This window comes from Musa acuminata, chromosome BXJ2-11 (assembly GCF_036884655.1).
Source record: "Musa acuminata AAA Group cultivar baxijiao chromosome BXJ2-11, Cavendish_Baxijiao_AAA, whole genome shotgun sequence".
NCBI lineage: Eukaryota > Viridiplantae > Streptophyta > Magnoliopsida > Zingiberales > Musaceae > Musa > Musa acuminata.
In genome coordinates, this window is record NC_088348.1 from 3361052 (window position 1) to 3432889 (window position 71838).

A 71838-nucleotide genomic window follows, 5' to 3' on the forward strand; every position below is an offset into this window, starting at 1 on the left:
ATTTGTAATAAGAATGAATTAGGTTGGGTCATGCCATCATGTGACCCAATTGGATCTGATCATGGGGTTCAGGGTCACTTGGGAAAATAGTTTAAAAATAATTTCATATATATATATATATATATATATATATGTATTGTTTAAAAAATATGAAGATAAGTTTGAATGTGCTAAGAGATTCTCATGATTATATTTTCATGTTATTTTCAATATGGGAATTCCAGGAAATCTTAATTTTTGAACCATCCAGATATTTAGATATCATGTAATTTGTTGTTTACAAAGTATAAGACAAATGATGACCTTGTCCTGCTTGCAAAACACCTGTAACTAATCATTTGACGGATTTTGAAAAAGTTAGTATGTTTTTTGATACTTGATATGACAGTTAAATTGTTGTCCTCTCAAAATTTACTATCTTAGAAAGCTTATTCTAGAAGATAGTAATTATTATATTTATAATAAATTTACCATGTTAACACCTGACATGATTCTTGGACTTATACCTGACAAATCTTTATTCATGCATATTGTGGGGGTTGTTTGAAGAACAATTAGAGCACATAATTTGGATATAAATTTTGAAGAATATTTATGTTTAATTGTTGAAACAAAGACTTTATGTGGTTATTTGCATGTTAGATTTCTGGTTTAGTACTTGGTTCCTCTATAAAGATAGTAGATCAAATTTATTTCCTGTTCCCCTCTTAGTAATGGAGGTCTTGTATATATTTGCTTAGATTCCTCCGTTTACAATTTGTAGGTGAAGTCATTTCAGAAAAGTATGTTCTGGAATATGGAACCGATTGTCTTGAAATGCATGTCGGAGCAGTTCAACCTGGTGACCATGCTTTGGTTGTTGATGATCTGATAGCGACTGGGGGAACACTTTGTGCTGCCATGAACTTACTTGGTGTGTATAATATGATTTTTCTAGTATAAACTTGTGATGTTTTCATATTTTACTTTCTGATTTATATCAATAATTATGCTGATCCAGTCATATAGATCAATATGAACAAATCTAAGTTATGGTAGACACAGGTAGTAAATAATTTTATGTGAGTATTGATCAAACTAAGTCAACTAAACGCCTTTATGCAGTCTTATTTAAAAAGTATCTCGAAGTACTTCATATTTAGTTACAACGATGGCCACTAGTTAAACATTAAAAAAAAGCTTTAGAATAATACATCGCCTCTGCCAACAATTGTACAATCAATTGATTAAGCAAATTGAACTGAGACATGATTACTGATTTGTTTGCTCTGTTAAAATGCTGTGTTAACTCGTTCAAGAAGAAGACCAGCTTGCAAAATAAATGTGGCCATCTGAATAGATGACATAGTCCTAGTTGCTATTCTTGGTAGTTTACATGAAGGTATCCAGGAATGTGTAATGAAGTTACTGTGACCTTGGCCCTTGTTGCCCATCGCTAAGTGTACTAAACCTTGTCAGTTGGTACCTAAGATCTAGCTTTTGCATTTCAAGTGGGAAAGGCCCAGGTCATGAATGGTTAGCATCTTAGTAGGTAAAATTGCAATGCTATGTCAAAATAATGCTCAACATAATTTCTTACGATAGTCCAAGATACAATCTGCATGAAACTAAGTTCATCGACCAACATTTTATGTAAAGCAGTTATTGCTTAAGGAATTTTCTTCTGATAAATATTTTTTGTGGATGCTAATGACATTTTCATTTCCTAGTGGTGTAAATAATCAGATTCTTATGTTAATTGCGATACCAATCTTTATCTCAGAGCGTGCTGGTGCCGAGGTGGTTGAATGTGCATGTGTTATTGAACTTCCAGAACTCAAGGTGCATTATATATGTTATTCCTCCTGATCCTGAACCTGTTTTTAGATATCGATGTTTGAAGTTTCTGATTCATTTTTCCTCTGCAATTTCCCTTGAGCTTAGTTTCTAGTTTGTGTTTGTCTAATTTGCTGCAAGCATGGAGTAAAAGGGTACAGAGTCATGCCCATGTAATTCTTGACTTGCCGAACATGATGTTAGCTTTCGTCACACTATTACTGCTGTTGGTTCCTGGTCTTATCAAGCATACTTGTGGATTTTCATGTAAAACTCACACTCGGAACCAGGAAGAATGCCGGTTGTAGATCAGTTGTTTCTTCTTATATGAAGTCCAAAGGAACTCTCAATCTAATACCATGTGAAATGTTGACTCGTCAATTCATTGTAAAGATTTAGTTGATAGATTTGACAAGGTTGGTTAATATATCGTAGCATATCTTTTTATTGAATTAATCGTAAGATCGGGTATTTTTTTGCAGGGTCGCGAAAAGCTAAATGGTAAGCCATTATACATACTGGTGGAGTCCCGTTGATGCTCCTGTCTGCTATCAAATTGCCAGAGCAGAGTTCACGCATGTTGTACATTAGAGGATTCGTTCTCCACTCTCATTAGTTGAAGCTGGCATCTGTTCTCTTCATGGCAGTAAATTTTGATTGGTTTATGCCTTGGCTTCCTTCTTATGTTCCTCGTTCTCAACTTATCGTTAGGACTTTGGATTCATTCAAAATAACTATTTGTTATTCCACAAGTTTCAAACTCATTATGATTTCTATTATCGATTCTTCATCAATGGAAACCATGAATTGACCACTACAAGCCTTGCTGTTTTCTCTTTTGTTACATTCGACATTGACATGCAAATGTCTGCTTATACTTTGTTGCTTGTTTGATTTGTAAGCACTGGTTCGCAATGAAAAGCCATTAACTTGACTTGACTGTGAACTCTGATGGCTGTACTGTTCACTGGAAGCATGAAGTCACGCACAGGAGATCGATGGTGCTAATGGCAAAGACAATAGAACTTCATATTCAGATTTGATGTTGCTGTGGCATCCAAGACAGTCAAGCTCATATGTGAACTCTGGATCTCAGAAACTCTCGAGTTGATTTGGATGGTAAACTCTGAGTTGGAATTTTGATGAAACGGATATTGAATGCTTGTAAATGGCTTGTTCATCAATAACATTAAGCAAAAGAAGCTTTCTTCAATCGTCTCTGATACTTGCAAAAATTTTGAGCAATTCCAATCTTACTGGAACTTCGATTTCCATCCTAGTAAACACATCAGTGGGCCAAACTTTTTGACCTCGTCTGTCAGGCAAGCATTTGCTAAGCTACAAACTTGTCTGTGCTCTCTTACTGTTCGATGAAATGTTCTTTCCCAAATGGCATCACTTTACTCGCTCATACCCTCAAAAAACGTCATCGAGTGCGACAGCGAAAGGAAGTGAAGGGAAGCTGGAAATCTTGAAGGTATTACCGGGTCGGACAGGCATAGATTCCCAGGTAAAGATCCGATCCGCTACCATCACTAGCAGGATACCGTCATATGAGGTTGATTTCCTGTCTAGGTTGAGGCAGGAAACAGTTAAACCCTGCTCCGGCTTCGCGATATGGTTGGATACTGTTGTGGGGTCCAATGGGCTCCTACCCAGAATACGCAACACGGGCGTGAGACGGGGACAAGGGGGTTTGTGGGCTCCACCACCTCGGCCCGTTCGCCGGAGTGCACACCAGGGCTGATGAACAGCAGACAGAGGCCCCAGCAATCGCCGTCGGCGGTCGCGGAGCTCCGCCGCATAAACCTCGGCCCCGTCTCTCCCTCCACGCTGTACTCTCTCGGCCGCCTAACCCACGGCTCCGTCGCCAAGGTACCCTCGTCCATAGGACGGAATCGAACCCCACCCTCGCCGTCGAGTTTCTTCTTCGTTCGCCTGCCTGGATCAGTGGTTGCCAGGACGGTGAGATCTTAGACTCTTAGGCTCGTGTAACTATCAAATGCTTGCCTGACTTAACATTGTGATTTCTCCTTTGGCTGCTAAAGGTAGAGGGTTGTTCCTGCAATGTCTCGAACCTTTTAGCCGTTTTTGTGCTGAAAACTGCAATCTTTAGTTTGTTAACATGATGTGCTTATGCCTTTTTGTATTAACCTAGGTAAATGTAGGAGCTTGGAGTTATAAGATTAGTAGAGTTTTGGAGAAAATAGACGCTTGTGCTATCTCGAGTAGAATCACAAAGCGGGGAGGAGAAAACAAAATTGAAATTAGTATGTTGCAAATGTGGTAGATCTATTGAATTTGTTGTTTTTATTAGTATGGTAGTCGAATGGAGCACCGTAAATTGTAGATAATTATTGCTAATATTTTTTTCCATGTTATTTTTCTGGCAACCACTTTCTGTGTATGTGATTTACTGCTGTCGATTGTTTCCTGTGTTATAACCCAGAACTTTGCTTCGATGGCATTAACTATTAAAGTTGTGACAGATGTTGTGTCTTCAACAATTTTCATTGTTCTTTGGATCTAAAGCTGAAACAAATATCTATAAGTTGAGAGGTTTTTCTCTGTCCTCTGTTCCGCAACTTGTTATCTGGTCACAGAATGCTGGTGGAAGCTGGATGATGTGGCCTTGTAAGGAGGACTAAGGCACTAATAACTAATGCTCTTAGATTTGTTTCACCAAAAAATGGTTCTTAGGTCTCGATGGCCTTCAAAAGCAATTATCTTGCTTTATGGTTTCTTATTCATCGAGTCAAAATACTCACAAATTCATCGTCATGGCTTCTCTTGCCAACAGAATCAAACTGTTAGTACATCATATCAAATCAAATGCATTATCATAGCTGAAAAAAATATTTTTAAAAATCTAATGAAGTTAGAATCGTTCGACCCATCAACTCCAGTTTAATAGGCAAACTGGAACTTGTTGATATTTGTTGCCAAATACATTACAGGAAGTGCACAAAATGGTACGAACTCCATATCTTGCTACAAACTGCTGAAACATTAAAAGATAAATATTTTTTCCCATGAAAGAAAGATATCAAATTTAATGTGATTATGTTTCACTTAAAACCTGTCTTCTTAATTTCAATAGGCTAGGAAGTCTATGAACTGCTTAAAAGATGATGTAGTTCATGTAACTCTTTAGAATTTTAGTTAAAGAAAGTGTTAACGTCTGCCTCACTTTTTTCCAAGTCCGCAAATCTATCACACATTGGTGATCTGCGACCAAACGCTTAGGTAGTCTTTGTTAACGATTAAATAATGTTTCATAACATCCAATATGTGTCACTGATTTTCTTAATGAGGCTTGATTTTGCATAGGCAGACGGAGTTCAATAACTAAAACAAAAAGGTATAATTGAATGAGATCCAAAATGCATGAGGTTGTTGCTGTTTCAATAGATATATTGGAGTATCTTTGTGTTTGATTATTGATCTGGACGTACCTATAAAATAGGTCAAAATAGGATCTTTCAAATTTTGACATTTCAAGTCCAACAATCCCTAGATATCTGAACAAACAAATGCAGCAAAGAGAGTGGAAATCCCTAGATAACACCAACTCCTGTTATGGAGTTGATTATTGTTATGGGTGTGAGGTTAGGAAATCAACTCCATAACAGGAGAAACACTCGATCTTGGAAATTCTACATCTAGGGATCAGAAATAGTTCAAATTTCAGCAAATATCTTCAATTGTTCTCTGGGTTAAAAAAATTATCTTTAATCACATGGCATAATTTGATTTTGGGAAACTTGATTTTAGTTATCCATTTAACATAAAACTTTCCTTATGTAGAAGAAAATGTCAAATTATGAAAATGAGTTATTATGTTCATGAGCTTGCCATGAAAAGTTCAATAATTTTCTCACTTTTCAATTATATGCTTGGGTCTTGAGCTATGGATAATGAGGATCAAACCATGATTTTACTTTAATTAAACCTCATAGAAACTACATATAACTAAATCAAATTGCCTTGCTTGTAGAGAAATGATCTTATTTATTGATCAAATTTTACCAAAAAAGGTATATTAAATTAATGTCCCTGTTTAATGTGTTCTCCATTATGAACTGCTAAGAAGACTATTATAGGGTTGCTGTTTTGGCTATTAATTAATGATCCTGAAACAACCGGATGATAACATGCAATATTGATGTTTCTAACACTAAGATGGAGTTGAAAACCTGCAATACTTGGTCAGACTGGCCATGGATTGTAGTTAGGCTCATGATAAAACTTTTAGCAATCAGAACTTTTACTGTTAAATATTCAGCTAACACTTAAACAGGAGCTGTTCACCTTCAAGGTTATTATTATCTTGTTAAGTTAACTGTCAAGTTACAGTGGTGGGAAATTTTGGAAGTTTCTTATATATAACAAATTGTTATTTATGCTATTATATTTTGTTGGTATCTTGCACTTTTTGTTATTGTATAAAATTTCATAAGATTTCAGTTCCCTTAGCAGCTGCTTGAATTGCATTGGCAACTTTTCCTGTAGAAGGTCCTTTCATAGTTGTGATTGACCAACCACATGTAACTTGAGCTTAGAAATAACTTTAAATTGTCAATCATTCTATCTTTCATGCTCACACACTAAATTGCTCACTCTTACCATCTCATTTAGATACACAAGCATCTACCTGTCAATGTGCATTGTCATTTGTACAATAGAAGTCGTTGATCTTTTTTAGTGAAAGACTTCACAAGATAAGCATGAATGTAAGGTTCTGTGTACCTTCTTGAAGATTGGGAAATTTCTGAACCGTCTAAAAAATTCTGTGTGATGATGTCCCTGGTGTACACTCTTACTAGTATCATTAAAGAGAGATGAGGAAACACTTGATGAACTAGAAAGTTACAAGTCATTCAACTTTGACAAATGAAAATGTAATTGTTCTAAAGGAAACAGAATTACTACTGTAATTTATGGTAATGGTTTACTGTTACAATTTGTTGCTTATGTCATGCTTTTGAACTTTTGTAAGGAGAACCAACATCAAGACTATTTCACTCCAGGTAAGAGTTATCGTCTGTAAGATGGTCTTCAATCTATAAATGTTCAACACTTCTTGATATGCCCATGTTACTGATCAGTGTTGGCAACATGGTTGACTAAATTTAGCAACACTTAACTAGATTTGTTCTGGTTAATTTGTTTATCTGAGGAAGTGTCAAATGGTGTGGTCATCGTCATCATCCAACACCATATTATCTAAATTTGCAGCTAGTACTAATAAGCATGGAACCTAAAAAATTGGTACTTGTGTTATGACCTTAACGGAGACAATGTGTTACTTCTATCATGCATGGTTGTTGTTCGTTCTGTCCGACATGGAGTAAGATTACATGCCAAGCTCATCCGTGCTGCAAAAATCTAATTTTAGACGTCTCATTGACGAGGTTTATTGTCGGCTAATACCTGATATTTTCTTTGGTTGCTGTTTTAGTGGAATTGACTGTTAATTTGCTTACCAGTGTTCCAATGCAGGATGGTAAATTTGAGTACAAAGGTCACTGGCATAAGAAGCTAGTTGTGCACATTATCATTTACAGTCTCTCATTGTAGTATGTGCTGTAAAGTGACTTGAAGCTTGTTGTTGATGCTGGCACCAACCCTTTTTGAGATTCTTGACCTGCAAAGTTGATGTGGCTGCATGCCTCATGGAATCCAATGCCGACATTGAGGAACCAGAATTACAATTTCCTGGGCCATTGTGTGGACCTGTAACTCAAAACTTCTTTAGGGGAAACAATGGATGTGCTGAAAGATCATGTTCTCTCAGCCCAAAACAGTGGCTGTTTTGCTATCTAGAAAGAGTGATCTCTCCATGGAGGAATTCCCTTGCAGAACATCACGTCACATCTTCCTTGGGCGGTACAGCAAAACATGGTTTGGAGCAGAATTGTGCACCCAGCATAATATACCCAAGCCCACGTGGATCATCTTCCATTATTGGTCTCTTTCTTCGTCCTCTGTGCTTCAATGGGAAGGGGCAGGTAATGGAAACATCTAAAGCTCTGTTTCACCAGGGTCTGGTTCTTCAGTGTTTTGCTTGCCAAACTGCATGATCGCATCACATGCCTATCCAAGTATTCGATGTGGTGAACGAAACCAATTTCTTTGCGTCTGTAGATTCTCATTGCTGATTGGTAACAGTTCTGATGATTGGATGAAGTCACAACTCGCAAGTGGTGTTGCTTGTTGCAGGCAAGAAAAACCAGTGAGGTTTTCCTGCTGCTTGTAAGCAGAGTCGTGTATGAAGATGGCTCAACTCTCTCGTATCTTTTGCTGTATATGATGGGATAGAATGAGACGCAGTGTACATCCTCCTCACATTTAGTTGTATGTCATTAAGATGTCATGTAATCTTCTCCAATTTAATTCTTGAGGTTATCTACATCAATTGTTGGATCAACAATGCCCCCCTTTGCATTTGAACTTGAGCTGAAAGCATATCATCAGGTTCTATTAAGTTTGGAATATAGGTTTCAAAAAATTAGAATCATCAATTGATTTGCAAAAAACTATGTTGCTTATTGCTTTCAGAAATTAATAATTTATATTCTATTCTTATCTAAAAAGAACCAATAAAGATTTCTTTTTGGAGTCATCTTTGGAGTTGAATACCTCTTTCAAGAATTTTTTTTAATAGAAATCAATAAAAAAAGCAAAATATTAATTTCATTATTTACTTGCATATATTATTATATTGTTATTTTATTAAATTATTTTTCTCTATAAATTATTTTGAACTTCATGATTTGATTGTCTCCCATTCAGTTCAAACTGGTGTGTGCTTCTTCTCCTATTTAACTCATTGTTGGGATAAACCAACTTGACTCATCTGATTCAAACTTTGTCCATATTGGAATAAAATCAAGCTCTCAAAATTATAGGTTAAAAGAAGAGCACAACTATTTATGATGGCTTAGCAACATGAGATTGAATAATTTGCTGCCGAATTAATATTTTTTGCGTCAAAAATAAACACTCATCTGACAATGGAATGCACCTGTACATGGTTGCAGCATACACGAAGCTTTCAGAAGACAGGAAGATGTAGGAATCTCACATGAAACACATCTTCTCTGTCGGCTACTTGATTTACACACTTCAGTGCTCAGCTTTCACGGAGAAGCTGATTAAAGCTGTCCCACCTCCGAATCTGAACTGTAAACCCCTGTTCATCTCGTTCTCACACTCGACCGCTTCTATGTGCTTGTCATTGTGATGATGAACTTGCACAGGCGTCGTCAACCTTTAGTTTGCAGCATCGATGTTCTTCGAGTGCGCCGTGATCACTGTCGATCTCGATGCCGAGGATCTTTTAGGGTATGGAGTGGCAGCTATATATATCATTTAGTTCCATTCTGTGTAGGAGTAAGATTGATAATCTTAAAGAATCGATATCTATAAAATACAGAGACTAAGAAGGATAGAGCCAACCTCGAAACAACTAAATCCTCTCTGCCCTAATCAGGTCTCCAATCATATATGTCTCGTTTTGAGTGCTTTGGCTTACTGGAATGGCAAAGGCGTTGCGAGTTGGTGAAGCGCTTGCAGGGAGCGAAAAGGTACATGCAATGCTGTGGATGAGCAGTAAATGACACAGCTGCACAAACCTTCGCTTGTCCTTCCTGCCCCCTTGACTCGTTTTGCCATACCATGCTTTGTTGATGAAGCTATGATAGTTTGCGACAGCAGCGAGGGAGCTGCGATTAACCAGAACATGCATGCAGGTACTCGAGTCATTCATGATTGGGAAGCCTTATATTGACTGGTAATGTGTGCATGTGGATCGTGGATCATGCGACTGGAGTTTTCCATGAGCAGAGATACCATCAGGTGGAAAGAAATGGATTGCGTGTGATCTTTGCACACCCCATTCGATTCAGTGTCACGTTGAGTTGTCCGAGAGGCATTCGTCTTGGTCTCACAGTGCTATTTCTGACAGCCACAAAGGTGAAGGAAATGAACATGGAGAAAACGATGGTGGTGTTATTGCCGTAGGCTTATGGAAATGATGGTGATATCGTCCTCCATCGGCTTTGGATTCCATCCCCACTTAAGAGACAAGGAAACGCATTTCCAGACCACAAGATTCCGGCCCGTGCTGCTGCCGCTCCCTGTACGCCATGAAGATATGCGAGTAAGCTCCTAGCTTACCATCTTTATCACTCGGAAACAGCAGATCTGAGAAGAATCGACGAGTAAGATGGCTGTCTTCCACCCATTTACTCATCAGCTCCACCATCCTGTCACATCTCGATCGATAAAGATGGATGGATGACCCTTGAAGTAAGCCTTATGAACTGGAGGGGACATGCAAGATTGGAGAGCTTCCCAAGTCAAAAAAAAGATATCGCAAGCAGAGGGAGGGGGTTTCTGAATGAACAAGGCAGAGAGGGGAACTTTTCAGAAAGGGGAGTGCATGATCCACAGGAGCCGCTGAGCCTCCAACAGTTGAAGGAGCATGGGGCAACAGTGGCCTCCAAAACCTTTCAGTACCATGATGAGAATAGCAGCTTGGCTCCCTCCCTCATGTACTAATGCCAATATTTAAGACCCTAGCAGCAGCTGAGCCACTGGCTTCCTCCTCCCAAGAACTAGCTCATGTGGAGAAGACCTGGGAACAAGTGACATCCCTTGCCGTGGCCTCAAAGAGCCCTACCATCCCCATCACTCCTCCAATGGCACTTTTCCTCGGCCGTGGGGACGACGCCGCGCACGGGAGCGAGCCTGGTGGAGCTCCCGTTTGAGGCCGGAAATGGCGATGGCACATGGGCTGGTGATGACTGAGCCGCCCACCTGCTCCGCTAAAGAGGGACATTCTTACGTTTTGTTGTGCGCATGGGGAGGGGTCCTATCTCAGCTCCAAAAGGGCACTCGAACCCCTCGACGGTGTCGGTGTTGACGACGCACCGTCACCAACAGTCGGAGCAGTACGTCGACTGGTCAGTGACGGTGCCTGGAACCCGGTAACCCGAAACCCGACAGGGGGTTAGATCGGACCCATGAGCGTATCGGATTCGGATTTAGAAGATGTAGGCGGATGGTTGGTACCTAAACTCCACCCGACACGGTCGCTGTCGCGGTGTCCGGCCGAATCTAATTAGATTGGGAATGAGAAGGTGGGGATCGACGCATCATTTAAGGCGTACTTAAAAATCTTTAGTTTCTTGATGTCGGGATAATGCGGGCACGTCCTCGGCGCTTTCAGTGTCTAATGCGGAGTGATCCACTTATAATGTCCACATGTACTTTTATATCGTATTATATTCCATAAAGTTCGTTCGTTCCTCGATGTCGAGACTGCCAATTTCAAATCCAATCCAATTTGAAATTGTAAATCACGTTATGATCACTGTAAAGATCGTGTTCATCAAAAAGCTTGGAAAATACTTTATGGACATGATTGTTGATGATTTGCTTCCAAAACCCAAAACATGGTTACTATTCTACGCTCCACTTTGATCATTACATTTCCAACGACAGTAGATCTACTTGAACGAAGAACACCTTCATCATGGATGGCCTGCTGAGAGAGCATGATCGACATGCTACGTTCCAGTGTCTATTCTTGCCAACAAAAGTAAGGATCATAATCACCTACATTACATGATTTGGATGATAGTACCAAAATGAATTATTGTACATTGAAAAGTAAAATCGGATGATGACTCGGTAAATTTTTAGTCGGATCGTGTGAACCATCCGGTTCGGTAAAAATAAAACCGGTTTAAACTCTCAAATATACCTTACTCGATGTGACGTTATTAACTCGTCGGCGGTACGACGACGGGGGGAGAAGGGAAGGTAGAAAATGAAAGGTGAAGAAGACAAAAGAAAGAAGCAGCAGAGAGAAAGAAGTGAAAAAGTAAAAGAAGAAAAAGAAATAAAGAAGAAAAGAGAGTGAAAAAGGAAAGAAAGAAGATAAGAAAAAGAAATCTACATAGGACATGATAAAGAAAAATAGAAAAAATTTAAAAATATTCGAAGGGATATGTTGTTGATGATTGAGTCCGACTTAATTTTGACCCGAATTCATAGGCTCTATCGTAGCAATACGGATGATGTGGTTTCTAACGTGATATTTGTATAATTTGGATGTATTTAAGATGTCATCGAGATAGAATCTGATTTCTTAATCGATTCTTATAAAAAATCATAGAGGAGTTTCCTGATTTGACATCTTTGATGTTCGAATTAATTCGAGATGTTATACGGGAGTGAGAGGTTTTTGAAAAAAAGTTCAACCTCCCAATTGGCATCGGGAGTCGATTTTTGTATTCGATTGGCTTCCATGTTTTCCTCTTGATGTTTTATCTAAAAGACAAGAAATAAAGAATAAACCTAAATGTGTTCGTATAAACTGTTATCCATGCGAGCTTATATCATAACTCTCATAGAGAATAGTGATTCAATCATTTTCTTTCATATCAACATATCAGTTGATTCTCAAAATATTCTCTTTTACTATCTTAATTTTATGAGACTTAAATAATTTAATTATTTTATAAATCTATGTAAATTATTTTATAAATCTATGTCAAAATATTCTTTTTTATTGAGACTTAAACAATGTAATTATTTTATAAATCTATGTAAATTAACTTGAATTGCATCATATTTTCAAATACAATAATAATCAAAACCTACTTACCCATGAAATCAAAAATTATAAATTAGATACTAAAAAACTAATATTTTTTTTAAAAAATATATTTTAAGTATCAAGAAATCACAATTAAATATATCTCAAGATGAACTTGCAGGCAGTAGTTCAGCAAACTTCTTTCTCAATCTTGTCAAATCAATAAGATAGTGTGTTTATCAATATTAATATTATATTTAATGTTATTGGTGTGATATTTCATCTAAAGAGAGGAGGAATGAAAGGTGGAGGAAAAAAATAAAATTAATTATTTATGTATTATTATAATAAAAAAAATAAATAAATATATATTAAATTAGAAATCTCAAAGACATGATAAACTAGTTATAGAACCAATTAAAAAAATATTAAAAATAAAAATAATACAAGTGAATCATATTAGAGACAAATGAAAAGAGAAAATATAGAAACACATGATAATATGAAAGGATCACATTATATTTAACTAATTTTAAATATATTATAAAATATTTAGTCAATTAGTTTATTTTTAGGTTAAATAAATATATAATAATAGATTGGATGGGTGACTTGGAGGAAAAGGACATCACATATGTAGTCTCAATTTTAGAGGGACATGCGTCATATTTTAAATACATTAAATAGGCAGTGCTCGTTCACCACATCTCCTCAACTCCCTCATAATTATAATTAATGAACCTTCTCAATGTTGAACTTAAATATCCTCTCTCTCTCTCTCTCTCTCTCTCTCTCTCTCTCTCTTATCTTACGTGGCAAATCAAGAAAAATTGGCGTATAAATATCCCAAAAAAAGAAAAGAACCACCGCGTCGTCCTCCGTCCTCCACCTCCACCTCCACCCCCGGACGCCAGCATATGAACGTGGGACACGAGGTCACATAAATCTCCGTATCCAGGGAGAGCCACCCAATTCTTGGAGCGATCTCGCGATCGCGATGCGGCCGCGGGAGATGCCGCACCCGTTCTGCTGCATCGCCCTCGACTGCCCCGGCCTCGGCGCCCGCTCCCGGGCGCCGGACGATCCGCCTCCGGATCCCGGCCCCTCCTCCACCGTCGCCGTCGCCGGTGTCCTCTGCAAGTGGACCAATATAGGGAAGGGGTGGCGACACCGCTGGTTCTCCCTCGGCAACGGCGTGCTCTCCTACTCCAGGATCCGTCGCCGGGACCCCCCGCCGGTGCCCGAGGGCGATGGCGTCCGCCTCATCGGAAGTGCCACCGCGATGTTCGCCCCGGTCACCGCCGCCTCCTCCAGCCGCCCCGGCAGCGGCTGCGGTTGCCGTCAGCCCCAGAAGCCGGTCCGCGTCGTTCATCTAAAGGTATGCGAACGACAAACCATGCTCATCCTCATTCTCAGGAACAAGAACAAGAAACCCAGAAATAAGAGAAACAAATCGTCGCATCCGATGGTGATCTGATGTCAAGCATTTGAGATTTCGACAAATTATTACAAGGAAAAAAAATTCACTTCGGTTGCTTTTATTTTTCCCAATCTCTTGTTCGTGATGTTGAGGCCGTCTTCCGTTCTCGTCCTTTTTCTGTTTCTCCGAATGAGATTTCCAATTTTGCCAATTCTATATGACCGTTCAATTTTCTCGCTCGATTTGGTCTTCCTGTTGAGGTCTGAAGCGGACGAAACAGTTGCTTCTAAATTAAGACGTACGAAAACATTACATGGACGGTGGAGATGAAGCGTCGTAGACAATGTCGAGGGCGAACCATGTACGATACGAGCCCCGCATCGAGTCCCTCCGCTGGCCTAAACTAGTAATCGCGCGGGTCGCGTCATTTGGCTGGCGACCAGCGTAGTACTTGCCACACTATTCGATGTGGGGACGGCCGGTACCCGCGCGTCTCCTCCCTGGCTATTGTTGTTACCTTCGCTGGGTTGGGCCGAGGGGATGTGGGTTCTGGATAGGGAGGGAGGGGGGGAGGACGACGTGAACAGGGGGAGCGCGGTTTGTTTGCTTGCGTGATGGCGATGGCTGGTTCCTGTCTCGCCTTTCTTTTGATAGGGTGCCGGGGAAGGGGGGATTTTTGGGGCGCCGTGGGGGGCATCTATATGTAAATAATTGGTAACAAGGGCGAGGTGTGACCCCCCTACCGCGGCTGCTGTTCTTGCCACAATGCACAGAGGGAGGGGGGCCGACAGCTGGATTTTGGCCTCAGCTATTGGATCTTTGCTCGCTGCAACAAAGCAAAGTAGGCAGTTGTACGGCCCTGGTTCTGGTTTTTGTCTCCTCTTTTGTTCTTCTTCCCCCCTCTATCTCTCTCTTTTTTTCTTTTCCTTTTTTTTGCTTTCCCTTCCAATGACTCCCATATTTGCCTCTTTCTTGGTGTTTTTAGGTATGTAACTGAAACTCTTCTCTCTGTCGTTGGGGTTTTACTCTGATCGTCGTTGGTTTAATGCATTGTTTCTTTCGCCATTATTTGATCGGTTGATTCCTCTTTGGTTCCAATTCTTTATTCAAAAATTTCCGCTTTTTTTTTGTTGTTGATGTTATTATAAAAGATTAATCTCGAGACTTGATCGTACCTAGAGTTTGTAGCTTGCGATCTCTGGGTAAGAATTGATTGCGTTTCTGCTTCATTGTTGTCCATGGTCCCCCATCGGTATATCTACTTTTTGAAGGATAGAAAGTGAATGCGAACGCCAACACAGTGCACGGTGGACGGAAGACGAACCTGTGAATGCAAGGGCTCCTGCGACTCATGATTCGCAAAAACCGGAGCGCCAGAAAAAAAAAAAAGAAGAGGAAATTTTAAATGAAGTGGCACGCATCCAGTGGTCGGTAGTGTATACGAACGCTTCCAAACGGCTGTGGCCCTTTTCTTGATGGAAGTCAGTTATGAATACTCTACCTGCTGGAGACTAATGGTTCTCAAGATGCGGTCGCAGGTGTGTTTGCTGGCGTTTGTGGTTGTGAGCTTGACCGGTGATTTTAGCTGTTCTGGAAAATGTTACGGCTTTCAAGTGTTGATGACGTTTTTACTCTAGTGAGCCTTTTTTCAGCTCATTGCTTTCGGGAGGTGTTTAGTGGTAGTCTATGGCACGAGATCGTGCACCGAGAGGACATCCTAATGTGATGAAGTCTCGTACTTCCAAGTATTTGAGCTGCAAATTGGTTCTTGAGAGTAAATGTCATGAACATTTGATAGGTTAAGTTTGTCCTGTTATATGCTAAAATAACACTGTCAAACAACATTCCCATAAATGTTGTTCTTTTTTTGCTGTTAGACATTTAATCTCCTGAACCCATTTGCAGCTCTATGCTATTTAGAACGTATAGGTGGCAGTCCGTGACATGAGATGGTGCATCGAGAGGACATCCTTAATTGCTAAAATCCTTATGTTCTATGACAAGAAAAGCCGAAAGTGGTGTGCATGCATAGGTTACTTAGGGTTGGGCCAGAACTTAGACTGATTTGTTGCTTAAAGTTGAACTTACTTTTACACAAATTTTAAAATGTTGTAAACTGTGACCTCTATACTGTCTTTTGGAGGAGTCAGGTGTGGATGCCTATTAATAGTAAAAGAGCAAGAACACTCCTTAAATCCTTCCCTCTAACTGTTTTTGGAGATAGCCAGTGATGCCAGAGATTTCAAGTAATGCTCATAGCTTGGGATAGTTCGAGTTATCCATGGAGAAATGCAATAACTAAATCGCAACTAGATAAACCAATGGTTTCTTGATTCCATTTGTTAAACAACCTGTTGGTTTACAAATTGTTTGTTTGTTACTTTGATTTTGTTAAAAATGGTAACCAAACTTATGATTATTTGATTTGGGATAAATTGCATATTCTTTGGATCATATAGGTTAGGCCACTCAATGATCATAATAAACAAGACCAAAGAGAAAAGAAGAGGAGGGTGCCTACAGTTTATTTGATGTGCCTGCTGACTGCAAGATGACTATATTGGGATGTTCTGGGGTAGGTGAATGTAGTTTGAGAATCTTGTGTGTGATTGTACTATATTGAAGAGAATAGCTTGAGTAACCAGATAGGTTTCTAAGTCATGGATAGGAATATTGGCACACAATATATGCATGCATACGCATGCATATATATAATCGCATATTTTTATGCTTTTGTGTAGGCTATATATTGTGTCGTCCACTTGCAGTTTTGGAGTATGGAGTATTTCATAAAGCTTAACGGTTTTGCTTTTGGATTTTGCGTGCTCTCTTTCTTTGTAATCTTTAATTCCTCTATTTCTCCTTCACTTTGTGTTTCTGTATTTCCTCTCATTCTCTTTGATTATTAGATTTCCCTCTTGGAAATATCAAACTAAGCTTATAATAATAAGCAGAAAATTTTAACCATTCCATGGAATGTGTTGCACATATTTCTTTTTGAAATGAGGTATCACGTGCTTCATGTATACTAGCAGCATGCATGAATTTTGTAGCTAAATGAAACTTAGTACTCATAAGGGATGTCTTGAAGCAATATGCTGCTTTTGAACGCAAGCAAATTGTCCTGTTCAGAATCTAATTAGCTTCTTTTATGCTTCTTTCAGATCTCATCATTTCGTGAAAGTAAGACGGATGACAGAAGATTCTACATAGTTTCTCCAACAAAGACACTTCATTTGAGGACTTATTCGAGTATAGATCGTGTAGCCTGGATTCAGGCTTTGATTTTGGCAACAAAAGAAATTTCCATAAATAGAGGAGTTTCTTTTATGCAGAATGATGTATTAATTTCAACTGAAAAGCTTAGAGATCGCATGCAAGCTGAGGGATTGGATGAGACAGTTATTAAGGACTGTGAGCAGATTATGCGTATAGAGTTTGCTGAATACCACAGACAATTGAAGCTTCGATATGAAGAGCACTTAACCTCTATTGGTACATTTCATCAGCAGCTGGAGGTACTTTTTGCATAAAACAAGTAATGGGTGGGTTATTATTTTCAGTTTCTTAGATTGACATGGTATTCTTTGTATTGCTAGTTCACCATAGTGTTTAATAGTTTATGTTATATGCTCCTTTACTATGTTGTGCTTGTTTACAAGGACACATTAAGATCTTTAGAAACCTTAGGATGGAAAATGTTCTTTGAACTGTATCGAGATCAAACTGTTATTTGATGTTTATTAAACTTGCCTGTTACATTTAAATTTATACAATTATGAAATGATTACTGCCTGGATTGTCTTTTTCAGCTAGTGTTGTGATGACATTACTTACAAATTTTGATGCCTGAATGTTTCATAAATCATGTTAGTGTTGCTCTATATCCATTAACTCAAAGTGCATGTCATTTTACATTGCTTTGGGTTTGTAATTTGAACCTGCTATCTTTCTAGGTCTTAAAAATCTAATTCAGTTATTATAATGCACAGTATGGTGGAACTAATTGTCCTGCTTTTAAGTTATTTTCTCTTTCCAGTAGTTGAATATGTTACAGAATATATAATTATTTTCTCTTAAAGAGTTAAAATTCAAGAAACGATGATTTTTTCTTTGAGATAATTTTAGTCAAATCATGTGAGTCATGTTCTGTTTGTCCCTTTGACTATTTTGTTACTTGGAGGTGAATATTTAATATGGTTCCCTAAAACTAAATGATTTCTTTGTTTAACTTGTTTATCAGAGTTTAGCAGAATGTTGGATGATAATTCTTTGTTCAAATTGGCTGAAATCACTAATGATAAGTATGCTGACTACTTTAGACACTATGATCTTCCTTTAAAAAGTTGTCTTAGCTAGGTAACAGGCATTAATCATATATGGTAGATGTCATGGTGAGGGAACCCAGAACTTATGCTCTTATCTTCATGGCTTTATCGAGCCTTCTTGCCCAAGAAATTGGTACATAGCAACTTTACATCATGGAAGAAAACTTAAATGATAGTGACATCGTTAACTGACGTGATTGATCTACCTCAAAGATGATTTCTTCATTTGTTTAAGAAGTTATTTTTTGCTTGAATATATCATTTCTAAGGATGCCAATCTGCATATGCAGGAAGTTGATGTAGAAGATGCTGCGACTCGCGAAGGCCAATTGCAGCTACCCAAGTATGACTATTCCAGCTCTGGGCGTGAAAAATTTAATGGTACTTCCTAGGCTAGTTCTAGTTCATGTCAATTCAAGAAAAACAACAGTATAATATATATTTTTCGATCAGTATATGTGTATATCTATTGTTGCTTCCTTTTGGTCGTGTCAAATCTTGTTTAATTTTGGAAGTTGTCCTTCTGGCTTAAGTTGTTTGCATGAATGATGTCAGAGCAAGTAATTTATCTGAAACGTGCCTCTCTTTCTCCCATCTTTTTACCTTTGATCTGCCGCCTTTATGGGCTTATTGCAAAGCCCATTAGATCTTCTTCTTTCGTTGTTATTATTGTAGTATCACAAATGAATTTAATAAAACTACTTTGTCGTTGGCATTGATGGCTCACCAATGAATCTTATGTAAAACTACCATCAATCATTAGGACATTTGCCATTTATTTCTGTTTTAGCTGTTTTCTCATGTTTCGTACTCTTATATTTTTTTCCTTTCTGTATTGGATATTTCACCAATGAATCCTTTCCGTTGTTGTTTCACCAATGAATATTGTGTAGAACATACCTCATCAAATGCATCATTCAGCTGCATGAAGAAGAATGACAAACAATATCTCCTCGTCTTTCATGATGTTTAATTTTGTAATTTGACCAAAATCTTAATTATATCCTATGCTTTTCTAGTAGCTTTCTCAAATCTTTGACAAGTAAAATTTATTTATCTTGGAATTAGCACAGTTGGTGCACTAAATTGATGAACTAGAAACTCATATTTATCATAAAATAGATAAATACAATTTGCATATGTACTCCCAGTAAAATCAGGGCTACTCTATTCTAGTTCGGTGTTTTAGTGGTTCAGTAATTCCTGGTATCAATCATATTTTTGATACAGAAATTTTTTAAGTTTTATATTAGAGACAATCTACAACCTTGTGCTGCAAGTTGATCTTAATTGATAACAGAATAAATAGATATTACCAGCAATGATCTATAGAAATTTCCAGAGGAAGTGGTACACTGTAAAACCTTGATTTGCAGCTACTACATTGAATGCTTTAGTTTACTATCAAGTGATAATTTTTACCCCTTCTCTTTTTATCAATTCACTTTGATTAGAAGCTTCCTTGGTGTTCGCTTATAGATTATCCGGATTGCTTTAAATCTGGATATCATACTTGAATTCATGTTGCCGCTAAAAAAAAATATTTTGTTTTCTTTTTTTTCCTCATAGTTGTATTTTTTGACCAGAGTACAGTACAACTGAATCATCTGATGATGTTGAAAAGCAAGAGCTCGATGAATTATCAGACGAAGAAGAAGTTTCCTTTTTTGATACAAATGAGTGCTTTGGTGATCCTATAGTTACCTGTGCCGCTGAAGTAACATCCTCAAATGTGTCTAATAGAATTTCTGGATTTAATACTAACCATTGTGATACAAAGATAATGGACGTTGAGTTACAGCCTGATTATCCGAACATGTTGCTCCATATCCCAAGGCGGAAGAAGTTGCCAGAGCCTATTGAAAAGGAGAAAGGTGTTAGCCTTTGGTCAATGATTAAAGATAATGTCGGAAAGGACCTCACACGAGTGTGCCTTCCTGTTTTCTTTAATGAACCATTGTCTTCGCTGCAAAAGTGCTTTGAAGACTTGGAGTACTCAGATCTATTGGATCAAGCATACGATTATGGGAAAAAGGTAGCGTACTTATTTCTGTTTCTGTGCTGGATTTTCACATATCATCCTATAATATTAGAACAAAAAGCAACATGCCCTTTTTTTTATTTAACTATGTTTAACTGTTTGTTTATCTCCTATCAAAGATATATATGGAAAAATTATTCTCAATTTATGACATTTTCAAGCAAACATGTAGAAGCACAAAATTATATGCTAAATTTTATCAGTGACTTTATTTGCAGATAAAAATTGGCTCAGCTATTGATAATTGTTGCAACTCTTATTAGTTCATTTTTCAATTGTTTGCTTTTGAATCTTTTACTAGCATTTGCTTTGCAATTTGAAATAAAAGATGGTTACTCATTATGCCCACAATATGAAGTGCAACTTTAGCAAAGAATTGAGATTCTAATTAAAGTAGATGGAAAATAATTCTTTAGAGGTAAAAGTGATTGGTATTTGGATTTTGTTATTCAATGATTTAGAGAGATCAATGAAGATATTATTTATAGACATAAGAAGATGGTTAAGGTGAAGAAAGCCATGAAGAGCATCATATGATCATTGTGTCTCCTAGATTACGAGAGAAATTTTACTAGCCAAATCTTGGGCAATTAGAAAATATAAAAAAATAAGTGTTACTGGGATGAAAATACATAAAAGATTTATTAGAAAAGATAAAAATAATTTTTTGCATTTTGATCAATTGAGGGTAATTTAATGAAGAAAATCATTTAAGATCAGTTTGAATGTGTCTAAGGAGACCTATGCACTGTTATTATTAATTGAAATAAGTGTGAAGAAAGGTAGAGGAAAACCTAAGATTTCTTTATTAGAAGCAATTAAAAGATACTTGATGGCTCTTTTCTTTAACGAAATGTAATGTGGGAAAAGATGTATCTGGTTGACCCCAAATGGTTGGGACTTATTGATTGTTTTCTCGTTTTTAATGATTTTTCATGTAGGACATTGATATATAACTTTGAGGTAGCATAATTATTTTTTTTTAAGAAAAAGCATTCATTACTTACAGTGGAATATTACAAAACAGAGATGACATAGACTCATCGAAGTCCAAAAAGAAGGGAACTGACAGGATCACCTAAAATTAGTAAGGTTCTGGGTGACGAAGTTAAGGTTCCTGGAAAAGAAACTACCTTTAACTACCTGCAACCTTATACAATACTAGGCTATGTTAGAGACAATAGCTTTAAGGTGCTGACCTTGAACCCTTGAGGTAGCATAGTTTGTGATACAGAGTACTTACCCTTTACAGATCTTAGTTGAGAATTGAAACACTTTATTTTTGTATTTGTATGGGGTGCAAACTTTATTTCCCGATTGAAACAGATTGGTGGTAGTCTTTGACAGGGATTTACATTTACTCAATTTGCTGGTGAAGTTTGCCTTAAAATATTGCTCATGAAGTGATCAATCCATTATTTCCTTGCAGTATTCTATTTTCATCCTTTTTTGTTAATAACAATAACATATCCACCTATAGAGTTACAAACTTGCTAGCTATTGCGGACAAGTTGGTCATTATCTTTTCTAGATTGCTAGTGAAACCTTTGTCATGTAGTGGTTCCAGGATTCTTGTTAGATGTAGGATATTAATATCCAGTGGTTTTAAAAGGCACTCGGGTGCTTGCCTAGACCCTCGGGCGAGGCGAGGCCCAAGTGCCTCGCACAGGGTTCGGACGACGCGCTTCAATGAAGCATCGCTTGGGCGCTCGCCTGAGCCCAAGCGTCGGGCGTCTTGAGCGAGCTTCCGATTGAATCCAACGAGTCAAACCAAATTGTGAATTCTGGTTTGGTTTAACAGTGACTTAGTTGGTCCAATCAAATCAACTAAGTCCAATAGTAAACATTAAAACCCACCCCCTTCCCTCGACTCGCTCGGTAAACTCTAGGATCCATCGTTGCATCCTCTACAGCTGACGGAAAGGTCCAATCTTCCGCTTCCGACACCGACTAAGTCCTCCACTATCGACTAAGTCCTTCGTCGCCTACGTAAAGGTCCGAATCTTCCTCCTTTGCCGTTGGTTTTTTCGTATGCAGCTCCCTCTACCGCTTAATCTTTCGTGTGCAGTTCCCTCCATTGTCAAGGGACAAGTCCACAGCTTTCTTTGCCACTGTTGTTGTCGTTTGCAGTTTCCTCCGCAGTCGCTGTCCCCGAAGGTTCCTTTGTCACTGGTGCCCTCTCCTCACCCATGTTCCACCGTTGGTGATTCCTCTTCTCCCCCACCCCCCCTTCTCTACTGCACACAATTATATCAACTGTTAACAGTGGATTAACTACTGTTAGCAGTGGATTGTTAATCCTTAGAACTGATAATTAAAACTATTGTTACCATATTTTATATTATAATTTATATTATATATTTTAAAATTATATTATTTTTTATTTTAATATTCTAGAGTGCTTCGCTTCGCTCGTCTCAGGTGTTTTGAGACCTTGGCACCTTTTGACGCCTAGCACTTTTAAAAATACTATTAATATCACTGTTTATTTGTTTTAATTACTGGGCACCACCTTCATTGTTGCTGATAGGTATCTGGTACGCTTTCTATATTTTCAGGTACTCATTATCTTCCATAATTTCTATAGTTTTCCATTGCTGATAAAGATTATCTTTAAGTTTTTCGTCATGCTTCTCACTTTTTTACTACCATAAAAGATTGAAGAGAAGCACCTGAAGGATCATTCTAGTGTAGTTTATCAATGACTCATCCATGAACATCAGTTACAAGCCACTACGCCAATGAAACCATACTTTTATAACCTGTTTGTTTATTCCTTCAAAAGAATTTCCATTTAAAATATCTTCTGGAGTTTCAAGTTTTTGTTTGTCTGATAATGATGAGCTTCTGAGGAAATACAAGTATTAAAAGAGGGTTAGATATGGAACTAAAAAGTTGGAGCTTGACAAAGAATGATGTGTGCATAAACTTCAAGAATGCAATAAACGACCTCCCATACATGAGGAACCTGCCTGCCTTGCTCCTGCAAAAATTGAGGCTACTATTCCAGGCTGACAATGTAAGTCCAATATAATTCAGATGCTGTTAGACATGAGAATGCTTTTGTCAGCCTAGTTTTGTATCACTTGAAGAAAATGCATCAATGGAGCTGAATGTTATCAAGGCAGTGGGGCGGTTAGTGCTAAAGAAGTATTGGTGTAAACTTGGGATAGAAAACATCAAGATGTTTTACATCTAATAATATCTCCTGGAATGCAACAGCTGATTTACCAAATTGCTTGTGTTTGTGAGTTAAATACCCATGATAGGCAAATAATAGAAAGAATAAAGTTGGAACATTGGACATATTGATGAATTTGGAGTATCAAAAATACACAAAAACCTATTATAACACAATGTACAGACAGCAACATATCAATGATCGAACAGTCAGCACGAATTCTTAGGGTCAGGAGTTTCAAAAGAAAATTGGTACTAGGCTTAATCTTAATTATAGACCAATAAGCCATTGAAGAAAGAAAATTTACCTGCACATATGTACTATGAGAAGGCAACACATGAATTTAGGATGCATAAATTACATATGTGCGATGTATGATATCTCTAAAGAAAGTGATATCTGCTTTTTTTTGTTCTAATTAATTATGTTCATGAGCATATGCTGAGTATAGGAAATGTGTAATATCTTGTACTGAAAGTCAAAACTGGTAATGTTTCTGTAACCGCAAAACTGAAGTTGCCACCTGTGATGGATTTGTGATCTGTGGCTTTGAATAATGCACTTTTTTAGACCTAATTTGTTTCATCTTATAGGGAGGGTAATGTGTGCATGGCTTATAACCGCAATGCTCTGGATTATCTTAACATGTGTTTCTTATGTTGAATTCTTGTATTTAGGGGAACAGTCTCATGAGAATTCTGAATGTAGCTGCCTTTGCAGTCTCTGGATATTCTTCTTGTGATGGTCGCCCTTGCAAACCTTTCAATCCTCTGTTAGGTGAGACATATGAAGCTGACTACCCTGACAAAGGAATCCGCTTCTTTGCTGAAAAGGTAGGTTTTTGGACTATGATATGAAGATTTGGCCTTCACGTCACTGTTCCAATTTGCATCAAAATCTTCATTAACTATATCCCTTTACTGAATAACTTCACTTGTCCAGAATTACAAGAGTTCTATATTTCTCTTATATACATATTTTTTTTTTTTATGTATGAGTAATTTGTTGTCTTTTTCTAGCATGAACTTGATCAAAAAATGTTATAGCTCTATAATTGGAATACATAAAAGTCTTTTCTAGTTTTATGAAACTACTTAATTGTTTTTCTCTTTTTTTTTAATCCAAAAGAAATGTGGAAAAGTTCCATACTCATTGTGTTTATGGTGGGTAAACAAGAAACAAAAGACAGGTAAGCTGGGTGAAAGAATTTAAAAAGTTATCAATAGCTTACCAGAGTTTTTAGAATAACCTCATAAACAAAGTTAACTGTCTCTAAAGTTTACAGAATGTACACAAAAAGATACACTTTAAGAATTCCAAAACATAAAAGAGTAAAATTTCTACTCTGAACCAGTTTCTGTCAAGAGCTTGATCAACATGAAAAGTTAAAATAATTATCTGATAAATGGCCACAAGAAAAGATTTATGACTTTGTTATATTTTACACACCTGCAATACCAAACCATGATGACTAATAGAATTCTTTTGAATATCCCATCTGATTATCTACATGTTGGGAACATTGGAAAGCTAGGAAATGCCGAATTGTCCAGAGACACGATTGGATGCAGATTCTGTTTTTAAAATGCATTAACAATGTATTCGAGTGGCAAATTAACATGTTTATTAAAAAGCTGGAAAACTTATTGTTTTTTGGCTTGTGGGTGAAACCATTCTTCGATTTATATATTTTCTTCTTTTCTCTCAGACTTATCTTCTCTTCTTCCTTATAGTTTCCTTCCTTCTCTTTTATTTGAATCCTTTCGTTATCTCGGCGGAATAAGATGATAGGCTATGCCTGTATTTGGTTGACAAAAAAAAAAAAATCCAACTGTCTACCAATACTAAATGGATCCTGTAGCTAAGCAATGGCTGATGAGTTAAGTTAATCCAGATCCCAACCATCTGTATTCTATTCATAATTGAAATTAGTTTGATCTCATGGGAAAAAAATAATTTTTGCTCTTAAGCAATTCCAACAGACTTTGGCAATCAAGCAATAGTTACCAGATAAATCTTTTTAGAATCTAGCATGCCAATCATCTTTGTTTTAATTCGTTCTTACTATTTGTGCTTATTTCTTTATTGATTTAATTTAGTTTATAAGACACATAATTCGTTCATACCATGCCTTATTTGATATGTTTTGTCGCCTTTAAAAGGCTAATACATATATGCTCCTCTAACTATATCTACATCTTTCTGTAATGTTCCTTCACAATTGATAAAAAGTCTGGAATGATGTTGCTCACTACCTCACTTTCTAGGTTAGCCACCACCCTATGCTTATCGCTTGCCACTGTGAAGGTAGAGGTTGGAAATTCTGGGGAGACAGCAATCTGAAAAGTAAATTTTGGGGACAATCTATACAAGTAGACCCTGTTGGTGTACTAACCTTGGAATTTGATGATGGTGAAATTTTTCAGTGGAGTAAGGTATTATTACCATGCACAACTGTTCATGAGAACCTCAATCTTCTAGAACAAAACAACTATCTTTTTTTCCTTGTAAAAGATATTCACTAGTCTAGATTCCATTTAGATTATAAAAGAGATATATGTTTTTCTTGTCATGCCAGTCCAGGCTATCATCTTTGAAAAGAAAAGAATACTCTTCTACCCTGTCCAATGAGTCATTTGATTTCCCATGTAGGTCACAACAACTATCTATAACCTAATTCTTGGTAAGGTATACTGCAATCACCATGGTACAATGAACATACGGGGAAACCAGCAGTATTCTTGTAAATTAAAGTTCAAAGAGCAGTCACTCCTTGACCGCAACCCTCGCCAGGTAAGGAATGAGAATTTGCTGCATTTGATCCAGGCTTATCAGGTTCTTCTAACGACAAGGGCCACATTCTTCCACAAAGGTACAAGGTCTTGTTGAGGATGCTAAGGGAACAAAAGTTGCCACTTTAGTAGGTAAATGGGATGACAGCATGTGCTGCTCGTTTGGTGACGAAGTCCTGAAGTCCAAGAGCTCTTTTTTGACAGAAAATTCAACTTTGTTATGGGCAAGGAATAAGCCTCCTCCTGACCCCACTCGATACAACTTGACATCGTTTGCAATTACGCTAAATGAGATAACATCAGATCTGAAGGTAGACATGGCATGCGAGTTGTTGACTTTCACCTTTTCCGATTTACTTGTCTCTTCTTTTACCTTTGTTCTAAATTCTGAATATTGATCATCGATTAAGGGGAAACTTCCACCAACTGATTCAAGACTCCGTCCGGATCAGCGATACCTTGAGAATGGGGAGTACGAAAAGGCAAATTCAGAAAAGCTGCGATTGGAGAGAAGGCAACGAATGGTGATCCTCTCATGTCATAATTCTTTTAAGCTTGAAAGTCATGAATAAGGTTTTCTGTTTCTTGATCTCCTAATTATTCTAAGGGGAAATATGCTTGTTACTTCTTATGATATACTATCCAGCTATGCTAGGAAATTTCTATTACCACATTCTTTATAAAGATATTTACTGCTTGATTTTGACCTTCCACTAATTCTTTACTGATTAGAATACTAGTACTGATTACCCTGGAACTTACCTAAGATGCAACAGAAACAGTCTCCTGAGAATTTGAAGTGGCTTCGTATAAAATGCGCATTATTGCGTGTAGGGTGCTCTTACCTTGATATGGGCTTCTGTTGTCATTGAATTTTGGGTCTCTTACCTTGGTCCAGAAGTTAGGTGTTGTTGGTTGTTGACCGGTAGTCCATGATTGAAATTTTCTTTTGGTGCAGTCGAGGAAATTGCAGGAAAATGGGTGGAAACCAAGATGGTTTAGGAGGGATAGTGAGGATGGAACATTCCGATATATAGGTGGATACTGGGAAGCAAGGGAGCAGATGAAGTGGGATGACTGTATGGACATATTTGGCGAGTTCTGAAATGGTGTAACTATGGTTCCCTGCTAGGAAGAACTTTGCAATCGGGTGGGTATGATGTGATGCCTAATTGAGTTTCCTGCCGATGCTACTCTTCTGTGGTAGACATTTGCGCTTACATCTATCAATCTGCAGATGGCTTGTGGGCTTTGTGGATCGATGGAGTTGCTGATTGAAGATGCTTATATCCAACTGTTTATTCCTTTGTTGTTTGATATTGTTATTCAGTTTAGGGCAAGAGGACATTCTTTGTAACATGGTTATTTTATATTGTAACTTATTGCCCCTTTTGTGATTAATTAGCTTAACTTAATAATCTGAGGGCCACATCATGCTGAAATTGCCGGAATCAACTATGGCTGTAAAAAAAAACATGTGTATTCATCTGTTGCTCCACTGTGTCTATATTTGATCTCTTACACCAGTGACCTGAGATTCAATGCATTTACCTCGTGTAGCATTTCGTGTCGCAAAAGCTGTCTTTGCGACGGTAAGATTACATATTGTTAATCCTTTCTAAACAAACCTTGTATCGGTCGATCATTTTTGTTCTTATTTAAATTGTTGAATGCTAGTGGTAATTTTAATTCTTACAGACAATTATATATGTTGGTGTTAACGCTGGAAAAACCATTTTCATTCCTTTCTTGCTTGTGAAATCTGTGTTTTATCATCTGAGAGGATAAATCTTTGTCCCTGTAAATGTAAATCCACTCCACTCCACTCCGCAGGACGTCTTATGTTGTTGGAAGCATATGACGCCTCTGTTGCATTGGATTATGTGGGTGGTGGTGGTGAAGGACTGCATCGGCGTCATGATTAGTTTATTTTCAGTTTCTTTAATATATGTGTTAGCGTGACATCAAAGATCAAATGATTCAAGTCATGTGAGGTAGAATAAAGTAGTGAGGGTAGATGGAGTGAAGGAAGCCACGACGTTGCAAGAGACAAGCAAAGGAAGGAAGGAAGGATAAGTAAGTGCTACCGATGTGTCTCACAAATACTGCCAAGTAGTGATTCATCGACACCGAAAGAGTAAAACCATTTCCTTATTGAAACAGAGAAGGCAAAGGCAACAAGTGACTTGGAGGTGTAGCTCATGCATGGCAGCAGGCCTCCTCCGCCAGCTCCACCCCGTTGACGCTCTCGTCCCCCATCCTCTTCTCCTTGTAGACGTAACCCCTGGCGGCCGCCGCGAAGACCACCAGGTTCAGCACGCTCAGCACCGCCAGAAGCCAGTAGAAGTCGTACAGCTTCCCTTTGTTCAGGTCGTCCGGTAGCCACGCCCCCTTTCCGCTCTCCCCCGTCACCTTGTGGACAATGGTGACCAGCGTGGAGCTCAGGAAGAAGCCCAGCGAGAGCGTGCTTAGGAACAAGCCGGTGCTCATCGTTTTCATCCCCTTGGGGCACTCCCGCAGGAAGAAGTCCAGCTGCCCGATGTAGGTGAACGCCTCGCCTGCCCCCACCAGCAAGAACTGCGGCACCAGCCAGAAGACGGTCAGGGGCACGACGGCCGCGGTCGGGTCAGTCCGGGCTGCCCGGAGGCGCTTGCGTTCGGTGAGGGCGGCGGCGCACATGGCGACGATGGAGAGGACGAGGCCGACCGCGATGCGCTGGAGAGGTGTCACTCCCTGGGGGTTCCCGGTGAGGCGGCGGGCGGCGGGGACGATGAGGCGGTCGTAGATGGGGACGGTGATGAGGATGGAGCCGACGAAGAAGACAGTGAGGGAGCCGGCGGGGATCTCGAATGAGGGGCCGATGTGGCGGTCCATGGTGGTGGCCTGCGACACTGAGAAGGTGGTCATCTGGGCGTAGACGGTCCAGAACATGATGGTTGTGGCCCAGGTGGGGAGCATTCGGATCACTTGCTTCACCTCCTCCACGTCCGTCAAGGTGGAAAGCCGCCACTTGGTCTGGTCCACCGTCGCGTCTCCTTCTACGATGGCCGCCCGGTCCAAGAAGCTGCCATAAGTTGTTAAAGAAGAAGAAGAAGAATCAGTACTACTATTACATCACCTTTGTACTGTTTCTGCTGTAAAAGTCGTGCAATCGATATATTGCATGTCTCGAGATTTATCGCCTAATCCTATCATTAATTAACTGTGCACTCTATCTTGATACAGAAAGATACCACTAATTAATGACAAGATAACACTACCTTTTCTTAACATGACATTACACTAATTATTTTTCAGTTGTCATTACATAACTAAGCATGCGCACACTTCCCCAAGATGTATTAAATGCAAATTAAAAGTAAGGAATAAAATCATGAACCAGCAGTAAGAACTGAGTGTCGCATAGAACTCTCATGACCCCATCTGAGGCCTAACAAGGGAGGGAAGAAGGAGACCATCTTCAAGTGAAACAGCAAGCCATTTACTACCAGATTTTGTTCCTCCAGCAAACCCCCCCTTTCTCGTGACTCATTCGTGGATGTCGACTTCGATCAGAGCGGAGACAGGACTGTGAAGGAGACAACAATGGAACGACTTGCTTCAAGTGGAAAAAGCTACTGTGCGTTAGGTTGACTCCATGAAGAATGGGTTCGGAAATAGGCACCACCATGACATGAACCTGTGATCTTTATATATATTCTTTGTCTTCATCCTACGCTGCAGTTTCTCTTTTAAGGTCTCGGTGACTAGGGTTTGTCATAGAAGTAACTTACAAGCTCTCAACTACGAAGCTATTCTTCTTCACTTCCACGGGCGCTAAAGAGAATTGGAAAGGTCTAATAGCTTGACAGTGGTAGGGGGTACCAAAACCAGCTCAGCATGGCAGGAGATCATTCATTGCTTTACTGTGAAGATTTTGTCTGTTCATGAACTTTGGTTGCCCTAATGCATGCACCACCACCTTGTCCTCGCTTTCAGGGCAGGGAGAATAAGGGAAGGTAACTGTAATAGCAAAAACTCACCTACCGTCTTCGAAACTGCTCATCTGTCACTTCACCCCATCAAGCTCAAGGAGCTAGCCGATGACTAAATTCTTTCGGAATGGAGGTGTATCAGGGACAGGCTTCAACTGTGGCTGATGAGAGAGTTCTTTAAAACATGGGGTAAAGGGTGGATGGGAGATCCCCAAGAAGGTGTGATTGCTGAACACATCCCTTGGCCAATCAGGCTCTCACGACTCAACGTAGAGAACTTAGAGGTCAAATTGTTCCTTCTTTTATTGATCTCTGGATCAAGATCTCATATATTTAATCTCCACCCTCCCACCGCGTCGGTTGATCATTGGATACTTTGCCTCCTCACTCACTGATCTGAGGGATCTTCTGTCGACTACATGCTAACAAATGACAGGTCAAGGATTGCTGGCTCGTTCCCATAACTTCATATCGTGGGGAAAGTCTTTATCTACTCGGTGTTAGAATGGTTCGTGGGGTCTCTCACAATTATACATCTCTGGTCTCACTAAGCAGGGGTCCCTTTTGTGATTCTACCACAGCACAAGCTATCCCAATCTCGGACTCGGTTTCCTGCGTTCTTCTTCGAGCTGAATAATTAGAAAAAGATGACGTCCATATGATTTGAAGATAAGACTGTCATGTTGTATCGATAAGTTTCAGTGGTTGAAGGATTTTGGCTTGCTTAGAGATGGGTCTCTCTCTCTCTGTCTCTCTCTTCTAAGACACATGATGGCGAGTTTTGTGAGGAGGAGAACCTGTAAATGGACATCGGAGGAGGATTTGGAACCTTCTTATTTTTTCTTGTTGATAGGAGGGTTGCCAATTTTCTGTAGGCCAGCAGTTGATATGGTTAGGAATTAAGAAACGTAAGGTTGACAGCCAATCAGTAGGCCGAAAGGTCATATGCCCTTCACAGCCACGCCATATTCTATGATCCAGAGATGAACAAGTGTTTGATGTGGTCAAAGGTATCATCAGATTAAAAGGAGAGGCAAAAAAAAAGCAAGAAAAGAAGAAAAAATAAGAAGAGACTGTAGTGCATGAAGGTGGGACTATCGAGCGGCCTCGGTGGGGGCACACTTGGATGAATTCAGTGTGGACCCACTGGCAACCCGTGCTGGTCCCACGCAGTCGAGCCAATTGGCTTCGGACATGTCAACGAATAAGCGTGAGGGAGGAGGAAGGCAAGCGTTACCGGAACTGCTTGGTGTGGAGCAGCTTCTGCTTCTTCTTGCTGGAATAGGGGGCGCTGCATCCTTCGGCGGTGTCGATGTCGTGGAGCGTGGAGGAGTCCGGTACGTCGAGGCGCCTCTTCCGCCACGCGCTGACCACGACGGAAGCGATCTGGGAAAGCGGGCTCCCCACCAGCCTCTTGAAACGATACCTGCTGGTGCCGGACAAGAACACGGCCAAGCCAGCCACGATGGCCACGGCGCAGATGCCGTAGCCCCACCGGCGCCCGACGTTGTCTTGGATGTAGACCAGCACGGTCACGGCCATCAGCGCCCCAATGCTAATGAAGAAGAAGAACCAGCTGAAGAACCGCATCATCTGCTTCTTCTCGGCCCGGTCGCCCTCGTCGAACTGGTCCGACCCGAACCCGGACACGCTCGACTTGAGCCCGCCCGTCCCAAGGGCCGTCAGGTAGAGTCCCAGGTACAGCACACCCAACTGCGTCCCGTTCGCCCTCACACACCCGCCGCCCAGCGGATTACTGCACTCCGGGGGCCTCAACCCCGGCGCCGCCGTCGATATGGTCAAGATAGTCACCCCCTTCAGTATAAATTTCGTTCAGTATTGCTTGATTCTTAGCAATTCGTATACCACTATTAAAACATCAAAGGCGAGTAATGCGAAATGCTTACGGAGGCTTGGATGGCGGTGAAGATGGCGATGGTGAGGTATCTGAAAATAAATGAGCAGAATTAAGACGATGAACCGAGTCTTAGGAATTCCTTGTCGGTGCATGGAGTTGGGGAAGGGAGGATACCGGCCGAGGTAGGTATCGGCGACGAAGCCACCGAGGAGGCAGAGCATGAAGGAGGTTCCCAAGAAGTTGGTGACAACGTTGGCGGATGCGGCATTGCCGAGGTGCATGGTGCCGGTCAGGTAGGTCACCAGGTTCACCGCGATGCCCAGCGTCGTCATCCTCTCGCACAGCTCCACCCCTTGGTTTATTTCCCATTGGCATCACATCCACAACCATCTTATTATCAGTCACGGAGCAAACACAGGTAGGCAACTGAAAACAAGGAAAGAGAGCCATGACCGGACCTAAGATCATGGCGGCGCTTGTCCAGCCGCCGGTGGTAGACTTGACGGCAGGGCGGCCCTTGAAGTCCCATGCGTCGGCGAGGGTCTTACCCTCTTCGGCGGTCTCAGGTAAGCTGGCCATCTCCCACTACAAATCTCGTTCTAGGATTAACAGGCGTGCGTTATTAGTAGCAAAAGGTAGGTGGAAGAGCAGAGAGAAAACAGTAGTATTAGATGATAGAAAAGAAGAAGAAGAAGAAGAAGAAGTGAGGATGCAGGTAGGGTGGGAGACGGGGATTTTATAAGCAGATGGCAGGGGTTGTTTGGTCTTTATACGTATAGCATGCATACGCCATCGTGTATTATACCGACAGTCTCACCCCAACACTAACCTTCTAATTTTGAGGAGGTAAAAGCTTCTTTTCTCTCTATGAATTGACTAAAATTTCAATGCTGCTGAAACAATTTAAAAGCATAGAAAAGTACATCATCCAGCTAAGAGTAGCAATATCCAAGTCAAATCATGAAGGATGATGCAATAATGCACCCCTGCTGGTTTATTTTAAGGGAGAAGAGAAGCTGTGATCTTAGGAACACGAAGAAAGAAGTCGCTTGAAGCTTTAAACTCGCCACAATGATTGCCACGGAAGCGTTGAGCCATGCGGGTGCACCTGTCTTACTGAGACATCAACGGGTGACAACCTTGCAGGTATAAGTCACACGGCCACCTGCAATTGTTGGTGCCAAGTGAGATGGGAAGCCAGATATCATATATTCTTTTTTATTTGACTTCAATTTATGGCAATTTACGTAACGAAAAATAGAAACTATCTCACAACAAAACAATGATAAATCATGATAACTCACAAAACCGAGAGATTAATCAAGTCAACTTGGTTTGGTAAGATGCAAGTCGGCAGTTCATTGTTCATTGTTTGCCACGAATCCGGAAAAGAAAAGACGACTTCAAATGTAAACGAAGAAGACACCATCTCGGTGCGTTGAACGTTGTCCATGGCGGCCGACACGAGCTCAGAGCTGTGACAACGTCGAGACGCTCCATTCACGAGAGAGATGGGTCAAGCAAAAGTCAAAACTTCGAGCCTCTAGCGGCGATTCCACCAGCGTCGATCCGACGCGGTTCGGTTTGTCGCCATGGAATCCAAACCTCGAGACTCTAGCGGCGGTTCCACCAGTATCGATCCGACGCGGTTCGGCTTGTCGCCGTGGTCGTAGCCTCGTCCGCTTGCTCCATGTTGTCGGTCGTTGGCTCCACACGCTGTGGAAGGGAAGTGTCGATGGCTGGCAGTCGGGACATTTGGCCTTCCTGATTAAGAACACTCACCTTTGGATCTCTCTGTTCAATCCACTCCGTCGCAGCAACAGCAGCATGAGGGAGGGAGAGAGAGGGAGAAGAGGAAGGTATTCTTTAAGCTTTACATCCTCGAGCTTTTGAAGCTCCCTTGTGAGTGTCAACGATGGTTTCAGGAATCTCTATTAATCGATGATACGTCGAAGATGACACGGTGCTACATTGCCTGTTTGCATGTCTTTCGTCATTATTGTCGCCCACGGAAGAAGACAGTAAGAAGGAAGTCAACTCTCAAGTCATTTATCGAAGCTACAGCAATCTGTCTCCAAGTCAAGAGTCCAAATACACGCATTGGAAACATTTCATGTCCTAGAAGACTTGTCACCACCATCACTGATCCATGAGAGAACACAGTGAACAGTTGTTCTACTGCTCGGAACTCAACAATAGTTAGGAGGGTCAACTTTGTACTGGTTTGTTCATTTTCTGGAAAATGAAGCCTGATTAGTGTTGAAGATGGAAATGCCAGAAATAAGTACATGTGAGAGGTTTTTGATACAAAAGCAAGCATAAGTTTAGTGGTTTAATTGATTTTTTGTCAATAGAGTCACATATAGCCAATTTGAAACACAGTTCTAAGCACGCCGAGCGATATCATTGGAGCAGATAGATTTGATCAATAATGCGTGTGCACAATATGTAGGAAAACTCTGCTTCTTGTGTACTATTGCATTATTCATGAGACTGTAGCAAAATAAATGAGAAGATGATGTTGATCCAATCCAAGGACAGATATTTCAAGGAATCGTATTTTGGATAAGGATTCCATTGCAACTGCAATCTAGTAAGGAACAATTACCCTTAGAAATTTCTCACCGTCTTTTTCATCCAAACATTTACATCAAAGAATCAATATGGTAGCTGAATTCAGCAGTGCCAAGCTAAAACCACATCAACATGGTACCAGCTGCTGGAGTCTCTTATGAGAACGACAGGTTATTCTGCTCAACGATGGTGGAGTCTCTCGCAGACCTTATGAACAGTACACCATTTATCTTGCACAGCAAATGTCAGCATACAGACAGGAGAAGCTGCAAAACTATACCTAACGAAAATATAAAAGAGTTACCGACACAGCCAGTGGCTTCTCCACCGCAAGTTTGTACGGACAGAGACGAGAGAGGGCAAGACAAATGATAGAGCCGTCCAATCTACGTGCAGCAGTAGATGGTTTGCGACTAAAATCCCAAAGCCGAGTCCCACAGGAACAGCGAGGGTTCACGGAATTCCAGGACTTCGTCCTCCCGTCCTAAGCAAGTTTGGAGTTAGCCGCAGTCCTTTGCACAGCTTCTGGGGCCGAAGCTTTCTGGATAGACATGCATTGGTCTCTCGCCGTGCCTACAAGCAGGACTTTAATGGGCCTTATTTGGTACAGAGTAGAGCAATGAAGCCATCCCGTTCGGCCCTGTGTGTTGCCTGCTTACAATATTAATATAAAAAGGGTCGATATTCTAAATTAGTAGACTGCTAATCTAAATTTTTTGAGCCTTTATCAAGTTGAGATTCTCTGTAAATTTACTTGTTCTGCATACCGTATTCCAAGTTTAACAGCGTTAATGCGTCAAAGATTCAGAAGCTTCATTGAAGTCACGCTTATGCGATCTTACAGTGGCTTACATAATTGAGAAATATGCTATATATATATAAAAGGAGCTCATGCATGGCATCAAGCCTGCTGCTCAAGTTCCACACCCTGAGCGTCGTCGACGGACGTTCTAGTCTCCTTGTAAACGTAGCCTCTTGACGCCGCGACGAACGCCACCAGATTCAGAGTGCTCAGAGCGACCAGAAGCCAGTAGAAATTGTACAACTTCCCTTTGTTCAGATCGTCCGTCAACCACGCACCCTTTCCGCCGGACCCGGTCACCTTGTGGACTATGGTGACCAGCGCCGTGCTCAGGAAGAAGCCCAGAGAGAGCGTGCTTAGGAACAGGCCGGTGCTCATCGTCTTCATCCCCTTGGGGCACTCCCGCAGAAAGAAGTCCAGCTGACCGATGTACATGAACGCCACGCCTGCCCCGACTAGGAAGAACTGAGGGATCAGCCAGAAGACGACCAGGGGGACGACGGCGGCGGTTGGGTTGGCCAAGGCGGTGCTGAGGCGCTTGCTCTCGGTGAGTGAGGCAGCGCACATGCCCAAGATGGAGAAGACGAGGCCTACGGCGATGCGCTGGAGCGATGAAAGACCTTGGGGGTTCCCGGTTATTCGTCTGGTGACAGGGACGACGATGCGGTCGTAGAAGGGGACGGTAACGAGGATGGAGCCGACGAAGAAGACGGTAAGGGAGCCGGCAGGGATCTCGAAGGAGGGACCGATGTGGCGGTCCATGGTGGTGGCTTGCGACACCGAGAAGGTGGTCATCTGGGCATAGACGGTCCAAAACATGATGGTGGTGGCCCAGGTGGGGAGCATTCGGATCACTTGCTTCACCTCCTCCACGTCCGTCAAGGTGGAGAGCCGCCACTTGCTCTGTTCAGCCGGCGCGTCTCCCTCTATGATTGCCGCCCGGTCCAAAAAGCTGCAACGGGATAGAGTGAAGCATCCACCTCGAATCATTTAAGATATTAATTTAATTTCAAAAGGTAAATTATTAAATTGTAGATCAAACTCAAATATATATATATATATATATATATATATATATATATGTATATATATATATATGTATGTATGTGTATATATATATATATGTATGTATGTGTGTATATATACATATATATATAAACATATATATAAAAACATATATATATACACATATACATGAATATGAGACTGACTTCCTTTTAATCCTCTTTTTCTAACAAGGGAGGCATTACCGGAACTGTTGGCTGTGGGGTAGCTTCTCCTTCTTGCTCTTTGCTTTGCGGGAGACGCTGGTGTCGATGTCATAGAGGAGGGACGGGTCCTCTGGCAAGGCGAGGCGCCTCTTACGCCACGCGCAGGCCACGACGGCGGCGAACTGCGTCAACGGGCTCCCCACCAGCTTCTTGAACCGGTACCTGTTGGTTTTGGACAGGAACAAGGCCAAACCAGCTATGATGGCCACCGCGCAGATGCCGTACCCCCACCGGCGGCCGAAATGGTCCTGGATGTAAACCATCACGGTGACGGCCAATATTGATCCGACGTTTATGAAGAAGAAGAAATATCGGAAGAACTTCATCATCTGCTTCTTTTCGATTCTATCGCTCTCGTCGAACTGGTCGGAGCCGAAGCCTGACACGCTGGACTTGAGCCCCCCTGTTCCGAGAGCCGTCGTGAAGAGTCCCAGGTAGAGCATTCCCATCTGCAAACCATTCGCAGGCACGCAACCCCCGGAGGACGGGCCGGCGCACCCCGGCGGCCTCAACCCCGGCGCCACAGTCGATATGGTTAAGATGATCACCCCCTGCGGTCCAAATGAGTTTCCGTCAGCACTCTTGCGTTGTAACATACGCTTACCGAAGGATTAGATGCGATGAGAAGAACTTGATGCTTACACAGGCTTGAACAGCAGTGAAGACGGCAATGGTGAGGTACCTAAATCAATGTTAGCAAAGAGACCAGTAAAGAGATACAGGGGGAAGGGACGGAAGATGCATACCGCCCAAGGAAGGTGTCGGCGATGAAGCCACCGAAGAGGCATAGAATGAAGGACGTGCCCAAGAAATTGGTGATAATGTTCGCGGAGTCGGCACCGCCGAGATGCATGGTGCCCCTCAGGTACGGCCCCAGGTTCACCGCGATGCTCAGCGTCGCCAGCCTCTCGCCCATCTCCACCACTTTACAAGTTCCATTTTCACTGACAATCTTTACTTTTCATGAAGACAAAGAGATCACCGAGAGGAAGAAGGAAGGGAAGAGGTGGCAGACCTAAGCTGGTGGCGGCGCAAACCCAGCCGCCGGTTCGGCACTTGATGGCGGGCCGGCCCTTGGAGTCCCATGCATGAGACAGAGGCCTCTCCTCTCCGGCGGTCTCCGGTAAAACTACAATTTCCATTTCCCACCTCTAATGCTGGCACAAGGAAGAAGGCGACCGTATATGGAGATACACGCTGGGAATCGACCGAGGGCGCTTTATGGCGGTGGATAGGGTGTCGTCGTCTATACGTCTGCCAAGACATTCCTGCAAACAGAGATACATGCACCGTCGTAGGGTACGCTCAGTATCCAACATACAAGCCATATTTTGGTTCCACGCACTTAGATATGTATCGCCCTCGTTTGTTAGAATCTAACATGTCAAGAACAATGGTCAGATCATTTTTATTACGATGGAAATAATTTTCTCTCATGTGTTCATGAAATTAAAGTGTTAAAACCGATCCAAATAAAAACCAAACTAATTCAAAAAAAGAAAAGGAAATATGATTCAAAATTTAAAATAAAAATATTAGAAATAGATAGAATAAATAAGAACATAGAACAACATAATTTCATTTATTTTCCTTTTAAATATAATAGTTTACTATGAATATAAATATATAAAAATTAAATATGTTCCATCAATTACTATATCGTTTCTTTAATGGTTCACTTAACATGGTCAAATTGAGATGGTTGAGATTAGAGGAAGTGAGAGTGGGATGAATTAGGGGCGATTATGCCTAATTCACTTTGTTTCAGATGCAACGCACCCTTCCTAATTCACTGCTTATGTAATAATTAGCACGGAAGAGAATGAGAGACGCAAATGGCAGAATTAATGAGGGCAATTAGTTTAGTTTAGTCAGTGTTCCTCGACGTGTATCAAATATGAACCAACCAAATCAGTGGCTCGTACAATTGATATGCTTTTAGTATATTAATATGGACGAGCTTATTTAGTATTATTTTAAGTGGTAATTCCAATCTATTTTTCTATTTTAAGCTTCACTATCTTATCTTTCTCAAATAATATTAAAAATTAATTAAAAAAATCATTCAGATGATATATTAAGAGCATATATCTTAGAGTTTAAGAGCCTGGTAAAGAAGAAGATTCGTACATCTCAAATCTTTGAGGAGATATCCATAACTTAAACTTCACATAATGTTTGGTCCATCATTTTAAAAGATCTACTAAGACGAAAGTATACCTATAAGCAATAAGATGAGGGTTTAAAAATTTAAAGATGAATTAGATTGAATTTATCTCAAATTATTTTTATCATATTTTGACTATCACAAAGCAGATTAAAACTAATGGTGAAGAGGTTAGTGAACTTAAAATTATGAAAAAAAAAATAAACTACTACCATTTTAATTTGAGCATGTAGTTTATTTGATTAAGGGGTCGAAAGATCTTGAGGGGATGGTCATCAATAAATTAATGGATTCTTTGATAGTCCATAAACAAAGGATCAATAAGTATGCATAACTTAAGCATGTTTCATAATTTTAAACATCAAATGATGGTTAACTCGACAAAAGAAGAGGCAAAGGTAGAGGTAATAATGAATTGATCGATAGCAATTTTCCCGATAAGCATAGATCAGTTGAGCTAAAGGAATATGTTTGATGTGAGTAGATTTGTCAATCGAGAGCAATCTACCGGGTCTAGGTAGATTGACTCGATAATCAATGTCTAATATGGCAAATCAACCAAGACTCAATTTTAGCATGTCAACCAAAGTTTGAAGTGCTTAGGTTGGTCAGAGTCCTATGTGTTCATATCGGGCAAGTGTTTGATATGATTTGATCAACTAAAGTAGTCAAGACAGTAGCAACTAGACATGTGATAACATAATTAGTAGAGCCAAGACATAACTCGATCAATGTCTAAGCCACGTAGACATCATGCCAAATTCATAATCTGAGAAATAGAACATGGAATATTTCACTCGTATTATGAAATATTTTCATAATTAACTCACTATAAAAGGCTATCTACGGTATGTAATCGACATCATTTATTCTTTACTAAAATTACACTATTTGTAGGTTATTTATTTGATAAATATAGACATTATTATTTTATAATTAATAAAATAATTAGTAATATTTGGAGTCGAATTTATATAAGTGTATATTATAAACAATTTATTTAACACAGTAAAACTTACTTTATATTTATTATATATAAAAACTCATTTACATTAAGACAGTTTGGCCGAGTGATCTAAGGCGCCAGATTTAGGCTCTGGTCCGAAAGGGCGTGGGTTCAAATCCCACAGCTGTCAATTTTTAATATATATTTCTTAAACTCTGTTTTTATTCCTCGAATAACTAATCCGGTCTTCTCAAAATTAAAAAGGTGCAATATTGAGATTATTCTGAAATTTTTTTGAGGTTTACGAAAATTGAACAGTTGGCAGTTCAAATGTATTATATTTGTGAAATAATACATTGCTGTATGTAATTTGTTTAAATATTTTGAGGTTTAGAATTAAAATTTCGATTATCTTTTTTTGGCATTTCTAATCTTATTCTATTCACTTCCCACAAATAAATAGATATCACATATGGTTTGGATGAAAACATTGAATCTATTTATCACACACAGAATACACCAAATCAATGGCTCCTACAATTAATGTTTTATTTTATATTAATATGGACAAGCTTATTTAGTATTATTTTAAGTGGTAATTCCAATTTATTTTTCTAATTTAAGCTTCACTATCTTATCTTTCTCAATTAATATTAAAAATTAATATTAAAAAAATCATTCAGACATTAAAGGTTATATTAAGAGCATATATCTTAGAGTTTAAGAAATCAATGAACAAATGTTTATCGTTGACAAAATTTATCTATAATAATAGTTATCCATCTAATAAGACACATCTTGGAACCTATCACGATTCACGACCACATCAACATCTAGGATGACACACCTTAGCCAACACAAATCCCACAAAGGTCGGGCAGCGCTAACCAATCACAGTACCATCCCAGAGAGGACAGAATGATGCTGACCGAGTACAGCATCGCCCAGCAAAAGGTCAAGATGGCACCGCCCATGCACAACGTCATCCCACAAAAGCCGGAATGGCATCGCCCGACAAAAGGTCGGGATGGCACCGTCGCTCCCAGCACCATTCCAAAATACTGGGATAGCGCCGAACCAAGTATAGTGCCGACAATAATAAAATAATTCAAGTACGACCGATCCCACTGAGGGGAAGATAAAAACCCCTCGAGTGGTCAGACAAAGGGAGGTTTTTTTCTCCGACCATTAAAAGCTAGCAAAATCTTCAAATGGGTCGAAGCCAGGAGCCCCTTCCCGACCCTGACTTGTGTGCAAGGACCGGAGCTTAAGGAGCAGGTGACGAGCCCCAAGGAGCCTCCGACAGCCAGAGCCCAAACCCAACCCATCAAGGATGGACGATCTTGTGCACCCAGCTCCATCTCATGGGTCGGAAAGTGAATTGTGTATCTATTAGAGATTGTAATTTAAATTTGATTAAAATTAAATTAGGAGTTTGTGTTGAAATAGAAATATTTCTTTTATTAGGGTTATGAATTTGTGGCTTAAGTCTATAAATAGATGGTGCCTTGTTCACCGCAACCCAAAGCTAAGAGAGAGAAGAAGTAAAGTAAATCTATAGAGAGAGAAATAACATGATTTAGAAAGAGAAACAATATTATAAAGAGAAAATTAGGACTGTTTAGAGAAAGAAATAGCACTATAGATAGAGAAATAATACTTTTTAGAGAGAGAAATGTCTGTTTTAGAGAAAAAGAATCGTATTATTAGAGAGAGAACTTTTAAGGAGAAAGAAATTATAGAGAGAAGATTAATGATATCAATAAGAAGATTCTCGACAAAGATATTTGTGAAATATTGATAAAGGTTTTATAGAGCCTAGTAAAGAAGAAGATTCCTACATCCCAAATCTGAAGAGCCTGAGTTCAGAGATCACAAGAAAAAGATCAAAATGCTCTTACTATTATTCATCAAGTAGTGGAACTCAATATCTTTGAGAAGATCTCCATAATTTAAACTTCACATAATTTTTGGTCCATCATTTAAAAGATCTATTAAGGTGAGACCAAGGTGAAGAAAGTACACCTATAAACATTAAGATAAGAGTTTAAAATTTTAAAGATGAATTAGATTGAATTTATCTTAAATTATTTTTATCATATTTTGACTATCACAAACTGGATTAAAACTAATGGTGAAGAGGTTAGTGACCTTAAAATTATGGAAAAAAAAAATTAGATCACTAATATTTTAATTTGAGCATGTAGTTTATTCGATTAAGGGGTCGAAAGATCTGGAGGGGTTGGACATCAATAAACTAATGGATTCTTTGATAGTCCATGAACAAAGGATCAATAAGTATGCATAACTTAAGCATGCTCTATAATTTTAAATGTCAAACGATGGTTACCTTGACAAAAGAAGAGGCTAAGATCGAGGCAAAGGTAGAGGTAACAATCAACTGATCCATAGAAATTTTTCCGATAAGCATAGATCAGTTGAGCTAAAGGAATATGTTTGATGTGGGTAGATTTGTCAACCGAGAGCAATCTATCGGGTCTAGATAGATTGACCCAATAACCAATGTCTAATATGGTAAATCAACCAATACTCAACTTTAGCATATCAACCAAAGTTTGAAGTGCGTAGGTTGGTTACAGTCCTATGTGTTCATATTGGGCAAGTGCTCGATATGATTTGATCAACTAAAGTAGTTAGGACAATAGCAACTCGACATGTGATAAACACAATTAGTAGTGCGAAGACATAACTCGATCAATATCTAAGCTATGTGGACATTATACCAAATTCATAATCCGAGAAATATTCTGAAAATGGGGGAACATAAAATATTTCACTCGTATCGTGAAATGTTTTCATAATTAACTCACTATAAAAGGCTATCTATGACACGTAATCGAGATTAATTATTCTTTATGAAAATTATTCCATCCATATAGGTTATTGATTTGATAAATGTAGATCGATCATGGGATAAATGTTTTAGGCTATATAAACCCTCGAGCATTTAAACATTTCTTGTAGTCATGTTGAAAATCTTATGTATGCCATCTTGAATTGAGTCGGGTTGATCAAGATATCATTGATATTATTATTCTATAATTAATAAAATAATTAGAAATATTTTGAGTCGAATTTGTATAAGTGTATATTACAAATTACATAAACAATTTATTTAACACAGTGAAATTAATTTATATTTATGATATATAAAACTTGTTTCAAATAAGACAGTTTGGCCGAGTGGTCTAAGGCGCCAGATTTAGGCTCTGGTCCGAAAGGGCGTGAGTTCAAATCTCACAGGTGTCAGTTTTTTAATATGTATTTCTTAAATATTTTTTTCGGTTTACGAAAATCGAACAGTTGGCAGTTCAAATGTATTATATTATGAACCTACGCATCCAATTAAACAGTATTTGTGAAATAATAAATTGCTGTGTGTATTTTTTTTTTCATATTTTGAGGTTTAGAAAATTAGAATTTCTATTATCTTTTTTTGGCATCTCTAATCTTATTCTATTCACTTCCCACAAATAAATAGATATCACATATGGTTTGGATGAAAACAATGAATATATTTATCACACACAGAATGCACCAAATCAATGGCTCCTACAATTGATATGTTTTATTTTATATTAATATGGACAAGCTTATTTAGTATTATTTTAAGTGGTAATTCCAATATATTTTTCTATTTTAAGCTTCACTATATTATCTTTCTCAAATAATATTAAAAATTAATAAAAAAAATCATTCGGACATTAGAGATTATATTAAGAGCATATATCTTAGAGTTTAAGAAATCACAGAATAAATGTTTATCGTTGACAAAATTTATCTACAATAATAGTTATCCCTCTAATAAGACACATCTTGGAACCTACCACGATTCACGACCACATCAACATCTAGAATGACACACCTCAGTCAACACAAATCCCACAAAGGTCGGGCAGCGCTGACCAATCACAGCACCATCCCAGAGCGGACAGGACGACACCGAGTGAGTATCGCACCGACTCGTAAAGGCCAGGTCGGCATAGCGTCGTCCCGGCTTTCATGGGACGGTGCAACCGCCTGAGCTCAGTCTTCGAGCTCTGCCAGGCGGTGCAACCTCTCCAGTCAGGAGGTGCAACCGCCTGGTCTCGGAATTTCGGGATTTGATCGTTTTGAGCTCCAAATTTGAATTGGGTTGGGGCCTATAAATACCCCACCCATTCAACATTGAAAAGATACAGACCTACACCGAATTCTTGATCTTTTCTGTGATTCTAAGAGTTCAAATTTGTGTAAAGTCCTAAAGTTCTCCTCTTTCTGTTCTTCAAGTCTTGAGTTGTAAAGAGAGGAGAGAAAGGTCCCGTAAGGGTTGTCTCCTGAGCCCATCAAAAGGAGTGAATCTGTAAAAGGGCAGTTGGCCTTCGCCTATTGAAGGAATGCCTCTAGTTGACGTCGGTGACCTCGTCGGTGGAGGAAGCCAAAAGTGGAGTAGGTCAAGACTGACCGAACCACTCTAAATCTCTGGTTTGCGTTTATTTTGAGCACTTTATCATTACTGCAAACCTCCTACATAGCTACTGCTCTCTGCGCCTTTACGAACAAGTTTCTAAGTGCTGATCTTTCCGAATCTACATTCATACGTAAATCGGTGTTTTCATACATTACAGTTTACGTTTACGTTTTGATTCTGCAAAATTGTCTTCTGCGCTTTTACAAACGAAGTTTCTAAGTTCATATCCCTTTGAAACTGTGTTTAGACGTAAAACTGTGTTTTAGACGTAAACTACTTTTAAACATAAAACTACGTTTAGACGTAAAACTATGTTTAGACGCAAACTGCGTTTATACGTAAAACTACGTTTAGACGTAAAACTACGTTTAGACGCAAACTGCGTTTAGACGTAAAACTACGTTTAGACGTAAAATTGTGTTTAGACGTAAAACTGCGTTTAGACGCAAACTGCACTGCGCTTAGACGCAATCTGATCTTAGATGCAAACTGCGCTTAGACGCAATCTGCATTTAGACGCAAACTGCGTAAACTGCGCTTAGACGTAAACTGTGCTGCACTTAATCATAAGTATTCTTAGAATCGGCTTTTGCATCAAAATAGTTTTTATCAAACGAACGCAGCTTTCATTTTTAATCGCTGAAAGATTTTCGCTGCACTTATTCACCCCCCCCCCCCCCTCTTAGTGCTCTCGATCCTAACAAAAATAACCCAAGTACGACCGATCCCACTGAGGGGAAGATAAAAACCCCTCGAGTGGTCAAACAAAGGGAGGTTTTTTTCTCCGGCCATTAAAAACTAGCAAAATCTTCAAATGGGTCGAAGCCAGGAGCCCTTTCCCGACCCTGACTTGTGTGCAAGGACCGGAGCTTAAGGAGCAGGTGACGAGCCCCAAGGAGCCTCCGACAGCCAGAGCCCAAACCCAACCCACCAAGGATGGACGATCTTGTGCACCCAGCTCGATCTCATGGGTCGGAAAGTGAACTGTGTATCTATTAGAGATTGTAATTTAAATTTGATTAAAATTAAATTAGGAGTTTGTGTTGAAATAGAAATATTTCTTTTATTAGGGTTATGAATTTGTGGCTTAAGTCTATAAATAGATGGTGCCTTGTTCACCACAACCCAAAGCTAAGAGAGAGAAGAAGTAAAGTAAATCTATAGGGAGAGAAATAACATGATTTAGAAAGAGAAACAATATTATAAAGAGAAAATTAGGACTGTTTAGAGAAAGAAATAGCACTATAGATAGAGAAATAATACTTTTTAGAGAGAGAAATGTCTGTTTTAGAGAAAAAGAATCGTATTATTAGAGAGAGAACTTTTAAGGAGAAAGAAATTATAGAGAGAAGATTAATGATATCAATAAGAAGATTCTCGACAAAGGTATTTGTGAAATATTGATAAAGGTTTTATAGAGCCTAGTAAAGAAGAAGATTCCTACATCCCAAATCTGAAGAGCCTGAGTTCAGAGATCACAAGAAAAAGATCAAAATGCTATTACTATTATTCATCAAGTAGTGGAACTCAATATCTTTGAGAAGATCTCCATAATTTAAACTTCACATAATTTTTGGTCCATCATTTAAAAGATCTATTAAGGTGAGACCAAGGTGAAGAAAGTACACCTATAAACATTAAGATAAGAGTTTAAAATTTTAAAGATGAATTAGATTGAATTTATCTTAAATTATTTTTATCATATTTTGACTATCACAAACTGGATTAAAACTAATGGTGAAGAGGTTAGTGACCTTAAAATTATGAAAAAAAAAAATTAGACCACTAATATTTTAATTTGAGCATGTAGTTTATTCGATTAAGGGGTCGAAAGATCTGGAGGGGTTGGACATCAATAAACTAATGGATTCTTTGATAGTCCATGAACAAAGGATCAATAAGTATGCATAACTTAAGCATGCTCTATAATTTTAAACGTCAAATGATGGTTACCTTGACAAAAGAAGAGGCTAAGATCAAGGCAAAGGTAGAGGTAACAATCAACTGATCCATAGAAATTTTTTCGATAAGCATAGATCAGTTGAGCTAAAGGAATATGTTTGATGTGGGTAGATTTGTCAACCGAGAACAATCTACCGGGTCTAGGTAGATTGACCCAATAACCAATGTCTAATATGGTAAATCAACCAATACTCAACTTTAGCATATCAACCAAAGTTTGAAGTGCGTAGGTTGGTTACAGTCCTATGTGTTCATATTGGGCAAGTGCTCGATATGATTTGATCAACTAAAGTAGTTAGGACAATAGCAACTCGACATGTGATAAACACAATTAGTAGTGCGAAGACATAACTCGATCAATATCTAAGCTATGTGGACATTATATCAAATTCATAATCCGAAAAATATTCTGAAAATGGGGGAACATAAAATATTTCACTCGTATCGTGAAATGTTTTCATAATTAACTCACTATAAAAGGCTATCTATGACACGTAATCGAGATTAATTATTCTTTATGAAAATTACTCCATCCATATAGGTTATTGATTTGATAAATGTAGATCGATCATGGGATAAATGTTTTAGGCTATATAAACCCTCGAGCATTTAAACGTTTCTTGTAGTCATGTTGAAAATCTTATGTATGCCATCTTGAATTGAGTCGGGTTGATCAAGATATCATTGATATTATTATTCTATAATTAATAAAATAATTAGTAATATTTTGAGTCGAATTTGTATAAGTGTATATTACAAATTACATAAACAATTTATTTAACACAGTGAAATTAATTTATATTTATGATATATAAAACTTGTTTACAATAAGACAATTTGGCCGAGTGGTCTAAGGCGCCAGATTTAGGCTCTGGTCCGAAAGGGCGTGGGTTCAAATCCCACTGTCAGTTTTTTAATATGTATTTCTTAAATTCTTTTTTTATTCCTCGAATAACTAATCCGGTCTTCTCAAAATAAAAAAAAGGCACAATTATTGAGATTATTCTTAAATATTTTTTTCGGTTTACGAAAATCGAACAGTTGGCAGTTCAAATGTATTATATTATGAACCTACGCATCCAATTAAACAGTATTTGTGAAATAATAAATTGCTGTGTGTATTTTTTTTTTCATATTTTGAGGTTTAGAAAATTAGAATTTCTATTATCTTTTTTTGGCATCTCTAATCTTATTCTATTCACTTCCCACAAATAAATAGATATCACATATGGTTTGGATGAAAACATTGAATATATTTATCACACACAGAATACACCAAATCAATGGCTCCTACAATTGATATGTTTTATTTTATATTAATATGGACAAGCTTATTTAGTATTATTTTAAGTGGTAATTCCAATATATTTTTCTATTTTAAGCTTCACTATATTATCTTTCTCAAATAATATTAAAAATTAATAAAAAAAAATCATTCGGACATTAGAGATTATATTAAGAGCATATATCTTAAAGTTTAAGAAATCACAGAATAAATGTTTATCGTTGACAAAATTTATCTACAATAATAGTTATCCCTCTAATAAGACACATCTTGGAACCTACCACGATTCACGACCACATCAACATCTAGAATGACACACCTCAGTCAACACAAATCCCACAAAGGTCGGGCAGCGCTGACCAATCACAGCACCATCTCAGAGAGGATAGGACGACACCGAGTGAGTACCGCACCGACTCGTAAAGGCCAGGTCGGCATAGCGTCGTCCCGACCTTCCCAGCACGACACCCACCAAGTACAACGTTGTCCCACAAAGGCCAGGACTACCCTGCATAGCACCGTCCCATGAAAGTCGGGACGACGCTGACCGAGTACAGCATCGCCCAGCAAAAGGTTAGGATGGCACTGCCCGTGCACAGCGCTGTCCCGCAAAAGCCGGAACAACGTCACCCGGCAAAAGGCAGGGATGGCGCCGTCGTGCCCAACACCGTTCCGAAATACTGGGACAGCAATGAACCAAGTATAGCACCGATGTTAATAAAATAGCCCAGGTACGATCGGTCTCTTGAGGGGAAGATAAAAACCTCTCGAGAGGTCAGACAAAGGGAGGTTTTCTTCTTCGGCCACTAAAAGCTAGCAAAATCTTCAGATGGATCGAAGCCGGAAGCCCCTTCCCGACCCTGACATATGTGCAGGGACCATAGCCGGAAGAGTAGACGACTAGCCCCAAGGAGCCTCCGACTCAATAGCCAGAGCCCAAACCCGACCCGCCAGAGGTGGACGATCTTGCACACCTAGGACAGAACCAAACCGTGCCAACTCGTTCTGCCACGATGTAAAGGATCACAATCACCCCAAGCACATTTTTCTTTCTTGAACTTCAAATATTAAAACTAGGTGCCTGCTTAACAGAGACCTCTTCTTTCAATTCTTCATTCTAAAATATTAATTTCACATGAAGTTAATACAACAACCCTCCTTCGTGAGCTGCTAATGTAATCAAAATTCTAAAAGTATCAAGATGAGCAACTGACATAAAAGTTTCAAGATAGTCAACTCTAGACTGATGTAAGTAGTCTTTTGTCACCAATCTTGCCTTGTTTTTTTGCACCGAGCCATCTACATTATATTTCATCTTGTAAATCAATTTGATACCAATAACATCTTTGTTTTGAGGTCTATTAACTACTTCCTAAGTGTTATTCTTTTTTATCACATCAATATCCTTTCATAGCTTTCTTTCAAGCTTCGGTTTAATGATTTCCTCAAAGTGTTTTTTGGTTCTAACACATAATAATTGCATCTCTTGTAAATATCATTCAAACTTGTCATTAGAGTTGAGTTGGGATATCCTAAACTTGAACTAGATGATGATGTGGCAGAATTTGATGTGTTTTAAGGATGAATCTCTATGATTTACATCTTCTTGAACCTGTCTTAGTGGTATTGTTTCAACATATTCATTTTTTTTTCTCCCCTTATCCTTTTTCTTAATTCAAAGTAGCATTTTCATCAAATATAACATCTTTGCTAACTATCATTTTCTTGCTTTTGAAACTAAAAAAGCCTATAACCCTTAAACTGTGATGCATAACAAGAAAGATGCACTTCTCATTTGCTTCATCTAACTTTTGTTTCTCTCTTTTGAAAATTGAGCATAACATAAGCTTTCAATGGTCTTTTTCCATTCTAAGCTTGAAAAGGAGTCTTACTTCCTAAGTCTTCTGTTGGACACCTGTTAAGAAGATACATAATAGCTGTATATACTACTTCAACCCAAAATAGATTAGGTAAACCCTTTTCATTTCATTCTACCACATTATTTTGTTGAGGTGTGTAAGGAACTATAAGCCATCTTTCAATACCTTCATTTTCACATGACCTATAAAGCTCATAAAATTCTGTACTCTTTATCATTGTTTTAATATAATAACCATTCTATTTCTCAACATGGCATTTAATTTTTTTGAAAACTATAAAAAACTTTGGATTTTTATCTCATAAAGTAAACCTAACTCAGTGTGTAAGCATCCATAAAATTCATGGATCCACAAATGTCATCATTGATCTTTTTCAAATCTTCTTCTTTCTTGTAATTTCTTTCAAAATGATCAAAAGAAGAACTAATATATTAGGTTTGATTTCTAACATGAGAGGAGGAAGGAGACACACAATCATATAATTATTTTCATTCAATCTAAAGTTACAAGAGCCTTCTCATTGTGTTCTTCCATAATCTCACAATTTAAGATCCTAACTAACTAAAATTTAGTTTATTTTCTAATCTACTCCTAATATTTTTGTTTAATATCAACATATTAATAACAACAAACGATTATGTTGGCGGAGGTGGCAATGCCGAGGTGCATGGTGCCGGTCGGGTAAGTCACCAGGTTCACCGCGATGCCCAGCGTCGTTAGCCTCTCGCCCATCTCCACTCCTTTACGAGTTCCACTGGCATCACACGGCGCAGTTGATCGATTATTATTCACGAAGACAAAACGATCATCGATCGAGAGGAAGAAGGAAAGGAAGCTGTGGTGGACCTAAGATGGCGGCGGCGCAAGCCCAGCCGCCGGTTCGGGACTTGATGGCCGGACGGCCCTTGAAGTCCCACGCGTCAGAGAGGGTCTTCCCCTCTCCGGCGGTGTCCGGTAAAACTGCCATCGTAGTACAGATGCTGGTAGCAGGAAGAAGGTCGGGTCCAAAGTCCAGTAATGGACCGGAAGGAGCCAAAGAAGAGAGGATACGGAAGAGAGAGAGTTGTTTTATTACATGTAAATAGTTTCTATGTGAAAATTGTTGAAGTTATTTGAAATTTAGCTTTAAAAGAGATTATAATAGATTTTGATAGAATCTTGATAAAGATATTTAGTCCCATGTTGGTTAAGGAGTAGGGAAGCAATGACTCATAAGTCCGTCAAATCATGTTTACTCTCAAATATATTTTTTGAAGTTTAGAAATTTCAAAAGAGTAAAATCATACCGATACACCTATTATCTTAGAGTTTTCGGACGAAGAAGTATTGATAAAGATATTTAGTTCCACATTGATTGATGAGTAGAAAAACTAAAGATCACATTTACCCTCACGTGTCTTTTGGAGCTCACGAGCTTCGTCCTCCAAAACTCTGGTTCATGTTCTAAATAACAACTTAAACCTTCGAACATAAATACTTTATATAATTAAGAAAATACTATATGTTTTTGTAAAATTTAAAGTCTGTCCTATAAACAGAAAGAGAAATAGAGCTGTCAATCAATAAATAATTTCTTAGGATTTTTAATTTTAATAATTAAAATATCAAAGAACACCGTTCTGACCATATTTCATAAGATGTTGACTTTGTCATCAACCAAACAAAGAGCTACATTTCTTACAAAAGTCTACATTTCTTACAAAGAACACCGTTCTGGCCATCATGCATTAATTCTTGTCGTCACGCCTTTCTTTTGACTAATAGGAATTATATATATGACAAAATCGTCTAAAATCACATTCGAGCATTTCCACTAATTATCACAAGTATCAATTCGAACATCACAAGATTATTTTATCTTGAGCAGCAAAGCCAATTTAATTGTTATATATGAGGTAAGGATGAGCTACAAAAGGTTAGAAATTGCCGATTCATAATTTTAGGAACAAAAATAGTTGGGTTATTTAATTTATTTGGTTTAGACAGACCAAAAAAGTTGTCATGCAAATTTGATTCTCCACAAAAAAAAACATGAACACACGGGAGAGGCATTATTCAATCGAAAAGTCTACTTGTTCTTTGTTTGCTTGATGACACGTTAAGTGTGTGACTCCACACATTGTCTGCCAATATCCTTCATTCAACCATAGCTTGATGTTGATGCCAAGCACGCATTGGTTTTCCACAGCAAAACCACTTCTTCTCAATTTTGGACTTCGGAGATGGTCGGCTGATTACAGTGAGGATGATTCGTCTCCGGCAGAGGAATGACGGCCAACTCCACATCACACTTTGACGTGAGCACCTCTACTTTGACACCGAGCTGTTTCAGAATGAGGCACATCGGATCGGTTCTGTATGAAAGGAACCTTACCAATCTCAGCTACGTTATTAGCCTCTTCTATGGTCCTGAGATCAACTTGTGACATTTTCATGATATATTGTAGACAGAGAGAGATAGATTTAGTTAGAGAGATGTAAGCACGATAGTTTGTAGTGGGATTTTCATGACCAGTAACATCAACAACAATGGTGGAGAGAGAGAGGGGTTCATTCTGACTAATTCGTGGACTCAGGTTACCATGATGTATCTGGAAACGTGGTCAATGCCATTAGTTCAGGGTCTGCTCCATGTTTTCTCGTCTCTAATGGTACCTGACAAGTAAACGAAGCCAAAAAAGAGCAAGCGCAGGGAGGAGTTCTCTTACTGGTGCATGCATGTTCTCCGAGATGGCATAGTACAGTGAGAACACTTAATGAGTTTGAATCCAAAGCTAAACATTATCATCAAACATTTATCTCGTTTTAGCCTATCAATGGTAATATGTGGGTTCTAAGAAGGTTCACTCCACTATCTATTGCGTGTTGTTCTCCCACCATCACCAAACAATGAGATGAAAGAAAAAGGACCCACCACTGCCAACAATTTCAAGAACTCAGATTACGTAGAAAGAGACACATCAGATGAGTGGACTTATCATTCCTTGTTTTGGCGCGTATTAGTTGTCTATAGTAATATCCAAATCGGCATGCATAACTTGACTTGATAGACTTCATGAACTCACGAGAACAGATTCCTCTACTGCTTTGCACCTAAATTCTTATTTTATTTTCTCTAGGACATCAGACAAGTTTATAGGAAATTTAGCATGTCTCATTTCCAAGTTCAGCTCATGGATAAACGAGTCACTGCCTACAAGGACCATAATCTAATCCGATGTTATGTGTACTTAATTAGCTGATCTTATAGTGTAAGCATGCATAGGCAAAATTAAAAGACCCTTGGTAGTTGGAATGGAGAGGAAGCATTTAGAAGAACCTGAGAAGTAGCTGACAAAATATAATCTTAGTTGTGCATGTATTACATTAGCTAACACATCCATTTGCAAGTATTAATGTTTGTTTAGTTAATTTTCGCAGGGAAAGCTTAGTATTAGCTGAGAGTTGTTGTTGATGGTCATCAAGAAGAAGTTGTCGTCAGCCACCTTAATGAGCTTAGCTTGTTTCGTGTGTTTACAGCAAAAATTAGATGATGACACCAAAGGATTTCTTTTCATTGCCTTCATAATGATTCTATGTGTTCTACCATCCAACACAAAACGTGAGATGATGATGAAGATTAAGACGATGGACTCATATAAACCTGATCGTATTAGTGCTGGAACAAAGAACTCCAAAGGTCATCTTCATCTGTGTGTTCCCTGAAGAAAACATTTTCCAAGATTATTATCTATTCATAAACCTTTCCTTATCAATCTTGATCATCATCGATGGACTATCTATCATAAGTAATATTTCCTTATCAAGCTAGATCATCGTCACTGCCAGGATAGCAGACAATACAAAACACCAGCGGAGAGAGTATTAAAAGTGAGCAAGCATTCGAAGTCAATACCAACTACAGCAGGGTACTCAATTCACTCTCATGCAATTATTAGATCCCACTTTTTCCAACTACAAGCATTAAACAATAGAAGAGGGCGGTGCCTTTCCTCCAAACAAAATGGAAGGAAGATATCCTTAGCCATGCGTTGTCCTCCAACTGATGGACAGGTGCATGCAGACACTTTCAAGACACTTGTTGTTTATTCTTGGCTGTATAGTTAATGATACTGCTGAGTCCGCCATCAAATGGTATCGTTGAATATCCAATCTGCATGTGTTTCATCAGTGAGCGAAGTCGACGATCATCATTCTTATTATGATGGTCTGCAGCCACCTGACAACGCCACCGCCACCGCCACAGCCCCGTCAGTATTTGGTGGAACCGGGGAGGAGAAGACAAGTGGTCACATGAGGGCTTCAACATCGTTCAAATAAATTTGAGAGTGGCCTACCATGTTCCTTCTTTCTCACTTGTTAATGCAACATAATAGAAGAGAAAGAGAAAGAGATGCGTGCACGCGAAGCCTGCAATAGGTGGAGGATGGCAACATGGAGTTCGTGATTGGACATTTTCGTCGCTTGCTCGCGGAATGCATGCGTGCCGTTTGACGGATCTGTGAAATGGAACCTTAAGCAGGAGGACGTCATAAGAGCACAAGAATGATTGGCGTCGTCGCCCGGGCTAAAACCTATGGACGCGAACGATGGTTGAGACTTCGGCGTCGAACGCCACGATCTTATCCACCTTGATCACAGGGTCGGGTAGCGACGGCATCTGGCGTTTGAAGCACTGCAGGATTACGTGGACAGGAAGGTGGACATGTTAAATCTCATTAAAAAAAGGGAAAAATAATATATTTCATTTATCATAAATAAATTTGTCTCTTTTTGCGTTGACCATTTCAGCAATACATAAAATCTCAAGTACGTTTGAAGTAGAAAACGCAGAAGATGTCATATGCTTCTTCTTTGAAAATTGAAACCATATATCACTTTTACAGCATCCTATGTGGATCAAAACTTCTTCTTTTATTTTCCCTCTCCTTTTATGCTTAATGATTGCTATACGATTATAAAGGTATGAATTGGAAGGTCTACAAGTGATTGTTCAATTGCTGCTTATTCCTTTGTTGTAGAATATTTCGATTACTAACGAGGAGCTTATTTTTCATTCTTTTTAATAGATGAAACAAACAAAAAACAAATTTGAAGGAGTAGTAGTGTGAAAAAGCAATCTCTTATTCCCATTGAATAATTACATAGCTTTAAATAAATATTAATAATAATAATCTACCTTTTATGTTGCTAGACTTACATATTTATATGATTGTTCACTCCATTCCTAGGGGATGGTATCAAGATAGAACAAGGACGGTTGCCACTCAAATAATAATACCTTTTTAAAAAATTTAAAACTTTATAATATTTTGTCAAAATCTTTACTAAGTAAATTATTTAATACCTTTAAAAATATATAGGATGAGATTTTAAATATTTAATCTTTAATAAACAAATTTGGTGGTTAATTAATTAATTATGAACCAACCTTATTGGGAAAAAAGAACTTATTGTAATTTTGTTTTCTTCCTCTTGTTTACGTTATAAGCCTATAAGAGGCATATAATATCGTCAGTAAAACTAATACAGTTGACTACGATTGCATGCATGACTACTTATGTGCAGCAACCTTGCCTTAGTCATAGGTGGCTACAATAGTGTTGCTAGAAGTAGCGACTATAATAGTATTACTACCTACGACGACTGTAATAGTATCATTGCGACGATGTTTGCTAGTCGCGATTGGCGTCACCTAGACGTCGAAGATTGAGATTTTCAATAGCTACGCGGTAGAGAAGAACAACTACAACCATGCGAATGTGTGGATATAGTTGTGCGTTGCGATGATCGTGGGAGTCATTGATCAGCGCATATGCATAATCATGCGATGGGACGATCAATGGCGGTGCTCGGTCGATAGTGCATGGTCGCAGAGGTGTTTCACCCTTGAGTAACTCATGTGCAGTAAGGACAACCACACCTGGGCACGACATGACATAGTAATCAGTGAAGTCGTTATTTGGTTATGTAAGAATAGTCATTGCCGGGAGCAATGGTCATCGGTGGCGCACAAATGATGATTGCATGTCTCGCATAATGATCGTGGAGGAATTAAAAAAAAATCAAGGTTTCATTTATTGAAATTATAGTTTTGCCTATATAAATATTTGAATTCTAATTTATATCCTAGTTCTGCCCTTCAAAAACTATATATTTTCATTATATATCCCAAGAAAAATTATAGTTTTACCTTTTAGAAATTAAATTTTCTTTTACTTATATCCTCCAATATAAAATTGACTAGTTTGATTTATCCTAATCAAGTTTTGATCGAACTTAGAGAAAGTTAAATTTTGATCAATTTTAACTTTGATTAACTTTAATTTTTGACTAATTTAATTAGTTTGATATTTAGCCCAATTCTAGGTCGGCTTAATTAAATATGGTTGACTAGTCTAAGGATTTCATATGAAATGAAAAAAATATAAATTATGATTTTATTTTATAATTTTCTCATATGACATATTAATATAACTTTATGTATGATAATTAATTATTTAATATTAGTCTTGGATATTTATTTGATTATTCATATGCATATGTTTAAAATTATAAAATAATATTTATTTTTTACATAAAGATATGATTTATGTTTCATCATGATAACAATTATCATATAAGTTTTTATTTATACTAATTAATGTTCAATAATTATTATGATTATTATTTTATTATTATTAAATTATTTCAACATAAATTAGATCTATAAAATTTGGTGAATACTATTTATAACTTATATCTCTAAGTTTTATCTAGCTAATAGTTACTAAAATAATCTAGGATGATAGGCTTATAAGATATGAATTATATATTTTTTATTTTATTTATAAAATATTATAAATTATATTTTATATTATTGTATTAGTCTTATAGTCATTAATAACTTATAAAATTATATTAAATAATTAGTTCTAAATAATATTAAAAAATAATAACTATAATGACACACATAATTAAAAGATTTAGATAATTTTAAGAAAGTATCTATTTCAAATAATTATGTGACGGGATGATGTTATTTTAGATATTATTATAGTTTAATGTTGTATATGTAGTTTAGTATTGTATATGCAAAGATAGTATCACTATACTATAAAGATAGTATCAATCATCAATAAATAATTTTAAATGAACACTAAATATGTCAATATTTCATGTAAGGTGAAATAGAGATGATATCAATAGTTTATATTATCAGTAACAGAATGATTTTGTAAGAGGCCACTAGTCAAGCTTTATGACTGTGAAACATACATATCATAAGTTTAATTTATTGTTATTTATTTTTAATGTATAAAATTAATTTTTTTTATATAATAATAGTATAATTATGATTTTTATGCTTATAAACTTAATCAATTTTCAAATAATAGTATCAAATACTATTATCTTAATATTTAAAACTATAAAAAATAAAGATGAAATAATTAAATTTTATTGTAGAACATATGAATAATCCTTGGTACTTCAAGTGAGCACACAACTTTGGATGATATTTAAAATTAAGATAAGCTTATTTTATTTTATTTTATCAACCGTAAAGATGTTCAAACCCTCAATCATTTCGGAAAATAGGTATATTAAACTGTTACCACATCAATATTTAGGTGTGAAACTTATCCGATTAAATTTTAAATCCTCAATTTTTTATATGCAAGTATTGTGTACCACCATTAAACAAATATTTTAGGCATAAAATTTTCTTAAATAAGATATGAATTCTTTAATCTTTGTTAAGCGGATTCATTGTACCCATAGATTAATATTTAAAATTTTATCGAATAAAATTTCAAACTCTTATCTTACTTACCATATTTCGCACTATCAGTATCACACAAATCCTCAAACCTTTTCTAAATAAAGTTGTGAACTCTCAAATCTTTAATAAGTGATCAAACCATAAATCATTGACTGATTTTTTGAACCTCGCTAAGTGAGCTCTCCAAAAGGTTAAAAACTTTAATCTTTTGCAGGTGTCTGATATACAACCATTATTAACTCACACCTTAAACTAAAATAAAGATGTCTATAATGATAGTTTATCTATCAATACTTGATCTTACAAGATAAAGCTATTAGAAAGCTCTCCAAAAGGTTTTGCAGGTGAGCTTCGTTTAGGGGATGGGATGATTGACATCATCTCTATGGGATCTCGAAGATAATAACTTGAACCAACCATTTCGTAATCTAATTGTGTAGTATTATTATAGACACAATCCAGCCTTCTAATTCCTTTTTTGATCTTTGGATTTCCCTGTCATAGTATCAGCCCATGGATAAAATGTAGACAGCCCAAAGTCTAATTCGATCCTGACTATATTACAATCTCGATTGTGATGAGTCATTGTCTACAAGGAACAAAATCTAGTAATCAACATGAGATTACTAAAAGTGGTGAACAATCAATCTCTGCTTTTTTTGCATGTCGGATTCTAAGCTAAGACTTATCATTTGTGCAATAATACATATTACCACTGGAATGGTTCAAACCAAATACTCTATGTGAATATTTTTCCGACAGTTCTATGCTTAAAACTACAAGATAAAGAGCATAAGCACAGCATCAAAGCTTCTACTCACGGTAGAAACTTGATGTATTGGCATAAGACACTGCTCCAGAACACAGCAGAAAAAGACTGGGAAAAGAAACGAAAAGAGGAAGAGAATTGAGTCACAAACACTACAAGGGAGAAATAACCCGAGAACTGGCTGTCACATACACTTGTAAGCTGATACCTGCGTGTGGAGGTACTACATTAGCTAATATGTGCATCTGCAAATAGGCTTTGCGAACACCTTTAATGCATATTACCAAACAAGAATGATACTATTAGGACTTGAGTGAGGGACTTCCATTCTCTTAGTCTACATTAGTCCCCCTTCCATTATCTTTCGGTAAGAAAGAAAAGGAATTATGGACACACGTGTAAACTAAGTCGATAGGATGATAGTATTAGGACGTCAGGGAGGGACTATTAATCTCTGTTATTTCCCCTTCTACTTAGGATCTTGAAGGAAAGGAGAAACATGATAGCAAATAAGATTTCCCTAAGAGGAAATCTCTCTACACACGGTAAGAGGGAATCATCTATTCTGTTAAAGTATAATAAAGTATCTTTAATAATTCTTCTTATCTTCTATTCTTTCCAACAGAACACACATGTAAACCAAGTTGACTCGGGTTGGGTTTAGGTCAACCCAAACACTTCATTCTTTTGGGCTTCCAACATCCTTTCCCCATCCAATTTTAATCGCCTCTCATTACATAAAGCAAGTACATCTATCCATCTTTTTAGTGCTTGATGTTGGTGTCCAACCCAACTTGATCCAAAACTCAAAAGGAGCAATGACTTTGAGGAGCTTAGATCGATATCGGATGTGATTTTTTTTTTTTCTGGGATGCCCGAGTTAGACTCCCGAGATGAATTTTATGGTTAAGAGATAAAGAGGTATCCGATATAGATAACCAAGCATACGATGAATTTTTTATAGTTGATCATCTCTAATCATTTACGGTTAGAAAAAAATATTTTATGTAATAAAAAATATTTGAGGAATATTTTTTTTTTTATTGATGTGGCAAATGCATCCCCAAGATTTTTTATTTCTATTTTCTGTGATGTGACCGGAATGTGTCAAGCTCCGAATCGAGATAAAATATTCCTTGTATCACATTTATATCCTGGATCATGTCTTGAGGTAAAATCCACAATAGCATCAGCATAAAAAATCTTCTAGTTTACGGATAGAAGGCTTAACCATGAGGAATGATTTGTTCCTCGTGAATTAAATCAATCGACCAATTACAGATTTCTTCCTCGTTCACAATCCAGCTCGGTCGGTCATTAAAATGTCTTCCGTCTGGGCTCAATAATAATTCAACGAGAACGATCGATAAGCATTGAAAATATCTTTTTCTTTTCTCTCGTTTTTTTTTCCCTTTGATTACATCATGCATAATGTTGAAAATCGAATGAAATATGGATGGGGACTTTGAGATTTATCCTATTATTATCTAGAAGAGCATTCGCTTAGGATCAAGCCGCTTGATCGAGTCTACATATCTCAAATAAAAAATATATTTCAATATATTTTATGTTATTCTTGTCTGCTATCATTTCCTTTATGATGCTGATGAATAAAAAATTATTTTCGTCTACATTCTTAATCGTGACAAGGAACTCTTCGATGCAGGAAGAGCACCGGAATGAGTAAGCTTATATGGCCCTTGGGATTCCCTTGGATTCCTCTTGGCTCTCCAAGGCCATTTGGGTCCTCATTGTCACCTGTTCAGCCGACCTATTAGGGAGCAACACCAAGTCATTACCATTTTCCAACGTTTAATATGCATATATAGGTCGTTTTCCTTATCAATCTTAATCACCATCATTCAAGGTTATATCGTTTTCTTTATGAACGATCAGCTTCCGAAGTCAATTCACTCAAAGCAGATCGGACTTGTCAACCCACTCACATGCGATTGATTATTAGATCCCACAAGCAAGCGATAAAGAAAGCCGGGCGGTGCATGATGCTTGGCTCGCCTTCATTTCCTTCAAAGAAAAGAAGAAGATGATGACGATGATGATGGTGATGATAGTCTTGAACATGCATGCCTCGTCGTCCTCAAAATGATAGCCTTGGTCAGACCTGTGCTCGGTTCTCCCCTTCTATCCTCTAATACTTTAAAGAACGATGTTGCTGAGTTCACCACCGACTAATACAGTTGAAAACCCATACAAAACACTTTTTTGTGTTCCGACAGTAAGCGTGGAAACGAGTGATCGTATTATGATCTCCTGATAACGTCATGGACACGCAGGAGGAGGGGATAGAGACTCGCAAGTGTCACATGCGCTGCTGCCCCTTCAGGCGCTCGTAGAGCTAATGGTGGCGTGCATGCACCAGAGGGGAGAAGACGAGGGGTCACAATAGGGATTCATCCTTCAAATAATACGAGTGTGGCCTACCGTGTTCCTTCTCCTTCACTAATTAATCTAACATTGTGGAAAGAGAGAGAGAGAGAGATGACGTGCACGCATGGCGCTCCAAGGATAAGTCAGGAGACAAGCGGCGTCGTTAAGTGGCTGCTACCGTTGTTTGGTTGCTGCGCGTGCCATTTGACTCTGCTACGATACTGTGAGCCCCCAATCCGTAGAATGAATCGGGTAGCTGCGCAGAGTCAAACCGAGGACGTCACTAAGAGTGTATGGAATGATAGGTCTCCCGAGTTGAAACGTCTTAAGCACGATGGTTGAGACTTAGGCGTCGATTACGACATTCTCATCCACTTCTGATCATGGAGTTTGGTGGAGACGGCGGCTTGTGTTTGACGCCACGCAGGAATATGTGATGCGTAATGCAGGAAGCTGGACTGTGTTGCTGGAATCGTTCCTTGGTTGAAGATAATGAATGATGGATCATGCCGAATCTTAACAAAGGTTGCTGTCGTCGGCCGCATACATCTACGCCGTAATCTTTGTCATACTTGGATGCAGACCGGATCGAAAAGGACTTGGAGAGAAGAGTTGATTTCAAGGGTGTATTGGGCATACATTCAAGAATGTAATCATCGTATTTTTATTATATTCTTAGAGTGTATTTGAACACATATTTGAGAAATGGTATAGTTGACATGATACATATTTTAAATATGGATTGATGCTTGACAAGTTTATTTCAAATCTCATTTGGTCTGAAATTTACATTGTTGAAACACAGCTAACAATTAGGATGCCAATGAAAGTTCTTAAATTTTTCAAAATACCTTATGATATTTTATAAAATTATAAAATTATCATTATATAATGATAGAAAAAACTCTAATCCTCATTTCTTCTCCTAATCTCTCAAAATCAATGTGATTTATATCTTCTATAATATGTAATTTTATTTATTTATTTTACATTCATTTATATGATTATATATATATATATATATATATATATATATATATATATATGAGACATATAATTTTTTTATAAGATTATATTTTTTTTTAAATAAAAAATAAAAATAAAAAAATTAAAATGATAAATTTATCACATGATATTCAATCAACTTTTGAAATACAACCTTAACAAATAATACTTATGTTAATATATATTTAAAATATAAATTTGTTATCTATTATTTACTAAAGACTTAAAATATTTCACAACTATGTATTCACTCATTAGACCTTTATCTCTAAATATATATTAAGAAGAATAGATATGTTATTAAACATATAGTGTTAGTTTGCCAAATACTACGTAGTCTCACATTAGAAAAAATTAAACTTTTTATCTCCTATTGCAACTATAAATAAGGATCTGGACTTTGAAGCTAGATGCACCACAAGAAAAATCTAATTGTTTACTTTAGATTTAATTTTTATTAAGTTCATACTTAGTTAAAATAGTTTAAATTTTTCTTGTTTAATAGTTTTAGGTGTTTTATGACCTAGGAATATTTTTCTAATATATTTATAATTATCCCTTTTATAGTAGAGTTTTGCTGCTAAAACGAAAGGTATGAATAAATATGAGAAATATTAATCAGAGTTGATTTGCCAACTAAATAATGCAAATGAAGAACGGGTTTATTGTTCGTGATTGCATGCGACTAGATGAAGCATTCTACCCACCGAAACAAGAGCATCTTGTTCATAGTAGCCATTAATAATGTCTCTCATGATTGCCTGCCTACTGTGTCGAATTGGGCTTTGAGTTGCCAGTCTTTGTTCAGGCCTCATGTCATGCACTGTTTGTTTCTGGCCAATCCAACCCACTGCGTCTGTAGCCCTACTCCTGTTTGTGTGTATGAAGAAGGTGGTGAAAGCATTAACAGATCTATAAAATATTATTATTTTTGAATTTTAATTGACATACCTTTTAAAACCATCCTTTGGGATGCTTTTTACACTCTTTAACAGTCCTAAATCAACTCCAGTTGATACCAAAGCATAATCTTTCTCATCTATTTTTGTTTCTAATTATTTTTATTATTATCTTTTTGCTCCCGAAAATTAAGTCCATGTTAACTTTTAAAAGTGTTAGGATCGAGAGCACTAAGAGGGGGGGGGGTGAATTAGTGCAGCGGAAATCTTTAAGCGATTAAAAACGAAAGCTGCGTTCGTTCAATAAAAGCGATTTCGATGTAAAAGCCGATTCTAAGATAACTTAAGATTAAGCGCAGTTTACGTCTAAACTCAGTTTACATCTAAACTCAGTTTATGTCTAAACTCAGTTTACGTCTAAACTCAGTTTACGTCTAAACGCAGTTTGTGTCTAAACGCAGTTTGCGTCTAAACGCAGTTTTACGTCTAAACGTAGTTTTGCGTCTAAACGCAGTTTTACGTCTAAACGCAGTTTTGCGTCTAAACGCAGTTTTACGTCTAAACGCAGATTCTGAACTTTGAAAAGCGTTTTATGAATGCGCAGAAAGCAGTTTGCAGTTATAAATGGAATCAATACGTAAACGTAAACTGCAATGTAAAGATCGTACGAAAACACCGATTTACGTCTTAATGCAGATTCAGAAAGATCTGAACTTAGAGACTCGTTCGTAAAAGCGCAGAGGGCAGTAGCTATGTAGGAGGTTTGCAGTAATGATAAAATGCTCAAAATAAACGCAAACCAGAGATTTAGAGTGGTTCGGTCAGTCTTGACCTACTCCACTTTTGGCTTCCTCCACCGATGAGGTCACCGACGTCAACTAGAGGCCTTCCTTCAATAGGCGAAGGCCAACTGCCCTTTTACAGTTTCTCTCCTTTTGACAGGCTCAGGAGACAACCCTTACAGATCCTTTCTCTCCTCTATTTACAACTCAAGACTTGAAGAACAGAAAGAGGAGAACTTTTGGACTTTACACAAATTTGAGCTCTTAGAATCACAAAAAAGATCAAGAATTCGGTGTGGATCTGTATCTTTTCAGTGCTGAATGGGTGGGGTATTTATAGGCCCAAACCCAGTTCAAATTTGGAGCTCAAAACGATCAAATCCCGGAATTCCGGGATCAGGCGGTTGCACCTCCTGACTGGAGAGGTTGCACCACCTGGCAGAGCTCGAAGACTGAGCCTCTGGGCGGTGCCACCTCTGTCAGAGGCGGTTGCACCTCTCTGCCAGAGCTCGAAGACCGAGCTCAGGCGGTTGCATCGCCCAGTCTCGCTCGAAGACTGAGCCCTGGGCGGTTGCACCTCCCAGTCTCGCTGGGAGACATAGCCTGGGCGGTGCTACCTCCCTGCCTGGCGGTGCCACCTCTTTCACTATTTCAGCTCACTTGGTTTGGCTCCAAACTTGACCCAAACCAGTCCGAACTTGGGCCAAATTGGCCCCTACTTGGGTTATAGGATTAACACCTAATCCTAACCCTAATTAACGTGCTAACTATGAATTTAAAGACATTTTCTAAGCTATTACAAAGTCCGCAAGTCAAGACTTCTTCTGGCGAGCTTCCGGCAAACTTCCGGCGGTCTTCCGATGAACTCTCGGAAACCATTCTGCGGACTCCCGGCAAGCTCCTAGACTTCACAATTTGATCTTAGCGCGTTCTAACGAGCTTCTTCGGCAAGCTCCGATCTTTCTCGGCGAGCTCCGCGAACTTCCAACGAACCTTCCAGCGAGCTTCCGAAAAACCCTTCGGCAAGCTCCCAACTCATTCTCGGCTAGTTCCGGTAGCATTCCCGACAAACCTTCGGACTTCCGTCGAACTCTCGAACTCGCAACAAATCCTTCGCGCTTGACTCCGACACTTTGTTTCGCTTTATGTCTTCATCGTTATCATAGTTAATCCTGCACAATTAAAACAAAACTTCGATCGAGACAATTAATCCTAAGCAATTAACCAAGTTGTCCGGCATGTCATTGGTCCCTCGACGCTTCGTCTGATTCTTCGGCGCATCGTCCTCTCCTGCAGCCTATTGCCCAATCGTCCAGTTGACTCCGCAACTCCGATATCCTTGGCACAATACCCGCTCTTCTTGGCCCGATGCCCGAGTCCACGGCCCGAAGCCTTCTGTCGATACGTTGACCGATCCACCGGCCCGACGTCCAATCTTCTGACATGTTCCTTCGGCACAACATGATTTTCCTGCTTTAATTGTCTCATCCTGATCGAAGCATCCTGCGTCACTCAAAACGCAGATTAAATCATAAACAAATATCAAGTAGTTTCATCATCAAAATACGAGATTCAACAAAAAGTTGACGTTGATTCATTGGATATATATATATATATATATATATATATATATATATATATATATATATATATATATATATATACCAAGCGATATATCGAACGGTATACCGCTTGATATATAGTATCGTATTTATTGATGAACTAATACACTGTGGACAGTGAGTCAGCACGGCTTGGTCTACGGGGCGATGTCAGGAATCTCCGGGCGTCTCAGCTGGTCCTCGGGATCAGTCAATCGTTGCCCTGAGGATTAACGTCAGGGGCGTGAGCGGAGCTTTCGCTTCAGACGGTGGCGATTTCTTGCAAAAGAAAAGACCTTCGTCGGATCTTCCCCGACTTTGGTCCCTCCGATGATTAAGTCAGTGGTCTGTGGGATCTTTTTTTCTTTTTTTTCTTTTCCCTCCCCCTGGTCGAATGCTTGGCCAAGGATTTTATACTACTGTACGAGGGTCAGCCGTACGTGGGTTTGGCACGACGGTCGGCTTTCAAGAGGTGAGAGGGTACCTTCGCGTGGTTGTCATCCTGAGGCGTGTGGAGCAGCGTCGTTCGAGACGTGTGGGACAATGCCGTTTCGGGGCGCGCGAGACAATGCCGTCCCGGAACGCGCGAGACAATGCCGTCCTGGAACGCGCGGGACAACGCCGTATGGCACCGTCTTGAGTTTTTCTAGGCGGATCGTACTGAACAGTGCCCTCGTACGGGATCTAGTTTAACCTGTGAGGGTATTCTCCTTGTTGACTTGGCATGACGGTACGTGGCATTGATTGTAACGTGGTAGGACTGTCCAGAATGTCCCTTATCAGTACCATAACGAGCGAACATCAAAACTTCGATACGGTACGAAATTACGAACATATATATATATATATATATATATATATATATATATATATATATATATATATATATATATATATATATATATAAGGAGAGAGAGAGAGAGAGAGAGAGAGAGAGAGAGAGTTTAACTTGAATGAAAATATCTTGGGATTTTTACTAAAATGATTTGATCACATATGCTATTAAAAAAATATAATTTTAATAATTAATTAGTTAAAATACTCGAAAACATACAAAAAAAAAATGATACCAAACATCTTATAATCATGTCCTAATGTAAATGTGAAATTTCTAGTTGGTTTTGTGGAAGTTGATTAAGTTATGCTTGAAATTTAACTAAGTTATACTCAATCATAGAAAGTATATAAAAAAAATTAATTTTAATAATTAAATGTTATAAAATTATTTTTAAAAGGAAAAAATATACTAATCATCATAAAATCATGTCCTGGTGATTTTATGAAAGTTTGAATTGGATCTGACTAAATTACACTCAAAATTAAACTAAGTTAAACTCGATCACATAATTTATTAGGAAGTAATTTTGATAATTAATTATCATAAAATATTATAAAAATTAGAAGAAAAAAATGATACTAATCATCTTAAAATCATAACTAAATAGTTTGGTGAAAGTTTGAATTAGTTTAGTAGAATTTGAACAAGTTACATTGAAATTAAACTAAATCACACCCGAACACAAAACATATTCAAAAATCTTTATTTTTGATAATTAATCATCACATAATCCTAAAAAAAAAGATAAAGTGATACTAATCATCTTATCTTAGCACCACGTTGTAGTGGTTTTGTGGAAGTTTGATTGGTTTAATAGAAGTCGATAAAATCAATTGAATCGTGGAATAAAAATCATGACTATTCGAGAAATGTATGGATAAGTTTGGCTTAAGCCAATAATTATATAATTCTGAATTATATCTTAAGAGTTTATATTTTTAATTGACTTTTCAATGCGTGTTTGATAGCCATGAAGTCTTTCTTGCTTGTCTCAAGAACACATCGACACGATGATGTTATCCATTCCCACAGAGGTGCATGCAGCATCCAAATCACGGTTTCCAAAATGATGTCCACTAGTCAACTCTGCAGCGTCGTCGTACGTGCAACCTCGAGGCGACGTCGATATCTTTGCAGGCAAACCTACAAACTATCATGTCTCCCTTCCACAACCATACAAACCTTGAAACCCCTCACTCACATCACCGTTTCCCTAGATTTACCCTCTATCTCATCTAGACAACTGGCCGGCCTCCCACCAAATCCTCCGTAAACCATTTGCGCTTCCCCAGCATAAATACCCAAGCGATCAGCCTTCACTGTTGGTAGAAGTGGAGCTTGCAAGGAGGAGGCATGGCGACGTCGAAGCTCTCACCATCGCTTGCTCTCTTCCTAACCCTCAGCCTACTCTTCGTCAACCTCGTCACTCCCTGCGGGAACTGCTGCATCGAACCTCCACACAAGTGCCACCACAAGCCACCCAAGCATGGCCCTTCTCCGCCACCAAGGCCGCCGAGCCCCGGGGCCAGGTGCCCCCGGGACGCGCTCAAGCTCGGCGTCTGCGCCAATGTTCTCGGTGGCTTGCTAAACATAACGCTCGGCACGCCACCAAAGGAGCCATGCTGCACTCTGCTGCAAGGCCTCGCAGACCTCGAGGCCGCCGTGTGTCTTTGCACCGCCATCAAGGGCAACGTCCTGGGCCTCGTCCTTAATCTCCCCATCAGCCTCAGCTTGCTCCTCAACTACTGCGGCAAGGAGGTGCCCACTGGCTTCCTCTGCTATTAGCTAGAGGTTTCACGTAGAACGCAGGGTTTGTGTTATTTGTACGTGTGTGTTGTCTTAGCAGCATCGGGTGGTCGTCAATAAGCTTAGAATGCATAGCAAATAATGTACGTAGTTCCACTTGGGAATACCGATAGATGGATGGCTACTTTTGTCTTGAATTATATGTGTTTTGTATGTGTGTGTGAGAGAGAGAGAGATAACTATTACTGCCAATTTCTGGAGATATACATCTCATTACACGAATATAAATTCTAAGCATCATGAAGACCAATGTTCTTTCTAATAAAAATTACAGACTAACACAAGAAAAGACAAAATTTCATTAATTGCATTTATTTTATAGTATTTAATTTTGACAAATTTACTCTCTTATATTTATGGGTCCTGTTTCAAATAAATATGTATTATATCACGTAAGTTGAGGATTATTAAAACTCATAAATGGGTTGTCAGAATGATTACAAAACTATGTAATATATATTAAACAGGACCATAATTATAAAAAATAAAATAAAATTAACATAAATACTAGAATAATGCAACTTTATGTTATCTACGGTATTACTAAATAGTGTTACATTATTTTTTTTGTTTATAGTGTTTCTTAATAGATTTATAATGTTTTTAGTTTACAATGTTTCTAAATAGAGTTACAGTATTTTTTTTGTTAATATAATAATACTCCTTTTGATTATCGAACTAAAAAAAATTGTAACTTCATTGAAAAACACTATAACGAGATAATATCATATTATTTTTCATAATCATTTCTTCACAATAAGTTATTATAAATGTTATAATATTTTTAAATGCTTAAATTTAAGATAAAAATGGAAAAGGAATAGAATTATTGTATGGTTTATTTTGAAATATGTCAAAACCTTCATAATTTTCATCTAAAATCATTCAAGTTCTCATATTAATGATTTTATAATACCTTCAAACATGTAGTAAAGATGATATCTATTGTTAGTAAAAAAAAAAAAAATCAATTGAAACTGGCTTACAATATTATTTTATTAGTTATAATATTTTTGTTCGATTCAAAAATATTGTAAACATTAAGACATTTTAATAAATAAATTAAAAATTATATTTCTAACTAACTTTAAGGTTTTGTGGACTTGTCATTCTTTATTTTAAAATATGTCAAAATATTCTTAATTTTCATTCAAATATAAGCCTAAATTTCACTAGTTGATGGTACCTATTTCTTCTTCTTCATTCCTTCAAAGGTCATATAAAACCTTATGTTTCAGTTATGTGATATCGTTAAAAGAAAATATTTTGGATCATTTCGACCATGCAATCGTCGATTTCAAATAATGCTTTAGACCGACGAATTCAAAGTATCGAACTAGTCGATACAGGATTTGCGGCTCAAGGGTCTTCTTCGTCATCACGGCAGATCCACGAGGTGCCATGGCCTTGCATGCATCCCCTCGATCCCATCAACAAGAAGATAAAAAGAAGCGCGAGAGGTGGAATTTGCACTGATAGTCTCATCCTCCCGACGATATATATTATAGTCTTTATCTTTGTCGGATAGTAAGTACATTTGTAATCAATCTATAGACGTAACAATGAATCTATTAATGCAGTCTAAGCACTGCTGCGTAGATGATAAGAGTGTGCAAACTTTCGAGGTGCAAGCGACCGACGGGATCATCGGTACCGAGAATTCCGAGTTCAATGCAGGACCTTTGGTACCTTTAATTACTAGAATCACGAGATACATGGTGGATGATCGGAGAGTAGACCATGGTGGATGCTTTTTAGCAGCGAGCGACTAAGAAGCATCCACTGAAGAGTGAGCGAAAGGTGGTGGAATATGCTACGATCATCTCATCCTCTGGTAAGAGGAGCCTGCAGCAATGATACTTCACGTACCGTGTGATTCAAATAATGCATGCAGCTCATGAATTGATAACATATAAATACATTTATTTTCATATCAATTTGATATCGAGGAGTATAGAAATTCATGCTTTATAAACGCCATAGTCATCATTTATCCTCATCCTTGGTGACACCCTTATCGGTGGAAGAAATGCCATTGCATGCATTGAGCTTGGAATATTTCATCTCCGTTATCAGGAAGCTTCTGTCACCGCACCTTAGAAGAGAACAAATGTGGTGGAAACTTTCGATGATGTATTCCTCCGATATAAGATAATAAATCTAATTTATTTATTTTTGTTGTCATGTGCTCTCACTTAATAGAGTTCCAATAATTTATGTTGATAATATTGAGTTTTAGAAATAATGAGAGATTACTGCCCCACGTATGAATAGTTGGTGATGTTTGTGAAGTATTCATATATGAGATATGAAGATTGAATGAAGACTAACAATAGTTTCATGTTGGTAAAATTTAAAAGAGTTTAGTTTGATCCACTAAATTTTTGGATTAAATTGATCCCCAATTCCAACTTGCTTTGCTTCTTAGTAACCATATGGTATACAAGACGGTTTATTTTTCTGCCATAGATATATATATAATGTATAATATCTCAGTTACAATTTTTGCATCTAAATGGAGAGATAAGAAGTTGTCCTAAAATAATTTACTACAATTACTTATTGTTAAATATAGTACAATCTTCCTCATTATAGCGCCATGTAAAACATAATCATGTTATATGTACAGCTTGGTAACCTAAGGCACTCTGTTGGTGGCACGATGCACTGCATATTCTACTGCATGTTCTGGCATCCGAAGGTGTTCTCCCCACTGTAAACGAAGTAAAGGAATCCATCTTCATCTTTCTTATCATCATACAGCCGAGACATCAGAATTCCTGAGTTAATCATAAAGGAAGGCAGCAGGAGTTAGTGTTTGATGTGGATTTGGAACCAAATGACACTAGCAGTCATGACAAATGGATGAAGTACCAGTTGGTGGAAGCGCATTGTCTAAAAACATAAATATGGCTTTCTCTGCACCCGTATTTATTCTCTTGTGGATACTATGGACAAACTGCCCGAATGTCATCTCTCCTGGGACCAAATACCTGCATTTATATCAATAAGAAAATATCTCTTTAACATTCAAATTTTCATCAAAAACAGAAAATCCCATTACTTAGAAATGCAACATAACCAAAAACATAGTTCTCCTGAAATATAGTAAATGATAAAGGAACTATAATGGTTTTAATACTTCAAAAGGGGAATAAAGATTGTAATTTATTATATGAGGTACATACTTTTGTTTGTCAATATTTGGCACATCACTTGTATCTGCCTTCTCCACAATCACCTGAAACCCAGAGATGTATAAGTCAAGCAAAAGAGGAAAAAACATATGTAGTATAAAACCTTAGCATAGCAAAATAGCAATATGATAAGAAAACAAAAATAATTAAAAATAATAATTATGCTAATCAAATTGAAAAAAAAAACTTAATTTATAGACTAATATCCATAAAAAATGGTTTCACAGAAACAAAAAAAAAAAACTGATGTAATATTAGGGTCCTTTAATATGAAAAAGATAACCAAATGCACAATATTCTTGTTAATTATGGGGTCTAAGGATAGTCAGATATATGCTACCTAAACTGAGAGGTCGTTCATGTGACTTGAACACTAGTTACTCAAAACGGTAAAGAAGCAATTTTACTATCATACCAAGGCTCATCACATTTTTATCAAAATCTTCTGTCCTAATAATGTAATATTTATGGGTCTCATCATGTCACATATGAACCAGAAGAAAATATCTGTTTCAAATGTAAAAACAATAAGTTTCCTCCATGTATTATGGTCAGGTTGGTTTAGATACCTGCACAATTATTGTGCACAGAGGCCAATCTCTCCAAAATGAAATACAATTCAGACTCGATCTTAGTTCACCCTACAGACTTACTAGCAACTCTGTCTATTTTAAACTAATAATTTAATGATATAACTAACTTGGACTACGTATGAACTCGAAACAAGCTTCAGTCCAGCTTCTCAAATATCCAGGCAAAAGCATCTAGAAGAAGATTAACTGCATCCCCATAACTTCAATATCAAAAACCACAAATAGTTCTTGACAAGCATCAACAAGACAAAGGTGTGCATGGATAACATGTCTTTGCAACTGGTGCAACACAAATAGCAGCACCATAAAATTTCTTTGATATCAGATACAAGTAAAAGAAAACACTTCTTTACAATCATCAAATAAAGTAAAGCATACATCGATGACCTGACTTTAAAACTTAAACATCTCTACTTCATTTTTTGTCTTAAAGCCAGTAGGTCGGAGTTACATGTATACATCAATGACAAATTTTTTGTCATTTACACATCATCTTAAATCAGTCCAATTAGCTGATCCAAAAATAAGAGAATGAGGTAAGGAATCGCATGTAGAAAAAAAAAAGGATATTAACAGTCTTCTTGTTGAAGCTAATGAATTAAAGCTAAATAATAACAGTTTTCCTTGAACCCAAGAGTCTAAAATGAGTAGCCCAATTAGATCACTCTGCTGCTAGAGGAATATTGAACATGAGCCAATCGACAACAACAAACTTTTAAATCCATTGGAGAAAATTTAATTCTCATGCTATTACCTCTTTACAATCATCTCAATCTCCAATTGCCTAGTTTGACATTTTTAGCTTTTCATAAAGAAATTTTC

The 71838-nt window shown here is 38.1% G+C and overlaps 5 protein-coding genes, 2 non-coding genes and 1 pseudogene across 18 annotated transcripts in view; 5 read left to right on the forward strand and 3 right to left on the reverse strand.

Annotated features, from left to right (window-relative positions):
- Positions 1-2635, forward strand: part of LOC135627804 (adenine phosphoribosyltransferase 4-like) — a 6312-nt gene extending 3677 nt beyond the window's left edge. For both annotated transcript variants that reach the window (XM_065134127.1, XM_065134128.1), the window contains 3 exons: positions 764-913; positions 1763-1821; positions 2298-2635. In XM_065134127.1, coding sequence (XP_064990199.1) covers positions 764-913; positions 1763-1821; positions 2298-2351 — 263 coding nt within the window. In that variant the 3' untranslated portion in view covers positions 2352-2635. The remainder of the gene's footprint in view (positions 1-763; positions 914-1762; positions 1822-2297) is intronic.
- A 10641-nt stretch (positions 2636-13276) lies between these two features.
- Positions 13277-27721, forward strand: LOC103970373 (oxysterol-binding protein-related protein 2A). 11 transcript variants are annotated; one of them, XM_065134027.1, is made up of 12 exons: positions 13277-13802; positions 17009-17362; positions 18463-18553; positions 19759-20207; positions 24072-24227; positions 25662-25829; positions 26047-26187; positions 26267-26318; positions 26391-26497; positions 26597-26710; positions 27145-27336; positions 27424-27721. In XM_065134027.1, the coding sequence occupies exons 1-11, from the start codon at positions 13422-13424 to the stop codon at positions 27289-27291; spliced, it is 2160 nt and encodes a 719-aa protein (XP_064990099.1). In that variant the 5' UTR covers positions 13277-13421; the 3' UTR covers positions 27292-27336; positions 27424-27721. The 11 variants fall into 11 exon arrangements, with proteins under 11 accessions (XP_064990099.1, XP_009382403.2, XP_064990107.1 ...); XM_065134035.1 differs by lacking the exon at positions 13277-13802 and adding an exon at positions 14539-14685 and having other exon boundaries at positions 17009-17096; positions 17180-17362; positions 26267-26497; XM_065134034.1 differs by lacking the exon at positions 13277-13802 and adding an exon at positions 14542-14695 and having other exon boundaries at positions 17009-17096; positions 17180-17362; positions 26267-26497.
- Positions 27722-28321: 600 nt separating this feature from the next.
- On the reverse strand, positions 28322-32717 carry LOC135627772 (protein NRT1/ PTR FAMILY 6.3-like). Its single transcript, XM_065134038.1, has 5 exons — positions 32477-32717; positions 32193-32370; positions 32068-32107; positions 31398-31975; positions 28322-29250 (listed from the first exon to the last, which is right to left on the reverse strand). The coding sequence occupies exons 1-5, from the start codon at positions 32595-32597 to the stop codon at positions 28386-28388; spliced, it is 1782 nt and encodes a 593-aa protein (XP_064990110.1). The 5' UTR covers positions 32598-32717; the 3' UTR covers positions 28322-28385.
- Positions 32718-35481: 2764 nt separating this feature from the next.
- Positions 35482-37281, reverse strand: LOC135627132 (protein NRT1/ PTR FAMILY 6.3-like; annotated as a pseudogene).
- Positions 37282-39888: 2607 nt separating this feature from the next.
- On the forward strand, positions 39889-39968 carry TRNAL-UAG (transfer RNA leucine (anticodon UAG)). The gene has a single exon. It is a non-coding gene; the product is annotated as a tRNA-Leu (tRNA).
- Positions 39969-42968: 3000 nt separating this feature from the next.
- Positions 42969-43048, forward strand: TRNAL-UAG (transfer RNA leucine (anticodon UAG)). The gene has a single exon. It is a non-coding gene; the product is annotated as a tRNA-Leu (tRNA).
- Positions 43049-66665: 23617 nt separating this feature from the next.
- On the forward strand, positions 66666-67363 carry LOC103970377 (14 kDa proline-rich protein DC2.15-like). Its single transcript, XM_009384139.3, has one exon. The coding sequence runs from the start codon at positions 66774-66776 to the stop codon at positions 67203-67205; it is 432 nt and encodes a 143-aa protein (XP_009382414.2). The 5' UTR covers positions 66666-66773; the 3' UTR covers positions 67206-67363.
- A 2379-nt stretch (positions 67364-69742) lies between these two features.
- LOC135586405 (autophagy-related protein 8e-like) overlaps positions 69743-71838 on the reverse strand; it is a 3708-nt gene continuing 1612 nt past the window's right edge. The window contains exons 4-6 of the mRNA XM_065133600.1: positions 70415-70467; positions 70101-70219; positions 69743-70006 (exon numbers count right to left, since the gene is read on the reverse strand). Of these exons, the coding sequence (XP_064989672.1) occupies positions 69903-70006; positions 70101-70219; positions 70415-70467 (276 nt within the window). The 3' untranslated portion in view covers positions 69743-69902. The remainder of the gene's footprint in view (positions 70007-70100; positions 70220-70414; positions 70468-71838) is intronic.

What these genes read in the sequence shown, in the direction of transcription:
- LOC103970373 (XM_009384128.3), top strand. Translation starts at nt 13,422, where the DNA reads ATGCGGCCGCGGGAGATGCCGCACCCGTTCTGCTGCATCGCCCTCGAC. An exon ending in CATACGATTATGGGAAAAAG is followed by an intron (nt 20,208 to 24,071) that starts GTAGCGTACTTA and finishes TCTTGTATTTAG; the next exon opens with GGGAACAGTCTCATGAGAAT. An exon ending in TCCGCTTCTTTGCTGAAAAG is followed by an intron (nt 24,228 to 25,661) that starts GTAGGTTTTTGG and finishes CTCACTTTCTAG; the next exon opens with GTTAGCCACCACCCTATGCT.
- LOC135627772 (XM_065134038.1), bottom strand. Translation starts at nt 32,597, where the DNA reads ATGGCCAGCTTACCTGAGACCGCCGAAGAGGGTAAGACCCTCGCCGAC. An exon ending in AAGCGCCGCCATGATCTTAG is followed by an intron (nt 32,371 to 32,476) that starts GTCCGGTCATGG and finishes AAATAAACCAAG; the next exon opens with GGGTGGAGCTGTGCGAGAGG. An exon ending in TCACCGCCATCCAAGCCTCC is followed by an intron (nt 31,976 to 32,067) that starts GTAAGCATTTCG and finishes TTTATACTGAAG; the next exon opens with GGGGTGACTATCTTGACCAT.
- LOC103970377 (XM_009384139.3), top strand. Translation starts at nt 66,774, where the DNA reads ATGGCGACGTCGAAGCTCTCACCATCGCTTGCTCTCTTCCTAACCCTC.